The following is a 72089-nucleotide window of genomic DNA, read 5'->3' as shown; positions in this document are numbered from 1 at the left end:
CCATGGCATGACCCTTAAGAAGAGTCGTTATCTTGCTACTACTAGCACTACATGTTTTTAGATTTTAATCTTATTACATTTTCTAAGCATTATTATTTTTAATCTTATTTCAACAGAAGGAGCTATTTTCTCAAGTCATTGGAGTTACTTTTAACTATGGAAACTAAAATAGGTAGAGAGGAAGTTTTTGAATAATCTCCATTAGGAAGAGAATGGGATATATAAGGACCTCTTTATTTGGTAAACTTTTAGTATCAAGAAAACAATCAAAGGACAACTTTTGAATTCAAACAAACAAAATGGTTAGTTTATTTGAATTCAAATTTTCTCTCCAGAATGAAGTTTAAAATCTAGTAGGTAAAACCATATCATGTAGAATATCTATGGAAAGAGCCCGACATGTAGATCACAAGTCTATAATCTCCACTAAAATTGGAGATCGTATGTAGGAGTTATAGAAGGCCAGAGATCATACGATTTTCCACCTCCTTTTTGGAAGGAAAGTGCATCATTTGATCACTCTTACTCCTCTACACACCCATCACTCTTGTACACATGGCATGCACCTATTCATCAAAATGTTAATCGCCTTCATAATCTCATGGAAGATAAACAGGCACTTGTAGATCCCATCCTCTTCCTAATGCAAGTGAAAAGTTACTTGATGCCATCTTGAAGGCTCAAAGGGAGATAACTATCCTTGTAGATGCTATTAAGATATTGAACACTCTCTTTGAAATTTCTTCTTTCATTAAACATTGCAAGGGTATGGTGTTTGAAGAGTTGATAGAGTTTGAAAACTCTATCATGGATCAAGTTTTTTTGTTAGAAGAAAAACAATATGTCCATCTCATTGAATTCACCAAGGATGCTATTAAAAAGGGTAAAAATTCACAAAAAGGATTGGGAAGTTTATTAATAAAGAAGATTTTCCTTTTCCATCCCATTTAGGGTGTCCCAAGCATCTTAAACCTTGTAACCTTCTCCTAAATCCTATTGATTTCCTTTTTTTCTCTTAATCTCAAAGCGGATAAAATGTAAAGAATAGAGTCAAATCCAGTGGCTCCTTCCTTTCTAGTGGTTCCTTCTCTCTCTCAACTAAATACCAATGTGACCATGTTTCTTAGATTGATGAAGTAAAATTTTTAGAGGAAGACGAGATCAATGAAAAGGAAAACAAAAGAGAGTGAAAGGAGTGAAAGTTTTGATATTGCCCACTAACGATGTCCCTATCACACATTCCTCTCATTTCTCTTTGACTATTCCAACTCTTCCCTTCTACCATTTTAATAAAAAAATATATCCCCCTTCAACATATCTAACACACTTGTCTAATTTAAGGGATGGCTATTGTCTTGCCATCATTATAGAAGCTTGTGAAGTTGCCATGGGTTTATTATTTTTCCATTTTAGCATGCATATATTTGTACTCTATCATTTTTTGAGCTAGTGTAGCTACACTATGTGTAAATCTAGATTCCAAAGTAATAGATATGTCCTGTGAGTTGTAATTCTTTCATGATCTTTGTAAAGGCCCATGTGAGCCGATCACTTGCCATTTAAAAAGCCCTAGATATAAAAGATAATGACTTTAATATGAAAAGGAGGCTTATCTACTGAAAAAAAGAAGCTCTGTGTGCATACACTAAAGTGTCCAAGCAACTCCAACTTGTAATCAACTTTTCTAATAATTGGGTAATTCTACTTTGATTCTAAAAGTTGGTTTGTGCTCCTGTTCTCTTGCTCTTTCAATCAAATGTAAGCATTTTAAGTTTTTTTGAGGTTTAGGACTATGCATCGATGAGTATAATCATCAATTTTGCGTGCTTAAATAACTGCTTTTTAACATTTTGACAATTGGAGAGTTTTATCTGACCTTATGAAAATTTGTTTAGGTTGTTCTATTGTAGTTTTCATGACCTTGTACATGATGGATCATGATTTTGGACCTTGTTATATTGCATCTAGACTCTGTAGACTTGTCCCCTTAGACCTAATACAACTTCTCTTAAAGCATTAGGAGAAATATGAACCTTGCATGGGCCTTGTAAGGAATCCTAATTTTTAGGGATTAAGGCTAATGTTGTGTAGGGTTAAGGGGACAAGGGCATTCAAGAAGCTAGTTTTGAGTAGACTTTTCTAGCCTTTTTTTAGACACATGTAGGATGTGGACCTAAGAGGTCACTTTCTCTCTCTAGCTTTTGGAAAGTGAAGGGAGTAAAGGGGTGTGGCCACATCAGCAAAAACGTGGGTCACTAAGAGCCAAAATTTGACTTTTTTTCAAAAAAGTTATTTTTACTTATTTTTGACTGAAAATTCCCTCCCAATATATATACACATCAAAAAATCAATTTTTGACAATTTTTTAAACCTACAAACACTAAAAGTTTACTTTTTCAAAAAAAAAATCTCCCAAAAAAAAAACCCTTTGTTCTCTCCTCCTCCTTCCTCCTCTCTCCCTCTCCTCTCCCTCCCTACCCCCTTCTCTCCTCTTCCTCCCCTCTCTCTCCCTCTCCCCCCTCTGCCCCCTTCTCTCCTCCCATGTTCCTCTCCTCTCCCTCCCTACCCCCTTCTCTCCTCCTCCTCCCCTCTCTCTCCCTCTCCCCCTCTGCCCCCTTCTCTCCTCCCATCTTCCTCTTTCTCCCTCCCCCCTCTTTCTTTTCATTCTTTGCTTCCTCACACAACAACTGCCATGGTGCTCACGGACATCACAAATCGTATCCCTCCACCACCATGTACTCCGCACAACAAAAGTGTACATATTGCTTGTCCACAATGTTTGCACCGAAGGCCGCACGTGAGGGTGAGCAGAGGTCATCCCAAGATCGTCATACTGTCGGTGAGACGAATGTGTATGGTTCTTCAATATCTTGGGAGGGGATAAGTAGGCTTGTTAGGCTATTGCAATTGGTTGTGTATGGGTGCAGGTGCTTCTTTGCATTCGTGGATGCACGAATGTCAAGCTCTTCAGCTCAAAACAGTGGCATTACAAGAAACAGTGGGTGCAGGTTAGAGAGGTCAAGTGTCACCACTTTTTCTCTAAAACAGCCTTCTTTGTTACATCTTGCAGGTAGGTGCTTCAAATCCATCCTTATTAGAGGTGGGTAATCTCATCCTAATGCAAGAATGGCTCAAGGAACTAGCATAACATGAAGATTTTACGGTGGCACAAAGCTCTCCTCAAGCAATGTGGCTCCCACTACACCAAAAATCACTATGCTAACATGGAGAGATCCCTAGTAGGACAATACAACAACTTTTCATCAGCAACACACCCTTTCCTAACATGAGGGCACCCCCACCAGAGATATTTTTATATGATAGGTCACCCCATGAGCATACCATGTCATGGAATGGATGTAAGAACTATGACTGCACTACCCCTTGGAAGTTGTTCATGAATGTATGTTAATCAAAGTTAATGAGAAGAAGTTTGGACTTTTTTGTTTGTTGATGTGTAAGAGCACTCTTGGTCTACCATATTTTAGATTGTTTGATAAGTTAAATAAGATTTGTAGTCATTTAAAGTGTCATTTTTTTTTTGGTAAGATTGTACATGAGAAGACATGATAAAGTACAAGAGATCTTGACGGAATAAACCTCGATGAGATTCCCACCATGCACTTGTGACACCATACCTCTCCTTGAACCCTTTGACTTCTATCGTTGTGGGGAGTCCAATGGGGGGCTATTTTCAAATTTTTAGCATAACTTTTTTTTGAAGGAAATTTTGGTTATTCTAAAGTTTATACACAGTCTAGGAGTTCATTCTGATTGTTTTTCTTCAGTTTCAAATTTTGACCGAGTACACTCTTTGGAAGCCACTTTTGAATGTGTTAGGGCGAGATTTTGGGAAAGTTTTGTATGTAGGAAATATAGTCCTTAACACAATAAAAAACAATGGTTCTTTGAGTATTTTCAGATTCCATGGTTTTAATGCTCGTTGGAGCCCGTAGATTAAGAAAAAAGTTAAAAATGTATGTTTTACATCATTTTTAAATAAATTGTCAACTTGCACGTTGATTTTTGGAGAATGCGAGCAAGATATGATTTTTTCTCATCACATGATGGTCGAAGAATGTGATGAGATGAACAAATTCATGTGAGACAAGCCCAAACAGATTCGGAGCCGATTGAAATCTAGAAGCTGTTGAAAACAATCGAAAAGTTCAACACTTATTAAAAAAAAAAAAAAAAAACGTAACATTTGAATCATGGCCATGCATCAAAAATATGCTCACACGGTGAAGGAGGTGCTTCAAAGCTATGGAAATCAGTATAAAATGCAAGCAATAGCGTTGGAGGCTATTCAGGAAGTTGTAGAGGCTCACATAATTTCAGATCACTTTGCAATGACAAAATGATTAAGAGTTGTGTCTACTGTCTCCATAGTGATTTGGCTTTTCGGTTTATCCATGTGTTTTAAGTTAAGTGGTTTTGGCCATGAAGAGTTAAATTTAAATCAAATATTAACATTTTTGCCATCCTAAGGGGCAAACAAAGCTAGAAAATGCAAAAAAAAGGGTGGCCACAAGGGCGCGCAGATGGCCCATCCAGCAGTTTTGGATGGCTCATCTGCGCGCCCTTGTGGCCACCCTTTTTTTTGCATTTTCTAGCTTTGTTTGCCCCTTAGGATAGCAAAAATGTTAATAGCTGATGAAACCAGATGTTTATGTAGCATGAGACTAGATTTTTATATTGTCCAATGTGATTTGGCCTTTTGGTGCAGGGAACTAGTAAGTTGAGTTGAAGGAAGGCATAATGTGCTTGAAAAGTTAAATTTTACATTCATCTCACCTTTTCCAAGGTCCTGGAGTGCAACAATAGCCTAATTATGCAAAAAAAAGGGTGGCCACAAGGGCGCGCAGATGGCCCATCCAACATTTTTGGATGGCTCACCTGTGCGCCCTTGTGGCCACCCTTTTTTTTGCATTATATGGCCTTGTCTGCCCCTTATAATAGCAAGAATGTTAATATTTGATGAAACCAGATGTTTATGCAGCATGAGACTAGATTTTTATACTGTCCAATGTGATTTGCCCTTTTGGTGCAGGTAACTAGTAAGTTGAGTTGAAGGAAGGCATAATGTGCTTGAAAAGTTCAATTTTAGGTTCATCTCATCTTTTCCAGGGTTCTGGAGTGCAGCAATAGCCTAATTATGCAAAAAAAGGGTGGCCACAAGGGCCCACATATGGCCCATCCAGCAGTTTTGGATGGCTCACTACACGCGCTTGTGGCCACCCCTTTTTTTGCACTATATGGCCTTGTTTGCACCCCAGGATACCAATTTTTTTTTAGATTAAGTGAAAGAAAATCTTTATGCAACATGACAGTACAAATTCCACTTCTTTTCACTCAGATGTAATTAGAGCTCCCCCCCCCCCCCCCCCCCTTTCTTTGTGTTCAAAGGTCCGTAGCATTCACTGTATGTAAAATTTTCCTATATCACGTGCGTTCACTAGAATGGATTAAAAGTACCCCTTATAGGCCTTATCTACACATGTTTCTGCAACTTTACAAGAATATAAAATCCCTTCTGTTGAACACATGTGCTATGTTACATATACTTTAGTGAACTCCCCATGTCAACGGCCTCACAAATCCTGTGCACTAAACATTAAACACTAGAAATCGACCAAACAAGGAGCCAATTTTTTCTTCCTTGTGTCCACCTAGTGTTCTTGTGAAACATTGCTAATGATATATATTCAACATCCCCAAATGAGGACATCGTGACAAAGTTTATGATCCACTTCAATAAGAATAACCATTAATGATTAAACTGAAATCAAAATATTGCTTGAATTTCTTCAAGGTGGAGTGATTAAGACTTGCGACTTGAATCATCATACAGGCAAATCAAAATATCCATAAAAGTAAACAATATTTCTCAGATCTGTATGAAACTTCAGTAATCTAAATTAAATACTCTCACTCAATGCGACACCATTTAACAAAAAAACATATTTATATTGCATTTATAGAGGAATCCAGCCTCATGAAAAATAATTACAAATGGAGACAATGTTGTTGCTGTTAGGCTTATCTTACAAGTATTTGTCTTCCTCATCTAGAGATTCATATACACTTGAGTATTTGTGTGTCTATGAGACTAGGGAAGATAGTAGTACTATATGGATGGCTTCTATGAGAGCTCCTAGAGAGTCCCTATTGGTTCAAGATTCTAAAAAACACCTACTATTCTTATCAAAATCTTTTAACATGGTAGTGAAAGGTTCCTCAAGGAACAAAAATAGAGTGATTTCCATCTCTGCACATGGTTGCTTTCTCATGTCCTCTTAAAACAAGCTGAATCTGTAAGTAAACAAAAGATTATGTGAGCACAAAGTTATAAAGTACAAAATGATATCATTCCAATTATCTAATGACAATTATACGAAGAATAAATTACAAGAAAAATCTTTGACGACTCTCCATAGATAACACAACTTACTTACATTGTGAGACTCAAATCACATGCTACACAACTATAGATGGCGCACCAAAGTCATCAACAAAATAGCACCACCCACTGTTATGAGGTGTGAAGCCTAAACACTGAAATCCATAAAGAGGTTAATTCTCTCTAGCATGATAAACTTAAAGATGGAGATGATGTTAAGCTCTGAATGTAAGCTACAAGGGTAGTTTTCTTACCATTCTATCTTTATGTTGGAGATGAACCCTTGCAATGCCCACGCGATATTCACACCTCCTATTGTTGTGGTATGCAACTCATGTGAGCTCATACTTTTGCCACCTTCAGGAGTAGAGGTTTCCATGTAGTGTGAGTGAATGAAAGTAGAAGGAGTAGAATCTTGTTTCATGTTGTAATGGAGATGAGAGAAGGGAGAGGAGCTAGCTTGGTGTGAAACTATGTGGTGGGTAAGGGGAAGAGATGGAGGAGGAGCTTGCTTGCTGCTACAATGGAGGTGGGAGAAAGCTAGCAGAGAGATAATGATGGACTATAGGGGGTGCATGTGGTTGTTGCAACAATGGAGAGCTTGGAAAAAGGTTTGTAGAGAGAGAAAAACACTTTTTAGCTATAGAATAGGTTTGGAAAGACTTTGGAGGGTGAAAATGATGTTTTGATTTGTTTTTTAAAAAAATCAATTTTTTGGATTTTTTAGTGCACGTTTTTAACTTTTGAAGGTCAAAAATACTTTTTTGACCATGAAATAGGGTTGGGGACCTTTTAAGAAGGGAAAACTTGAAATTTGAAATTTTTTGAAAATTTGAAAATTTTAGTGTATTTTTAAATCCGGGCCAAAAAGTGGGGGAAAAGAGGTCAAAGTGGTCCCCCCCCCCCCCCCCCCCCCTCTTTCCCCTAGCCACCTCCCTTACCTTCTCACTAGGTAAGAGACGATTAAGAGGTGTAAGGCTACCTTGTCCCCCTACTTTTTTGAGGGTATAGAGTGTGTCCACCACCCTCTTCCTATTGGCTGACCTCTAATTAACCTTAATCCCAAAGGGCCCCTAGAGGGTTTATATTTTTCCTAATGGTTTCGCAATGGTCCAAGCCCGTTTAGTCATTGAAATGAGGTGATAATCAAGAGCAACAAGAAAGGACATACATAGATTTTCTAATTAGAGAGTGGTGAGTAGTTTGTTGAGTTGATGTGTTTGATTGTTAGGTTCACTTCTTGAGGACTGAAAATCTCAAAGAGCCTCTGTGCCCCATTTGATTCACTTCCCTAAGCATTGACATTATCATGTTAGTGCCAACTAATAGGTATGCGACATGCGTCCACTACAGTTACCTAGTAACATTGGTGCCATTGCCAAAAAGTAATCCTAAGGTGGTGAGGGACTTATTGCATATTTTGAGTTTTTTTTTCCAGATATTAGTCTTTCCATTCCATTTACACTAGCAACAAAGTAGCTAAACGGGGTTTAGTACTTGATAGAGTCTAGAAGTCGTGGACTTGCTAGATCTATTCTTGAGAGCTAAAGAGAGTTGTGAGTGAGAAAGCAAAAGCATTTCATTCTTCAAATTTTCTCTATGCTTTCAGAGTGTTGTTTTGTTTTCTCTTACTCCTTTTATATGCATTGTTTTGTTATTTTTTGTTCCTAGTTTCTTTCTAGCACATAGGAGAAGGGTAAATAGAAACTATCACCATCAAATTGGACTAAAAAGATCAAGGCAAAAAGGGTTGAAAACCATATTTTGGCCAAAAAAACCGTAACTTTGAAAATTTGAAAATTTGATGATGGTAAAGACCTAAAAACTAAGAAAAACTCAAAAAGCCGGTGCTCAAGGGTCTTAGAAAACTCACTAGGTGCAATTTGATAAGTTTCATCAAATTTTGTGGTGGAACAAGGATCGCCATCCATGTAACCCTGAGACAGAACTAGGTAAAATTTTGAACAATTGACAGATACTGGTTTCAAACAACTGCAACCAAAGTTTGGTGTCAATTTGAAATCAAAAGCAACTCAAATCAAGGAACTTGTGAAAACTTACCTAAATCTGGTTCAATTGTCTAGGACAATTTAAACTATTTTGTGATCCAAATCCAAATTCCTAATCAAGTTTCATGGATCGTGATCCATATACCTCATCATAGATTTTCGATGAAATTTGAGCAGCGGGGAGCTAAGACTTAGAAAAATGTTTTTTTCCAAAAGAGACATTTGCAAAAAAGCTCAAAAAAGTGGTCAAAAGAGCCAAAATAAAATGATAATTAAAAATCGCTAAAATTAACCAAGATTTGATTTTTGATGGAGCTCCCCTCTTAAAGGACATGTATCTCAACAATTTTTTGTAATTTGCATACAAAATCAGATGCAATAAGCAAGCTGACAGCAAGTGCAAGCAAGCGAATCAAAATTGGAGCAGGAGTTGGGGCTGCGAGCTTAGCAAAGGCACCGGGTTCTGCAAATGAACCATCTCATAGTAGGACTTGAGGAGACATAGTAAAGAAGGTGGGTCAGGTAGCAACAACGTGAGTGAAATCTGATCCATCAAGGGCTTGTGAAAGCATTCAAAGGCAAAGAAAGTCAGCAGCATGAGAACAACATGTACACACACAATCAGATGCAACAACAAATTGAATAGCACGCTTGAGCATTGAGTTGAGAGGAGTCAACCTCATGAAATCAGCTACACACACACACACACACACACACACACACACACACACACACACACACACACACACACACACACACACACACACACACACACACACACACACACACACACACACACACACACACACACACTTTGTATGGATTTCAACATTCTCCAGCTCATTAGTCGGGATGCAATTTTTCTTCAGATGCAGTGAATCAATTTTTCTTTAAAAACACTCAAGCCCACACAGGCTCATGTGTGCAAAGGTCCGCTCCCACGGAGCCCTTAGACACCAACCCCCGCTACCTAAACCCCCAATCACACATACACACACCCGGCCATCTAGCCCTTGACACTCTCTCAACCATCGGATCGAGCTTGAGAGAGAGAGAGAGAGAGAGAGAGAGAGAGAGAGAGAGAGAGAGAGAGAGAGAGAGAGAGAGAGAGAGAGTAGCAAGAGAGCGACCAAGAGAGTGAGAGAGCCGATTTGTGAGAGAAAGTGAGCGACTAAAAGAGAGAGAGAGAGACCAGGATACCCAACATCGATGATGCCATTTTAGGGCTTCATCTTTGGGATCAAGAGACTCCTATCTGGTGGTGGGCCGTGGCCTTGACATTGACAATTAGAGCCGTTTCCTAACACCGACTTCAAGTTTTTGCAACATCGACACCTCGACGAGTCGCCACTCTGCACCGACACATCAATCTTGACATTGATTATTGCAATTTGACGTCGACGCAAATAACCTCTCACCGCGGCAAATGTTTGACATCCGACACTGACACCAAGCATTCCCACGGTTGAGCGCTTTCTCATGGACAGTCGTGGTTGCCACAAGCACAGGTGAGGTGCCTCTACCATAGAGGAGTGACACCCCGCATCAACATGGAGCACACCGATTGCGCTCTACGACACGGTTTTTGGCTATGACAGCTTTGGTGGCTATTTGACTAGCACATTTCCACCCTATGGGGGAAATCAGCACACATCTACACAGATATGCATGGCAAAATTATTTGCTATGACACCTTTGGCGACTATTCAACTAGAGCATTTTCACGTGACAGAAATCAGTACATATCTACATCGACATGTAGGCTAGTGGCTACAGTGGTCTTTTAAGCCCGTTACACACATATTCTCCACGTTTCTAGACACTTACAAACACAACATTTTCACAAGAGATTTGATAGTCATTTTGATAGCGGTTTCTCTGGGACAGATGCGTTGACATATGCATGTTGATTTGGCACACCATAGTACTATTGAGCTCTTTTGAGAGTAGATATCTCTGCAAGGATCACGTTTATTGCATGCAATAGTTCTTGGCGCCTATTTTAGCGCACTCACTCATGTATATTGAGTTGCAGACATTGCCCATTTTATTTTGTGTGGAGCCATCTTTTGGTAGTTTTCACAAACGTTTCAGAAACTCGAACTGGAAGAGCTAGGGGTTTGAGTTTTTTCTCTTGTTCTAGGGGAAACTCTGCCGAACTTATCCCAAACAACTTGCCATAAAGTTTTTTGGCTACATTCTCTTAATCATGGCTGCCAAGTGCTTCCAAAAGAGATGGGTACTACATCAAAAAGTTTGATGGTTCAAACTTTGTCATTTGGCAGCAGCGTTGTCATGATGTGGAATGTACATAGTGGGAACAAGTGCTAAGAGATTATTTTTTGACTTTTAGATGCATGCAAATATTTTTCATAATGTACATATGTACTTATAATATAAGTATAAGCTTTCTACCACATCCTAACATTTATCTTAAGGGTAACATATTTCTACTTTCTCGCTAGTGGGAAGAAAGCGTTGGTTGTTTCATTATTATCTCATACTCTAGATATATCCTATAGCTAATGTAATTATTAATATAAATACCTTTTATATTTTTTGCATAATTTCTACTAGTAGGATTTTATTTTTATATACTAGTAGGATAATTTTTGCATAATTTGTCTAAATTTCTACTAGTAGGATTTTATATACTTAAAGGAATAGGAATCTACTCGAGGAGAAGTGGACAAGGCTTCAAGGGCCATATCTATAATTCAAAGAAAACTTAAGAGGAAGAGGACACACACTTTTCCTCACTTTTGAATTATGGGGATATGTAATGATTATAGTTGCCAAGATGGAAGTGCTAGAAGACATTGGAAATATTATTCAAGTGGGTGAGGAATCAAGGAAATGGGGCCTAATAAGCCATGTGGAGGTGTGGACTACATGCAAAAGGAAGGGCTATGGGACTTAGAGAAAGACACAGAAGTCCTCTCCACAAGAGTCCAAAGAAAATTTCGAATTTGACTCTCTCTCCTACTTTTTGAGGTGACCATTTCTCTCTCCTTTATTTTTAGTGCCAAAAAATGGCCCTGTGATCAATAAGTATGACCCAAGGGGCTTAAATGGGGTCACTCATGGCTCTAAAACACTTACATACACTCAAAATCAGCACTACTAACTTTTTATAGCTTTGTTAACACCATCACTAACTTTTTCTACCCTTGTACATTATCACTTAGCAATTATCATCTACTTGGATCCTAGCTAAGGTAACCCCCTACATGGCTAGGGGCATCTTTTAGTCCTGGTCATCACTTGGGCATCGTGCAAAAGCCCAAGGTGGTGGGGAGAAGTCTTCATCATCACTGTACCTTCAACTTTGAAAAGACTCATTGCAATTAGCACTTAGTCCTACCCTAATCAAGATTCATCTTCACCTATAAAACGAGCCCTCTTCTTCCTTGAAATTAATTCAAGAGGGAGTGAGAGAAGTTAGCCTTTAGCCCTACACTTGCTGTCAATCCATGGGACGAAGCTGACTCGACTAGTGCATAGAGGCTATAAGAGGTTTTCAATCTCTTGGAAAACAACAAACAACTCGCATCTAGCTCATGCTACACTCAAGTGACTGAAATCCCCCAAAGCCAATCGCTCATCGGCAAACAAATCACATTCGTTATAGCATCAAATGACATCGAAACGTAATGAAACTTCTAGGACATGTTTGTAAGACCTAAGCACATGCTTATGGTCTCAAATTTCACTTCAAGTCAAATGTAAAAATCGTGATTATTAACAACAGTGGATTTTTGACCTAGTAGTTTTTGACCCAGAATACATCTAAATGCTTAGCAATGATGCCCGAATACCCACATATGCTTAGTTTTTTATTTTGAAGTGTAAATTCCTACTTATGATAAAATTAGGGTGCGGGTCGGCGACGCCAAAAGCTATGACATACCGTAAAATACTTACATCAATGCGTAGAGCTCTTACCTACGGTTGCAACACACTAGACACGACTGCAATGTGATAACCAGGGAGCGAGTAGGAAGCGCAAGAAGGAGAGAAGTAAGTGCCGTTAGCTCACACTGTGTATTTAATTATCCAAAACTTAATAATAACTCTACAAAATTGGCTTTTATACCTTAGCCAAGGTTTTTGGTGGTCAAAAGTAATAATTTGGGAGCCCTAAGTAAAGACAGGTTGATACAATCTGGAAGCTTGTAGCCCCGGCTCATGAATTACAAAGTTTATGTGGAAAATAGGAGTTACAAAATTCCCAATTCATCAAAATAATAAATATTTTTACAATGAGAGCTCCAAAAAATGGTATTTGAGTTAGCTTGCTGCTAACATTTCCCCCCTCCTCGCCTGTGTCGTTCCTTGACACATCTTTATGGGCTGATATAATCTTCGGGTTGACAGCTGGTGAGGTGGTCTTTAAGTGTATGTAAAGCTTTCTCATATATGATCTTTCTTTCTTTGTTTGGAACCTGCAAAATTGCATAGTGCCTATGTTCTTGAGCTCGATGGTGGCTGAGTAGCCTACGAATCTTGATGTTAGGCGGCTGATCACTGGCCCAAAAATCTTTGTTCGCGAAGTGAAAAACCTTGTGTAGAACGCTTCCTTAAATGCCAACATAGTATGAGATGGCAAGAACATGCAGCGGGCATAGAAGCCATAAAGGACTTCTTCGGAAGGTTGGCTGCTTAGGTCGTAGCATAGACCCTTATTTCCCTTGTGGAAGGACATCAACGGTGCTCCTGTTTGCTCTGGCTCATGAAAGGCTTCAATGCATGTGAGTAACATTTGGAAAATTTTGTAGAGCATAGCACATGAGAGATCAGGGAGTCTTTTGAAGAATGCCATGGCGCCCGTTAGTGTTTTCACCATGTATTCCTCTGTCGGTGTTCCCTTTTCTGGAGCTGGAAATCTTGGAAAATTCATCCATGTAGGCCGCTTCTTTGTCATTGCTTCATGTGCTTGCCACGTCCTTACTCTTGGTGCAGGACAAAAAGTCGGGTCTTTCTGAAGTGCTACAGGTGCTCTTGTAAACATAATCAAGTATCTGGGATTCTTGTTCAACCAGCTCTTTCTCCACTTGTGGTGGACTTCATCTACGCCTTCTGCTTGCATGTCTTTATATAGTCGTTCCTTAACTTGTAGCAGTTCTACCTTGATCAAGGGATATGGTAGTGATTGTTGATGCCATTGTGCATTGATTTGGTTGGGAGTGAGTTCAGTAACATTGATTGAATGGAGAATTCTCAACTCGCAATCCATCGCTGCTTTCCATTGCTCATCCATCTCCTAATCAACATGCTCCTTACGTGCATCTTCTTTAGCTTTTGATAGCTGGACCATTGGCACTTGATCGGCTTCTGTTATTGGTACCTGAAAGTCTTTTTCTCCACCTAGCCCTTCTGTTGGCATTGTTTCCATCTCAGCAGAAGAGACTAAGGAAATTTCAATGTGGGGTTGTTATGAAGTACCTGCTTCCTCTTGCGTCTCTTGCTATCCATATCGCAGTAGCTGATTAACTCTCTTGAGATCTGCTATCTCCTTGAGCATCTCTTCTTTTCTTTCTACCCGCATTAATGCAAGGTCTCTGTGGTGTGATTGCTCTACCTTTAGCTCTAGCTCGAGATCTTTATTCTTCTTTTCCAATGCTTTATACACTTCGTCTGTACCTTTGATCCAGGCAACTGCAAGATTTTCTCTTATCTGTCTCAAGAAGGTTGCCTGATCATTGATCCTTTGCTCTGAAATTTGTAATGAAGCATTTGCTACATCGAGCTGCACTTGGATCTTTTGAACTGATAGAGTTGTAGTTAAGAGTTCGTTGGTAACCTCTGTCAATTGTTCGTCTTTTGTCTTGCAGGCGTCTGATAACTTCGTGAGAAGTTCACCTAGTTTTTCCATTTCCTTTTGTTGCTTTTCTCTGGCCAGTTGGTGTTGTTTAGCTTTAGCTTTCAACTCTTGGATTTGTTTCTGCAGATCAGTGATGACATTCAATCTGTCCTCTAGCTCTCCTTGGAGAGCGTCTATCACCATATCCAACTCTCTAGCCATAGCATTGTGGCTAAGTGCTGTTGATTGCATTTTCTCTATCATTTCTTGCATTTGTTTGTCATATTTGTTTATTTGGAGAATTACTTCATCATTTGTTTTCCAGTCTTCAGGTTCTGTGAGCTGCCTAGATGTTTCAACAGTCTTTGTGTATGGCTCCTTGGGTGGGAATGTGGCAGTTTACTGGTTGTGGGGGGGCTTCTACCTCTGTTTGTGGCTATGTGGTTGCCTCTATTGCTTTGTCTTCTTGAGGCTTCGTGGATGCCTCGACCGTTTCCTGTTGGATGGTGGAAAACGGGGTGGCCTCAAAACCGGCAGTCTCTTGTGGTTCAGGACTTGCTGTCCTTTGCGGTTCTAGCTCTTTTGCTTTGGCTTTCTCGGAAGTAGCTGCTGCATGTTGTTCAAATCCTGCTGCTTTTTTTGGTTCAAACTCTTTTTCTTTGGTTTGCTCGCCCTCAGTGGGTCTAACTGTTGGTGATGGGGGAAGGCTTGGCATGGGGTGGTGTTGTGGTTCCGTGCAGGTGATGATGGTCTGGGAGACATCTCACCATGTTTGTGCTGGGCTTCACTTTGTTTTGTCGCTTCAGCTTGTATTTCTTGCTCGGCTGCATCTTCTTTAGATTTTCTTTCAGCTTCTTGAGCTTCTTTTAGCTTTAACACTTTTGCTTTTGCGTACATTCTTCTAGAAATTCAGTGGGGTCCTCTGTCTCTTTCCTTGTAGGGTGCTTTGTTCTAGGTCCCTTCATTTCTTTAGGAACCCACTTTCCAGGGTTCTCTCCTGCAGCTTGGCAGCTTCTTTCATAGGTGTGCTTCTCTCTTTCAAACCTTGCCTTTTTCTATTTAGGCTCTTCTTGATGTGTAGCCATTTCTTTTCTTTTCATCTCTTCAATACAGGCTCTTCTTTCCTTGTTGTCTGAGCTTTCGCTGCTATGTGCTTCAGGAGAGCTCTCAGCAGTTTCTTCATCGGATTTGTAAAATCTTTTTGTGGACCTTGTGGCACGAGGGGATGGCTATGTTGACACAATCCATGTATTTTGATATGGGGCAGGTGGCAAATTGTCTGCCATGCCGATAGCATGGTATGCTATTCTTGTGAGTGCCTCAGGTGCTCCCAGATAGGTTATTTTTCCCTCTTTCTTGGTACCCTTCAGCGTGGATAGCACATACTATGCGTGATCGATGGGTTGCTTGGTTGTCAACTTTAACACTTGTATGAAGGTAGTCGCCACTGCATGATTGGGTGTTGTGTACCTTGGTGGTCTCTTTGCTAGAAAGTGGAAGTGTTGGTGATATAATCGTGCTGGTTCTTCCACTTACTTCTGAATGAGATCAACAAAGGTAGCCGCAGTGGTCTCCTTGGTAAAGGTACCTGCTGTCTTTCTATCTCTAGCCCTCATCATCATCCCTTCTTTCGGCAACTTAAGAGCCTCGGCTACAATCTCTTTCGTTATCACCACTTCTACCTTCTACCCTTGCTGGTCAGTAATCTTGGTTGTTCCATCTTCTTTTATTGTAGATAAAAGCTCATAGACTTTCTGAAAGTCTACACCACATGGCTCTTGGTCGTAGAATTCTCTGAGTCCAAGCCTTCTGTTAGCTTCTTTTGGTTTAGGCTTTGCCGCGACATCATAGACCTCTTTCGACAGCAGCTATAGTTCTACATGATGTCCTTCTTCACTTTTAAATTTGCCTGTGAAAATCATTGTGTTGTTCTTCTCAAGTTGTTCTTTGGACAGATATGTTGCTTTGGCTATCTTTACTGAATTGGGGTCCAATTGGTATGGTGGCAGCTCTTGCAGCTTTTCTTTTTGGGATACCCTCTTCTTGGCCTTCTCCGCAGCTTGCATTGCTCCTGTTAAGTGAATAGAGTGCCAAAGTTAGAAAATTTGGCAGATTCCGCTCTGAAATGTCCTTGAGTCTGAATTGCTGACAAATTGAGTCCAATTTGCTTCAAATCAAATTTTGAACATGCATAGATGCATAAAAACATGTAAAGGTCAAATTCATGAACTCCAAGCAAAAATTTGCAGCAAAAGTAAATAATTGCGATTATTTACAACTGATGATTTTTTTCAATTTTTTTGCAATTTTGGCATCATAGGCTTGTAATACATATCAATTAGATACTCTAAGTGAAGTGTGGGCTCATTTGAGTGCACAGGGTGAGAATGGTGCCACATTAGGAGAAACTTGGACTCATTTTGGGCCCTGTAAGAAACGCCAACTCAGCATAGAGAGAGGTAATTATGAAAAATGAAAAAGGTTTTTTTTGGAATTCTATTTCTCATAGTACATACTTAAAAGTTTTCTCAATCACTTAAATGCATGCTCGTACAAAATGCTTTTCGAGAGCCAAACTTAAGTGAACACAAAATTCCATGTCTGTGAATCTTAATGAGTGATGTGATGTACGATGAGAGAAAACACGCAAGAGTTGTTTTCAAAATACAAAAACAATGCCACGGATGCATCCGAAACGTCCAAAAACCATAGGATAGCTCTTTAAAATGCTGAAATCTGACGTCTCTAGCTCAAGATAGAGCATTTTTAAGCTTAGGGCCTCATGAGGTCAGTACCAAGCGAATAGAGTCCCTTGAGACCCCTCAAGGGCCTCTATTCGCTTGGTACTTACCTAGGGCCTCATGAGGTCAGTACCAAGCGAATAGAGGCCCTTGAGACCCCTCAAGGGCCTCTATTCGCTTGGTACTGACCTCATAAGGCCCTATGCTTAAAAATGCTCTATCTTGAGTTAGAGACGTCAGATTTCAGCGTTTTAAAGAGCTATCCTATGGTTTTTGGACGTTCCGGATGCATCCGTGGGCTTAAAAAGTGTTATATCTTAATCCTAGGGCCTCATAAGGTCAGAACCAAGCGAATAGAGGTCCCAGAGATCCCTCAAGCGCCTCTATTCGCTTGGTTCTGACTCCTTCATAGTCTTAAATAGTACCTATCAATCACTATCAAGTACAATCTGTTCGAATTTAAATTGCGAGTACTTCATAAAAAGGTGATTGATACTTGTGCGAGATGCACAAGTGCAAGTCCTTCACTTTATAGGATAGCAACAGCGGGTCATAAAAAGGCGTTCGGCGCTTGTGCCAGATGTCATTATCAAGCGCCTTACTTTCCTGATGATAGTGACAATTTCACCAAAATGGTTTTCATAGACATTTTCAAAATGAGAAAAAAGTTTTTTTCAACGTAACGTTAGCCTTCTTCCTATTGGCTAAGGAGCATTCTCTCACTAGAGTTGAAAGGCCCAAAAATGAGTCTATTTCTTTCCTAATGGATTTAAGCTTTCAGTCTCTGAAACAGTAGATATAAAGGAATTTTGAGATTTTGAGCTCCAAATTTGTCCAAACTTGGTTAGTGGGCTTAGGACATCATGTGCTTTGGTCCCATGAAGGCAAAGTTGCATTTTCCAAAACTTTTTCTTGCAAAATTTGAAAAATTTGACCTAAACATATTCTATACACCTTTAAAAAATCCTAAATTGAATTTGATAAAGTTTCGTCTTGCCGGCATCACTTCGTGCTTTGTCGACTCTGAAATCACCGATTTTTGTGACTACATGGCCTATGGAGTTGGTTAATCACTTTTGAGGCTATAGACTTGTCTGCTACATAGTCCTGAAGCAACTCATCCAATTTTGGTCCATTTGGATTCAGTTTGACTTCGTATGTCAAATTTGACACTTTATAGTCTTTGAGTTATTTTTTGCTTTCCGAGGGATCGCCTTGATTGATTTTATGAAACCAACCATATACATTGTGTATAGACCCAGTCTATAAGCTGTATGTGGAGTCAGAATCCAATTCTGGCATCTGCCAAAAACCTAGATTTTCTACTTGGGACCCCCCTCGACCCTTGTCGAATGGTCAACTGTTGATATATAAGTGTTCTATCATCTAGGGGCATGCTACAGTTCAAGTCTCGTCTAATTTGGATGAGCTGACAGGCTGCTATGGTCAATTTTTGGTCGTAGATCTTCGTGCACTGCTCGGATTCTAGGGTTTTTTCCTGGGGTTTAGACTAGCTACCGGACGTATAGAATGGATCATTGATAAGTATAGAACGTACGTCTCATGTCTCGTGTGAGACGGCACTATAAACAGGTGACTGTGGACTCCAGAAAATGCGTGCGAAGAGGTCGAAAAGCTCTCTTTCCAAAGGTGACAAGTAGAAATGAGGTGATTTTAGCCTACCTTGGGTATCTATACTCGGACTTCCCGAACCATTTTTCACCAAATTCCCCTATTAGTCCTACTAGGCCATGAAATCTATGTTAGACTCAAAAATTTCCCCAATCGAATTCCTGTAGCTCATTCTGCGAGAATTTCGCAAAAGTAGGTCTGGTCGCCTAATTTAGGCTTCCCGCTTCCATCTGCAAATTTGATTGAAAATTTTTGTGCCTATGCGCCTTGTCCTTCTGATCATCAGTGTATCTTCACTTTTTCCATTGAGCTCATTTGCTATTTATTATTAATTTTTGACCTGTTTATTGAAAAAATCAAAGAAAATAACAAAATGCGTTAAAAAAGCAAAGTGAAAATCCAATAATTAAGAAAATCTATTGAAAAACATAGATTTATTGTTTTATGTTGGATTTTTTCATTTTTAGGTCTCAATATCAAGAAAAATAATAAAAATTAACAAAAAAAGACTATTTTTTGATGATTTTTTGATAGTATATACACTATTTGCACTCATCGGGGCAATATTATCAATTAATTTTCCCTGTTGATGATTTATAAGGGCATTATTAGGTAATTTTGCAAAAAATCACAGGTTAACATAAAACATTTTTCCTCCCTCTTCAAACATTGTCCTTAATTACTTAGTTCCTTTCCACCCCTCCTAGATGGCATACTTCAGGACGACTGTGTGTATGGGTTGAAAAATCGTGTCTATGCATAGCCTTGGTTAGCTCTATCATGCTTTGAAGATCAATGCAGTTCAAACCATTATGTTGTGCAAGAGTTGGGTCTTGAGTAATTAACTCAAGGGTTTCTGATGTCAAGGTTTTCTGATGCTATCTTCCAAAGAGCAAATCCTGTAGCGTGTGTGCTCTTTGCTTGATTGTCCCATCGGGATGCTTTGGCATGTTGATTATCTAAGCTGTTGGTATCAATAATGACTGTTGTCGAGCTTTTACCCGCCATTGATATCTTGGTTTGCTTTGTGCAGAATGGTGTGGTGGAGTCTTCTGAGACTTAACTCTCCATTGCTTGATCGGTTTTACAGTTTGTGGAGAAGATAAGTGCTCTTTTTTCTTCCAAATCCATTTCGTGCTAGGTTCCTTGCTCGGAGATGCTGCTCTTGGTGTTTTGAACCTTGGAACCGTCTTTGGTATTGTCGATGATGTTTTGGGCACCCAGATTTGAATCGGCTTGTCCTTAAGCTGTGCTTTTGGTACCCAAATTTGCCTTATTCCTTGCATGCTACTTGTAGCATTTGCTTGTCGATAGGATGGAGAAGATTGATTATTTTGTTTTTTGCTCTGCTGGTAACTCCCTTTCCATTACTCTTTGCTTGGCGCACTTGGAACAATGAGTTGTCCGCCTTTAGGTGATAGCTTAAGCTGATTGGTATCCCAATCTGATACTGCCTTGTATGTCCGCATCCATGAAATTCCAAGAATCATTGTTTCATTCATGTGTTCATCTAGTAAGCAGACAAACTAATGAGGACATGAACATCCATGTACTATCACATGTAAGTTGATTACTCCCAATGTTGGTGTTGGGTTCTTGTTGCATGCTTTGATAGTCGCTATTCCTACTGTCAAAGACTGACTTGCTACTTTCTTGTACATGGAATAACTGACTGCATTTACTCGAGCTCCTGTGTCGATCAATGCATTCGTGCTATGATTGTTCATCTATACTTTGAAGCAAAGGTCCATTCCATCTAACCATTCATCATCTGTTGACACTACATCTTTTTGCAATTCCCATAGTCGTTCATCTTGCTCTAGAGTGTTGATGGAAATAGGTATTTGTTGATTCTTGAGAGCAACTTTTCTTTTGAGTACTTGAAGCCGAGCTTCCTCTTCAGATTCATCAATAACCTGCTATTGTTTTATCTTTCTTTTCTTAGTTGCATGCATCCTTTCCAACAATTCATTGGTTAGTGGCAAATTGTACTTCTTTAAACAAAATCTACTAATCCAATTAGCCATTGGCTCACCATCTAGGGTGGACAACTTAATTGCTCCACTTGGAGATACATCTTCAATGATAAACTGTCCGTTTCCCTTTTTCTTAAACTTGGGAATGTGTTGCTTAAAGGAATAGACTAAAACTATGTTCCCTTTTTTTGAAGATTTTTGTAATTAGATGGGAATCAAAAAACTATTTTTGTTTCTGCTTTCGTGCATAGATGTGAGCTACAGTAGCTAGCCTTGGCTCATCAAGTTTTTCTAAATCTTCAAGTCTCTCTGATAATCTATGTCCAGTCCACTCAAGATCCTTAGCTACCCTTAGTGTCGGCAATAGAAATTCTATTGGCAGTATGGCATCAAGACCATAAACAAGGTTAAAGGATGTAGCGTTTAAAGTTGTTTTGAATGAAACTCGATAAGCCCAAAGAGCTGCATGGAGATTCATTTCCCAATCTGTCCTTCCTAAACTAACCACTTTAGTCAATATCGAGCTAAAAATTTTATTCGTATGCTCATCTTGTCCAAATGCTTGTGAGTGATAGGGAGTTGATTTGTTATAGATGACCATAAATTCATTAAGTCAATTACCTCATTGAGGAAATGAGTTCCCCTATCACTGACTATTTCTATTGGCAGTCCATATCTTGTGAACACATACTCATATAAGAATGCGGCGATGGTTCTGGCATCATTCTTTTGAGTTGCTGTAGCCTCGGCTCACTTGGTCAAATAGTCCGTAGCTACAATGATATATTGAGCTTGGGTTCTATAAGCAGGTGGCTGCATTGGCACAACAAAATCTATACCCCATTTTGCAAAAGCTCTAGCCTCCATCATTGGTCTTAAGGGCATGCTATCTACACGGGTTGGCATTTTTGCTCGTTGACAAGCATCACACCTTCAAACATATTCTTCGGCATCTGCAGAAAGTGTTGGCCACCATATGCCTGTCATTAAGATTGCTCTAGCGGTGGTCTCACTAGAAAAGTGACCTCTAGCTAATCCAGCATGTGCTTATTCTATAATTGGAACATATTCATATTCATTTGCACAAAGACATAGATGTTGATCTTTACCTCTCTGTTACAATTGGTTCCCAATAAGAGCATAGTCTCTTGCTTCAGTTTCAATTTCTCTTTGATGGCGTTTACTCATATCCTCAGGAAATGTTTGGCTTGATAAGTAAGTAACTAGATAGTTACTCCACTTAGGAACATGCAACATTTAGAACAATGTTACGTCAGGTATGGGTGTTTGTTTTTGACATTGAGGGCAATCTTTTACAAAAGAATGAGAATCACTCCTCATAGTTGGCCAAAATACTCAAAGTCTCAAGATCCGTCGCATAGTTTGATCTTCCTCAAAGTGAATTCCTACTATGGTAATATGTGCTTGACTTTGATATTGAGTTTTCTCCTCAGGATTAATGCATAAAAGCAATCTTCCATGTTGATTTCTTTTGTATAGCCTTCCAGCTAGTAATTGATACACAGATGATTGCTCAATTAATCCAATTGTAATAGGAAGTGGTATTTGCGAATCCACTTGAGCTATGGTCATCAATGATACCATGTTTTTCGACCATCAAGGTATCATTTCCATGGAGAACAGATCTATGCATCTGGTAGATCATCATCTACTGCTTTAGGTGGTTCTCATGAAACAATCCTTGATAAATGATTTTCTCTTTGATGAGTGGTGCCCTTTTTACAACTACAGTGAAATTGAATTCCAGAAGAATGATGAACCATCTCACTATTCTTCCTGTGTTACATGGCTTGTTGACCAAGCACAATAAGGTTTGGTGGTCCATGAAGAACACAAATTTGTTAGCTAATAGGTAATATCTATACTTTTTCACAGCATAGATCATTCCTAGTCCTTTCCTTTCGGTGGTGGTATAATTCTTTTCTGCCATGTTCAACTTTCGGCTAGTATAAGAAATAGGAAAATCCATTTTCTTGTCTCCTAGTTGGGCTAGTATACATTTGACAGCAAAATTGGAAGCATCTACATGTATGTGGAATATCTTATTCCAATCTGATGCTTTCAATATTGGAGCTGAGGTGAGAGCTTGCTTAAGCTTCATGAAGGATTCTTCACACTCATCAGTCCATTCAAAGTGTGTGATCAAACTGTACATGGATTTTGCAATTATAGAGTACATGTAAAATGAACTGTCTGTAATATCCATAATGTCTCATGAAGGCTTGAACCCCCTTGACTGTTGTCAGTCTAGGAAAATCAGCAATAACATGAATTTTATCCATCAGTAGCTATGCCATTTTTAGACACTATATGTCCAAGAATTTTTCCTTGTCTACCCATGAATGTGCACTTTTCCGGATTTAAACAAATCCTATAAAGTCCATATATACTTCCAAGAAATTCCGAAGATATTCTTTAAAAGCATAGCTCATCAATCTTTGAAAGGTGGAAGGAGCATTAGTTAATCCAAAAGGCATAACCTGATAGGAAAAAATACCCCATTCAGTTGCAAAGGCAATTTTATGCTGGTACTTTAGGATCAACCAAAAGTTGATTGTATCCCGAAACGCCTTCTAAAAGGCTATAAGCTTCTTTTTCTGCAACTCTTTCTAAAACATGCTCAGTGATTGGAAGAGGGAAGTTGTCTCTAATGGTAACTGCATTTACTTTCTTGAGATTGACACACACTCGTAATTTTCCATTCTTCTTGGATACTACCACAATTGGAGACACCCAATCTGTGTGTTCAATTTTATAAATGAATTAGGCTTCCTTTAGCTTTTCAATCTCTTCTTTGATCTTCTTGGCAAATGTTTCATTATATGTGTATGGCCTTTGTCTACTTGGTTTCACATCATCTCTCATGGGTATGGTATGTTGACAGATTTCTGGATCAACACCCTTGAGATCCTTATAAGACCAAGCAAAGATATCTTGGTATTATTTTAGTAAGATTAATAAAAGCTCTTCTTCTTCTTTCGTTAGGTAATTTACAATGTAGGATGGTCTAGGCTCTTCTCCTGGTTTGGCCAGATCTATCTTTTTTGGGTTTTCATGTTCCTCGTAGGACTCACCCTGTTTTCGTAGTTCCCTGACAGGTTGTTCGGCTATGATTTTTTGGTCTTGGAGAGTATATTTCTTGTAATGGGATGGAACACTCATTACATCTTTACCATCCTCTTCAGTGGTTTCAATTTTTGTTGTATATATCTCCTTTAGAGTTTTTTTCAACTCATGATATTTATTTTTTCGTTCAACTCGTGTCATGGTTGAACCCTTGTCCTGGTTTTTAGGTTTTTCTTGAGTTTCCTTTCTCGTTTTTCTCATTGTTTTTGAAATTTCTAGATTTTCATTTGAAAGATATCTACCAGTGGTTTTGTCCTTGACACAATCATATGCATCTATCTGCATCAGGAACTGTGCTCTACTGGAGACTGATGGCATAGGTCTAGCTTTCAAATTTCTAGTGTCTCTTTTTCGTCTATACCATTTTTGTCTTCTCGGTTTCTGGTTAGGAAAGTCAAAAAACTTTTCCTTCCCTCCTTTCATGAGTAGCCATTAGGAAGAGGATGGTTTCTAGGAGGGCCTCTTTATTTTCCATGAGATTATGGAGGTGATTAACATTCGGACAAATAGGTGCATGACATGTGTGCAAGAATGGTGGGTGTGTAAGAGAGGTGTAAGAGTGGTCAAAGGGTGCACTTATTCCTCCCAAAAAGGGGGTGGACAACTTTATGATTTTTGGCCTTCCATAACTCCTACATACAATCTTCGATTTGAGCGGAGATCGTAGATTTGTAATCTACACGCCGAGCTCTTTCCATAGATATGTTACATGATATGGTTTTGTGCGCTAGATTTTAAATTTCATTTTGGGGACAAAATTTGAATTCAAATAAACTAGCCATTTTTCCTGTTTAAATTCAAAAGCTATCCTTTGATTGCTTTCTTAATACTAGAGCTTTGACTTCCTTAAACTGTCAAATAAAGAGGCCCTCCTAGATCCCATTCTCTTCCTAATGCTTAGCTCTCACATGTTCTTTTTTCGACCCTGAATCATCTGAGGTAGCTGAGTGTTCTTAACTCATCTATTGCATCATAGTAGAGGTGTGAAAAGACTTGTTGAGCTTTCATCAAGTCCTTGGATTCGTGAATTTTGTCTTCAATGTGAAGGGTTGAGATCATTTGTATGGGAATTATGTCATAGCCATCCTCATTGCAAAATTAAGTAGGTATAGACGTGTTTACACATACATCCATTGTTGCTAAAATTTGAGTCCACTCAAATGGCTCAAACAAATGCCCTGGAAAGGGTTCAGGTACATAGTCTTCATCTATGCAATCCCTTTCTAAGATACATTCTTCTCGTTATAAGCTCCCGTTCTTTGAGGCTCCGCACATCCAAATAGGAGTGTCTTTGTTCAACCAAGATGGAAGCTTAGTTTTAGCCAAAGAGACTGAATCAAATTCTTGTATGGGCATTTTCATGACATCTCTATAAGTGTGATCTTTTAAATTAACCCTTGTTATTGATCCCACTTGCTTCAAGTACAAATAATTGTTTCCCCAATCTTGGATGAGTTGTACTTGTCGCATGAAAGGTCTTCCCAATATGATTTCGTAATTGAGTTTCTTTCCAAAGTTTACTATGGAAAAAGTGTGTTGATATTCAATCCCATAGGAATTAACTATCACTTTTTCAAGCATTTCTACTCGGGTCTTTTGATGTGTCCATCAGCCAATTGCAATTTCATTCGAGTTTGTCTAATGGCTGGTTGTCCCCAGGATTCCCATACTGCTTTCGTGGCTATGGCTATGCCTGCCCCACTATCCAGTATTTCCATGGTTTCTATGTCATTATATCTCACTGGAAGGGTTGTGTTTCCTTCCACCTCTTCGTAGTATTCTCCAACTTTGTTCATTGGAACATATCTAATCTCTTTGCTATCCATTTCGTGTTTCAAGTTTCCCAAATTTTTAATGATTAGCCCTGTTATTCCCACCTTCTCAAAAGTTTTCTATAGATCATTCCATAAATATGGCTTAATTTTCAACAGTTCTCCTAAAGTAAGAGTGCATTGGATGGGGTAGACATGATTGAATGAATGTTGTCTACTTCTAGGGTCTGTTCTGCTCTTTTTACTTGAGTGGTTTTTCACACTATGGATTCATCTTCGTTATCTCCCAAGTAAGAGGGTAGTGTTTTCAAGGTCAATGGTTTAGACATTCCTGAAGCTTCAAATCCGCAATCCCCATACAAGGATTGTACATACATGTCCATATCAGGAGGTAGGTTGTCTAACCAAACTTCCTCTATAGGAGCTGACTTTAGAGTTAGGCTCCCATCATTAATCTCTCTAACTTTTTCCCATAAGTGTCATGGCCAGTCTTTTTCTACGAATGGAATTCCATCCAAGGCATCTTCGTTGTCGGGCACTATAAGCTCAGGCTCTTTTGTTTTGAGGTGGGGTTCTACCACCACTTTCGATTTTTCTTTATTGGCTCTTACCACTAGCTCCTTAGGTTTTGCCATACTCTCGAGCTTGGGTTTTTTGTTTTTCCAACATATTTTGTGTGATTCTTATCAAATTTTGATAAGCTTCAAGCTTAGCTGCTTCCATGTCTGGAGAAGGATAGTTTTTCCATTTGTTTTCCATGTTTTGGCCTGGTTTAAGTCCTGTTTGGTAAGCTTCCAAGGCTGCATTAATAGGCTCAAAAAAATTTCAACCAAAATTGATCCTCCAGATTTCACAGTGGTTTCCTTGATTTCGCTTCCACTTTCTTTCACCTTTTTCTAGAATAGCTTCTTTGATTTCTCCTCGATTTCATTCCTTTGTTTCTGTTTTCTCATCTCATACCTTTTGTTTCTACTTCTTTTACAATCCCTAACAGACTCACCTTGTTTCCATTTAAAGTTGTAGATTTGAGCTACCGTATTGTGTTTGATCCCCGTTTTGGAACAAGCAGCTACAAATTCTTGAGCTAATGTATTCAAGTCCATGATTAACCTTGGTGGAATGTTTTGGAACCATGTCAATGCTTTTCCTTCTAATGTCATTCCAAACCCCTCGATTTGAGTATGGAAATCGAATATGCGTTCTTCTCTTAGCACTTGCTTAAAGCTTGCTAAGTGGTCCTATGGATCCTTAGATCCACTGTATTTTCTGACCCATTTTTGAAAATTAGCTAGTCTGATATGTCTATTTGGTTCAACTCCCGGTCTCCTGGCAGTTGGTCCTGTTCCGAGTCCTTCAAACCAGTCTGTTGGAAAGAGTGACTCATGTAGCCCTGGACTGGCTTTAGTGTCACTCAGTTTTCTTCGTGATGAGGTGGTTTCTAGTTTCTTAACATTACTCTCAAAAGATCTCTCACAAAGGTAATCTCTTGGAATAGTTTCTGGTCCTTGGCCCAATATCCAATCCCTTATGGAGTACCCTTGATATTTGGTTTGTTCCACCTTCTCAGGAGTCATCATAACAAAGTTGTTTTTATAACAATCCCTAAACAGATAGGTTCGTAGATCTGCTGAACCCTTATGTTTGATTTTGAAGATATAAATGATCTTCATGGGTGTTAGTTGTCCCGATTTGGCATGCAAAGTCCATAGGAGATCTTTTACATTTCTATCCTCCCAACAATATACTCAAATCCTAAGATTATCCGTACTAAGCTGTTTCAAAGGCTTCAAATCAACTTGATCATATCCCTCAAATTCTAAAGTTGGTGTTCCTTCTTGTGCTACCATATCTGGCATTATGGTGTTTACCTCTAACCCACATTTGTCTATCACGTCAAAATTTTCAACTTGTAAATAATGAGTTCCGATTCTATCCATGTACATTTTTTCTTGTTTGTTTGTCCTTATTTCCTCTTCAAACTCAATACCATGGTCATCAATGCGAATAGCATACTCTTCGTTAGGATCCAGGTAAACCTAAAATCCATGGCGATTAGTCTTATAAAAAGAGAGTATATGCTTATAGCACACTGTCGTTCCGGTTTCTGAGTGAGTCGAATAGGAAGACATTTCAGATGTTGATTCTGAGAAAGTATCTGAGACTTGTTCAAGGAATGTGTCCACATGCTCACCTTGATTAACACTCTCTTCGGTGGATACTCTACTGGAGGTTTCTCCAAATATGCCTTGGTTTCCTAGTATACAACCAGATTAAGGTTCATAAAGACTTGTGAAGACCTGGATAGAGTACTTACCGTTGGATTGATTTGTTGTCAATTTTTGCCACTTGACTTGATTGCAAATTCTGTCAAGCTGTAAGTTCCTTATCTGCAACCTGATTCCTGTATCAATTTTGATCAAGTTAGCTAGTCTTTCACAACAAAGATTGTACACTTTTTGCTAGCTATTGTGACTAGTCTATGTGTATAACTTCAAATCAAGTTATGTGAGTCAGCAATTGAGACTTTCAGATTCTACTTTTGCAAAAAATCAAAGGACTAATCTACAACGAACGAAATTTACTCCAATTTACACTCAAGTTCCTGAAAGTCAGTACAGAGTTTAGTTTTTACCCAGTTTTTGGTCAATTTTGTGATCCAGATTCTATGGTCCTTTACAAAAGTTGTCTGTACACATGCATAGAGTCTCTGGTCTCAATCTTGGTCAATTTGAGCAGCTTGGTCATAGAGTCTCTGGTCTCAATCTTGGTCAATTTGAGCAGCTTGGTCATAGAGTCTCTGGTCTCAATCTTGGTCAATCGCGATTATTTACTTTAGGCCTAAAAATGAACACCTTTTTGAACTTTTTCACTGGACAGTCTTTTCATGAGCTATTTTAAGCCTCCGAGTCAAGTCAAAAATTAATTTGGCCTAAAATGTCAAGAAAAAGTAAATAATTTGAGTTTTTGCAAACTCTTCAAATTTTTACCTCAATGTGTCTTTGAGCTTACCCACTGGCTCATACAACTTTTAAGCATACTCTCCCGTCGGATTGAGTGGTTGGCAGTCTTTTCGTGCTATTTCTACCCCTAGTCTTGAAATTTTGCAACTTCACATAACAAATCACAATTGATTCTTTCGAAGAGAGCAATGTTCTGAAACCCACCTTAGATTCTCCTTACCCTACTCCTAATTTCTACTGTAATGGGGTTGTGGAAAGTGTACACAAACACTCGTTTTCTTGTTTTTTATGGTTTTATGAGCCTTGATCTTAAGACTTGTCTCATCCATCAATCATTCTCAAATACTAATCTAATTCTACAATCCTAAAGGTACTCAGCAAAGTACGATTAATTCCAAGCTACCTCTACATAACAAAAGAAAACAATCTTAAGCTATGTGGTTTTAAAAAGAAAGTTTCTACTCTAGGAGATCATAGAGAAAGTTAAAGGATAACTTCACAAGATGCTTGTGTTTTTTCCTAGTTTAGGTCTCATCGATCCCTGGCAACGGTGCCAAATGTGGGACGGGTGTCTAACCTCACTCCTATCTTATTGCAGATGTAGCGAGAACCATGAATAAATTGTCAATCCGTGGAACGAATCTGACTTCACTAGTACATAGAGGCTACAAGAGGTTGTCAATCTCTTGGAAAACAACAAACAACTCGCATCTAACTCAGACTACTCTCAAGTGACTGAAATCACCAAAAGCCAATCGCTCATCGGCAAACAAATCACATCCGTTTTATCATCAACAAATGACATCCAAACGTAATGAAACTTCTAGGACATGTTTATAAGACCTAAGCACACATGCCTATGGTCTCAAATCTCACTTTAGGTTAAGTGCAAAAATCACGATTATTAACAATAGTGGATTTTTGACCTAGTAGTTTTTGATCCAGAATGCATCTAAATGCTTAGCAATGATGCTCCAATACCCCGCCTATGCTTAGTTTTTTATTTTGAAGTGTAAATTCCTACTTATGATGAAATTAGGCTGTGGGTCAGTGATGCCAAAAGCTACAACATATCGTGAAATGCTTACGTCAATGCGTAGAGCTCTTACCTACGGTCGCAATGCAACCGACGCGATTGCAATGTGACAACCAAGAAGGGAGTAGAAAGTGCAAGAAGGAAAGAAGTAAGTACCGTTAGCTCATGCTATGTATTTAATTATCCAAAACTTAATAATAACTTTACAAAATTGGCTTTTATATCTTAGCCAAGGTTTTTGGTGGTCAAAACTAATAATTTGGGAGCTCTAAGTAAAGAGAGGTAAAGACAGGTTGATACAATCTGGAAGTTTGTAGCCCCGACTCATCAATTACAAAGTTTATCTAGAAAATAGGAGTTACAATATTCCCAATTCATCAAAATAATAAATGTTTTTACAATGAGAGCTCCGAAAAATGGTATCCGAGTTAGCTTCTGCTAACACTTGCTTTTGAGAAAGGCTAGCGAAACTTGACAGCATCCTTGTAGACATCAACTCTAGTCAATCAAGGTTGAAGTTTTCTATCTCTTGCCATCTTTGTTATTCTGTAGATTTTTTGTTTTTCATCTCCAAGCCTAACCTATATACCCGCATGTCTTCTACTACATCTACCTCTACTTCTATCTCCATCTCTCTTGCGTCCTAATTGTTTCTCTTGTGAAGGAAATCAAGCAAAAATGCTCTATCAACAACCTTCTTGTGAAGAAATACTAGTGCACAAGGTACATCTCTCCCCGCTATAGGTACATCTCTCCCAAACTATCCTTACTGCCTACTACGGGCAAGAATAGGGCTTGGGAGGGAAACTTCTTTTCTCTTTACTTCTCTCATATCTATATTTTTTACATACTAGAGTTATCCTAGATGAATAATCCATATGATGTGAATTTCTATTGCTTCCACTCTGTGTGATAGCGTATGGATTATCCGTAAAATACACTTGCAACAAGGTATAGTGTTTCTCTTTTGCCAAAAAGGCTCAATGAAATACTTCTTTCACGGATCCCATCATACTATCCCTTATAGACTATAAATTTTCTTTTGACATAAGTGTAGTTATCTTGCTACTACGAACCAAGAGGATGTGTACACACAAATCCCAATCACTAGACAAAACATATATATTATGGTAATCACAGAATTACAATTCCAAATAACAATTTGTAGGCTGTTTGGTTGGAAAATATTGAACACCATTAACTCATCTATTAACCCTTTCATATTATCCATGATACGATACAACCATAGCATTGATGTTTTCATCTTTGTGTCATTTTAATATTGTCTTTTGTGTTCTTTATTTTTTTTGTGAGTGCAAGAGAGAAAGAGTGGGGCATCTTTGATTGCACTTGTGTTAAGGCGGTTACGCCGCTAGCGGAAGCTAAATAGCGAGAACTCAACCAACAACAGAATTTGTCAGACGAGGACGGAGCTTGACCCGCAAGTGCATGGAAACAACTAGGTGGGTGTCAAATCACCTACTCGACCTTCTAACGACAATCACTACTAAGGAAATCAAATCTAAGTTCTAAAATACGTAAGTGACTGAAATCCGTACTACGAACGAATGCTATACGAAACAGAATCTAGAATCGTTGAATCGATTTCAAACTCAAGGGGAATTCTATACACTAGGTAAGAACAACACCCTAAAGACTTGAACTGCAAAATCAACCTATAACCACTCCGTGCGGTAAACGCGTATGAAGACAGGCCGAAAATTACAGGTGATCGAAACTTGACCCCGATGGTACCAATGTGTAGCTCTACTCGTTGTGGTTCTATAGATATGCTGCACGCTCCATTCCGACACACGAGTTGGAAGAAAACTCACACCGAAGCTCGTAGGAACTTACCACACATAGAAGCCGATAGCGCGCACTCTTGGTATCTGTGTGTAGCTCTCGCCGTTGCTAACACAATGGCGGTGTCGCTTCTCCAATGGCGGCTCCGTAGCTCGCGTAGCAAGTAGATAAGACTCTCTCTCTCTCTCTCTCTCTCTCTCTCTCTCTCTCTCTCTCTCTCAGACACAGTCACGGTGCTCAAAAACTCACTTTGATTAATAATCTGAATCCCCTTAGGTTACAAAAACTTTGGCTTATATACCTCAGCCTTGGAGGTGAGAACATCTCTAACTAATTACATCAGCAAGTGAAATTACTTCGGGATTACAAGCTGGAAACTCAATTGAGTCCCGTTACTTAATGAATGGCTCAAATCAAAATTAATGTCGAAAAGACATTTATTACAATCAATGGTTACAAAATGATGAGTTTGAGCAAAAATGTGGATGTGATCCTCTGCTGGCTCAATACTCCCCCCCTCCGCGTTCATGTCATCCCTAACATGACTTTTATGCTTGGTCAATAAAAGCCTGTCGTCTTGAGCATTTGCAAATGTGATTCGTATCGTAGGTTGCCGATGGTCAAGGTTGGGCCGAATATTTTGCTTTCGTGGGTGAAAAAGCCGGTGTAGAAAGCTTCTTCGAATGTTTGCATGTGGAAGCTAGGCAAAAACATAATCCTTTGGTATAGTAGGTGCAACACTTTTGGAGAAGGCTGCAATGAAAGATCATATATCATATCAGTCACTGTGTCGGCCGTCGATAGTAGACTTGAGGTCGTGGCTTTATCTGGCGCGAACACTTCAATGCAAGCTAAGAGAGTCCTGCAGATTTTCTTGAGCATCTGACACGAAAGGTCAGGAGAGCCAGTAAAGAGCTTGATGGTGCCCGTTAGGGTTTTCACCATGTAGGCTTTACCTATTCTCTCTCCTGCCTTTGGTCCTGGCATCCTGGGATAATTAAGCCAATTTGGCTTCTTTTCTGCAATCTTGCCATGCTCTTTCCAGTTTTTGATTCTTGGCACCGGGCAGAAGGTTGCATTCTCCCGAATCTCCTTTGGTGCCTCCACCAAGTAGATGAGGTAGGCTGGGTATTTGTTCAGCCAACCTTTCCTCCATCTAGGTTGTGAATCTACTATCTTCTTTGACTGTTCCTCCTTTGTGATGTCGCCTTCGTAAAGAGCGACATACTGCTCCTCCTCTATTCTCTTTTTCGTCTTTAGCACTTCAAATTTCATCAAAGGGAAAGGCAGGCTGGGTTGCATCCACTGTTCATGGAGCACTTTTGTGTCAAGTCCCTGAAGTCTAATGGAGATTAGGAGTCTCCTCTCACATTCCATTTCCGCCTTGGCACTCTCCTCTGCTAACTTTTCTATTTGGTCATGGAGCCTTTGTTCTTCTTCTTCAGAGATTCTTGAAGTCGAGGCCACCTCTTGAGCTGGGGCTCGATCTTCGATTGTGGTTGCCTCTCCAGTTTCTGGTAGCTCTATGGCTGCTCCACCTGATTCTTCGTGTGGTGTCTCTGTCTCTCTTCTTTGTTGCTCTTGTAGATCTTGGAGCTGTTTGCGGAGGGCCTCATTCTCTGTCCTTAGTGTTTGATTTTCTAATGTGAGCCTCTCCTCTGCGGCCAATGATCCCTCCGCAATGTGCAACCTTTGCACTTGCTCTAATCTCAGCTCTGTTTGTAAGCTTCGGATCTGGTCTTCTAAAGCTGGTACGAGAGTTCCTTCTTGTTCGGTTCCTGCTCTGCTAGCTCTAGGGGTATTCCTAAGTCTAGTGATTGTTCTTTCTTGGAGCTCGACTCTTTCCCTTAGCTCAATGAGCTCATCCTTGGCTGCCTCCAACTCATCTTCTATCCGCTCCTTTGCTTCCTGTGCACTTGTTACCTCTCTTGAAGCCTCGGCTAGCTGGAGTATCAAGCCGTCTCTCTCGTTTTCCGCATCATAGAGTGATGCTTGATGACTTTCAGATTCAGTCATAGCATTCTCTAATTTCCTCTGCAACTCTGCTTCCCTTTGTTTGGCTGTCTCAATCTCTACTTCCTTTGCCCTGGATCTTTCTTTGATCTTGCCTAGCAGTTCATGCACCATGTGCATGTCTTTTTCATCTTCATCTGTCAACTCTAAAGCTCTTTCTGCCACCACCTCCACTGGCTTCGGCTCTTCTAGTACGTTCTGTTCGTCCAGTTTCTCTTCACTTTCTTTTGTACTCTTTGTTTTTTCCTCCGTCCCTCTCCGATCATCTTGTTTTTGTAGGGTGATCCCATAAACTGCCTCAAGGACCTCTGCTTCAGTGTATCCTATCGCTACCAGATCCTCATAATCATTTCTCTTTTGCTCAACTGGATCTATCTCCTTTTCTTTGGTCTCGGCCTTCGGATTTTTCAAATCATCTGTGTCCATCTCTATTGTGGTCTCTTCCATGATATTTTTCATCTTCTTCAGGCTTGGTACATCAGTCATAGAGGGGTATCTGTCCTCAGCTTCCTTGGCTTTTCCTTTGTCGGCTTGCCCGTCTTTCTCTTGAGATTTAGTAGACTCATCTACTTTTCCTTTCCCCTTGTCGTCCTTTTTCAGCTCAGCTTTTAAAAGCTGTACCTCCTCTTCAGTGTATGGCTCGACAGGTTGCTACTCCAGTATAGCCTCTGACTCCTCATAAGCTTTAATATATTGATCGTATTGATCAACATGTGGCCTGGCTGAGCTAGTTCCGACTTTCGTGGGGTTTGGCACCCACTTTTCTTCAAAGTCACCCCTTAGAGCTCTTTCTGCTCTAAACTGCTCCACTAGTCTTTCCATTCTTGCCACTTTCTGACTTTTGGTTTGCTTGGGAGAAACCTTCTTCTTTACTTTCTTCATAAGCGGCTCGTCCACCTCCTCTTCAGGTTCTGAAACTATTGCTAGTTTCCGGCGTGCTCTTGTGGAGGCCCTCTTGGATACTTCGGGCTGTTCTTCCTCCTCATCGGCTTCTCTAAGCCACTCATTCTGGGAGGGAGCCTTTGGCCACTGATCTCTAGCTCCAATAGCTTCATAAGCTATTCTTGTCAGAATTTCCGCTCCTCCTATGTACTTTGGCTTCTCGTTGTGCATGGCAATTACTTGCTCGTGGATGTGTTGAGCGTAATTCACCTCTTTTGGCATATTGCTCTTTAATGCCCATGTGATGGTGGTCGCAATGGCATGGGGCTGTGTCGTATACTTTTGCGGTCTTTTACTGCAAACATGAAGGAATTGGTTGTATAGTCGGCAAAGGGTTGCCGCTCTTGGGTCCACCATATCTCCATAGGTTGCATTCTGTTTCTTGGGCCCATAGACCTCTATGGCCTCCCTTCTTTCCCTGACCGAGCTCCCTTTGTTGTGCAGCTTCAATGCGTCTGCAATGAGCTGTGGAGTGATCTGTACTTCTACTTTCTCTCCATCCATGGCTGTCAATGTGGCTTTCCCATCCTTTTGAATGGATGTTGCCAACTCGTACACTCTTCTTGTATCCACACCTGATGGTCTCGAGGTGAAGAAACTGTGCAAGTATGCCCTTTCCAGGTACCTGCTGATGTCTTCTGACCTGCTATAATCTACCAATTCCTGTGGGATCATCGGTACATCCACCGCTTGCCCTTGAGGATCTCTGAAAGTCCCCTGGTAGATCTTTCTTCCCTCTTTCTCCAATACTGCTTCCTCCACCCAAGTTTTGGTTGGCTTGAGGGTTTCTGCTGGAATGTCAAAGGGTTCCGCTTCTGCAAGAGCATCTTTGATTGTCGATCTTTTTCTCTTCGTTGCCGATAACTTGGCGGAATCCATGGATCCTGTAACTCCAATTTCAGAAGTTAGCGTCTTTTTAGTACTGAAAGCCGAAATGAAGCTTTTAACTATTCAAATGACTTGAAAATTGAAACATGAGCTATTCAGGGCCTAAGGATGCAAGGTAGGTGAAAAAATATGCAAAATGGGCTCAAAATCATGCTGGAGACATCATACGCGTATGATGTCTTTTGTGTCAAAATGACTTCATATTGGTTGTGCTTGTAGCTGATAGTGTATACATGATTATCATATGCTTGGATTTGAGTTTGGATACCATTTGGTCAAGTTTTGGCCAATTTAGTCCAGTTCCGGCTCTTGGCAAAATTTTGAAAGGGAATTGGATTTTATGATCCAAATTGGATAAAACTTGGTGGTTCACTTTCAAATGGCATGTACATCACTTCTGTTTGGTGGTTGAAGCCCTGAGGTGCCAAAATCACATAGTGAGACATCATACGCGTATGATGTCTTTAGTGTATTTTTGGACCAAATTTCTCTATAAGCTTGGATTTGGCTTTAGATAGGCTTATTCAGTGGATTTATGAAGTTTGGATAGATTTTGGGCTAAAAATGGCTCTGGAGACATCATACGCGTATGATGTCTTTTTCATCGATTTTGCATGGGATTGTTTCTGTGGACTCCCCATGTACTACACTACAAGAGGTTGTGTGCTCTTGTGACGCTGTTAGCGACGGAAATACATTGGGTTTTTATAACCCCCGGCGTCGCTAAAACCGTCGCTACGAGAGCGTCGCTATATAGCGACGCATATAGCGACGCCTATAGCGACGTTTACATAGAAGACTATAGCGACGCTCATAGCGACGCTACAGAGCCATAAATAGCGACGCTTATAGCGACGCCCGAGAGAAAATTTTTTTGGTGGCAGGGCATTGAATGCCCTGCCACCCATCAACCATATTGTACTTGATTCACTTTTTAAAAAAAGTGCAAAGGTAGATAATAGACCCAAAATAGTCACCCACAAGACGCATTGTTTGCAAAATTGACAATTGTACACATCATAGGCAAAATGAATTGATTGGCAAATGTAATAATGACAATTGTACAACATCATAGGCATAAAGAATTGATTGGCAAAAGGAACTGCGGTGACAAATGTAATAATATACATGGTTCAAAAAGACGTATAAAATCCGTCTCATGATACATAAGCTATGAGAAACCCTAAACTAATGCTATCTAGCTACGGCTAAACTGACGTCGTCTAGTCAGATGTCTCATCGCGTCCAAGCGGCGTATCTGTCGGATTCTGCAAAAAAAGACAATAAGACAGCTTTCAGTAAGTATAAACATATAACGACATTTATAAAACAACACAAAAAATAAAAAAGAGTAAACCCTAATACTAACCATGCCGCCGCGAGAACTGAGAATGTCCATCAGGGCGTTTAAGCCCTTCCTGCCTGCGTACTCGCGCTCGTACGGTGTGGGATCACGTCCTGTCATCGACCACTGTCAAAACATACAAAGATTTCATTATGTTAGAACTAAAAAACTCATAAACCCTAAACTATCGAACATGCATAAGGAGCAATGTGAAAATACTTACAAAATCGGCCTCAAATGATGCCCATCCACCGCTCCCCAAGTGGTGCGAGCTCCATGCCTCTACTCGCGCTCTGGCTGCATCCTTTTGTTGCTTCCACTTGTCGGGATTCTCGCGCGCTGCTTTCTTCGCATTCTTCCAATCTTCTTTGGCCAGCCAATCTGGCCTGTTCCACCCATTCTTGATTGCTTTTTGTACTTCAGAACGCTTGTGTTTGCAGTATTCGCGCATTCAAATCTTCATCAGGTCTTCATTGAAGCGTTGATCCCGTGTTGGAACGGGAAACTCATCATGAAGTATGCTGATGACTCTGTTTTTTAAATCACTTGGTACTTCACTCCATTTGTTTAGTATGTAGTGTCTAAACAGCTGAGAGCAAAGACCACGCATGCGCGAGATCACCTTCTTGCCATCATCATCCATGATGATGCCGCCGCTGATGTCGACGGAGTAAGGCAAGCCCTCTGGCCGGTGACGCGTGAACCTGGGTGTCCCGGCAGGGGTCTCTAGCGGCGTGTCGATGGGGGTACGGACGTCAGGTGTCTCCACCGGCGTCTGGGCCCTGAAGCGAGGAGTGTCAAGTGGGGTGGCTCCTGGCGGAGTAGGTAGAGGTGTGTAGCTTCTAGGAACAGTCAGCCGTGCAAAACCTGGCATAGATGGCGATGTTGTGGCTGGTGTGGGGGCGGGCAAAGAAGGGGAGGGTAAAGAGCCTCGTCGAACACGAGGCGGTGTGGAGGCATCGGTGGCGGAATCCCCACAACAACCGCCACCGCCACCACTAGAGCGCCGGTGTCTAGACGAGTGTGAAGCTCGGCTCGTCGACGCCGAAGCTTCGGAGCGCGCCGAATGCTCCGAAAGAGAGGGAGATGCGGATGGTGTAGGAACGCGCGATGATGCGCCAGAGCGATGACGCTCCACGTACCACTGTCTCTGCTGCGGTGACAAAGAAGAAAGAAACTCCTCATCATCCATACCTGCATTAAACACACGAATATTTAAACTTAATATTGAATGAATAGAGTAGACAATGACGCAAAGACCATTAAATACAATGACGTAATGACGCATATAAATACAATGACGCAATGAATCGAGTGATAGAAGAGGCAAGTCGAAAACTCAGAATTTTCAATCAAAAGATGTGAGCGCGAGTAGAAAAGAGCGTTATACACCATGGAAGGTACTTAGAGAGCCAGAGCTTTTACAACACGGAGCAAAATTGTTCAAATACAATATTTGTGGCTTTAAGAGATCTCTCTCTCATCCTCGCATAACTCAGCATAACTTCCTATATCTATATAGAGCTCTCCGTTTAAACACATATCCTCTGTTTCATTTTGTAGCTCCTCTGCATGCACCCCATATAGAGTAGTAGCATCTTGATGCTCCTCTGGCACCACCGTAGCGGCTTCTGATTGAGCATCTTCTCTGATCTCCTCCATTGATGTCGTTGTGATTGGCACATGGTAGCCTTCATACGTCCTTGCACTACAAGGGGCTACCTCTATGACGTACCACCAGTTTGACGTAGACTTTGTAGGATGAAATATTACCTGCCAGAGCCACATAACTTACATGAGAGCTTTCAAGCACATAACTTGTAAAAGGGGGATGTTAACTATTTACATACTTACTTGTTCACAATGCTCGGGTAGTACGAAAGTGTCTCTTAGGTCAGTCCATTTCTTAGTAGAATCCACCTCAAGAAAACCAGACTCTCCTCTACGCACAGTAGCGCTGCGACCCTCCATGATTATCTTGAATCATTGCACGTCGAACAAGTCGACAAAAAATCCTCTGTAATCGATCCTCAAAATCTCTTGCAGCGTGCCGAAGTAAGTGAGTTCCGACACCACAGGATCTGCATCAGAGGAACGTCGTCGACTAGACTGTTCAAATTTTGCCATGATTCCACAATCTTGAGTAAAACGCTTTTTGTCGATTCGTTCCACCCTAAAATGTCGACCTTTACACCATGCTGTTGTGTATGACTTATACTACAACGAACAAAGATTATGAGTGGCCGTTCAAACGTTTATAAATAAAGTCACTTGCTAGTCGTACATTGCAAACTTACCTTGGTCGCGCAACCCCGAGAGTACTCCCACTCTTCTTCAGTCACTTCGTCACCGCATTGTTGTGCGCTTTTCAATTGGTTGTGCAACCATCTTAAGCTCATGAAGGTTGGTAGGCTCTCCAGAACCGCTGGATAGTGCATCGGTGGTCGTCTTCCCCGTCTCCACTCGATTCGTGCCCTTTGTCGCTCTTGCTTTGCATCCTCATATTGTGAAATCCACTTTTGCATCACTGGATTGTGAAGCATGCAAAATCGGTTGATTTTAGCCTCTAGATCTTCCGTCATCTTCTTCTCAACACCGAGATTGCACATGACAATCCCAGATATGCGCTCATCATCTATGGTTCGCCATAGCGTGTCCCGGGATTTATCAAATCCGTCTAGCCACTCTCCAATGTACACTAGGGACTCTGATACCAACCAACCTTCTGCCATGCTACCCTCCGGACGTGCCTTTTGACGCACATATCCCTTAAGCGTTTTCATGAAACGCTCTAAGAAGAACATCCATCTGGAATGAACTGTGCCAGCTATTTCCACCTCATCAACTATGTGAACAAGAAGATGCACCTGAATGGTTAGCATTGTAGTAGGAAAATGTTTCTCAAACATGCACACAAGGTCCGCAGCATTTAGTTTGGCGAATGGTATGGAGTCTACGTTGATCTCCTTTTGTGAGATCCATTGCACCAGCTTTGCAAGTTTGTAGATTGTGTTACGGATGTCGAGAGACAAACATCCCTCAATGGCAACCGGTAAAATAAACTGTAAAGTATGTGAAGCAATGATATTAAAGTCCACATTTTATGCAATGATATTAAAGTCCACTATGAACTTACCTGACACATTTTATGCCAATCGTGTGACTTCAAACCGGTAAGCTTTCCTTCTTTAGTAAAACACGTTCGGAGCGAGTGCATTACGCCAGTGGGGGTCCGCAAAGATCGAATGGCCTCTTTTACTTTGCGTTCTTGGGCTCCTGTGAAAATCCATGGTGCTTTAGGGAGTTTTATCGATCCATCAGACGCTGTTTGCGGCCAATATTGCTCCATACGATCCACATTTCTAAGGTCAACTCTGGCTCCCAAAGTATCTTTCTTGCCGGTCAAATGGTCCCATAGTAGATTACCCACATTCTTGAATATGTGCATTGGATCGAGCAAGTGATTGATCATGAGTCGGGGCCAGTATGGTAACTCGTACCATAGGGATAGTCTCTTCATCCATGGAGGCAATCCGTCATCGCACATCTCCTTCTGCTCTAGCCATGCTTGTGCAGACATCCTTGGTGGCTCTCTTCCCAAAAAGCTGTCGCGTAACACATGATTCTCTGGAAGATACGCTTGATGACCTTCGTAGATTTGCTTCTTCAGTGAGGGTGCCCTACGTGCATTCAGTCTAGGTCCACATGTGACACATGCTCTGTATCCGCTTGTTTGAAGCCCTGCATGTATACACATGATAATAGATCAACTATGGGAAAAAACAAGATTTACAGTGTCTGAGTGAGGAGTGTCAATAGATCACCTGAGCATTCTGTTAGCCCGGGATAGTCATGCATGGTCCACATTAGAATGCCTCTGATCAAAGCATTCCGTCGTCCTGTGTGTCGGCTCATATCCACCACCTCTATGCCAATCCACAATTGTTGTAGCTCTTCCAATAGTGGACGAAGATACACATCCATATTCCCCACTTTATATCGCCCTGGCACAATCAAGCTTAGCCATAGGTGCCCCTTCTTCGTAGTCAACCACGGGGGAATGTTGTAGTTGACGATGACAACGGGCCATACACTGTAAGATGTTGATCTTTGACCAAATGGATTTACGTCATCCATAGCCAGGCCTAAGCGCAAATTTCGAGCTTCCCTGGCAAAATCCGACCATGTTCCATCTATATGTTTTCACGCTACGCAATCTGTAGGAATTCGTAGCACACCATCCGAAGATTTATTCTCCTCATGCCATGATGCTAGGGCGGCCATGGACTTACATTCGAAGAAATGCTTGATGCGAGGAAGCAGAGGGAAATGTCGCAAAACCTTTTGTGGAATTTTTGTCCCGTGGAGATCTACTCGATATCTTTCGGAATCACATTTCGGACACTTCTCCATGTCTATGTATTCCCCTCTGAAAAGAATGCAGTCATTAGGACAAGAGTGGATAGAATTGTAATCCATCCCCAAGTTTCGCAAAATCTTTCTTGCTTCATCTCGGGAATCTGGCATCACATTGTCAGCTGGTAGTATGTGCTCTTTCAGCAATCTACACAACATAAAAATATGAAACAGTCGTGTAAAAATCTATCAGATCATTATACATTTAGAGTTCTATTAAAGTAAACTAATTGTAATAGATCACCTGAAAAGCGTTGTGACGCTAGTGTCACTCCATCCAAACTTTGCCTGCATGTTGAGAAGAACCAGGAGTGCTTTCAATCTAGACATACGTGCTCCATTATACAATGGCGTATCGGCTTCACTTTTCATATCATCATAGATAAGCCTTTCTGAATCCATGATCGTCTCGATCATTTCATCAATCTCGGGCTCAAACATTGCCTCGTTGGGAATGTGCTCTGCATGATCATCCCCCGAGCTGTCAGAGGCTACATCTTGTGGCCTCACATATGCTGCTTGACCAAAGCGCCTGCGAACACGTCTATTGGGTTGCAAGATTGCTGCTTGTTGGCCAGCGTCAGAGTCCGACGAGTTATAATTGGCAACAACTCGATCTATAATAGATGGATCGAACTCGCCAAATTCGCGAACGTGCTGCAAAGAAACACGTCTTGTCCGTCGCACAGCATGCTTGCATTGATTACAAGGACATAAGACCCTCGTTGAGAGATAGGTGTTTCGGTTGGACGGTCCCACATCCTCGTCGCTACTCATAATGATGATAAAAAACTTATAACCTGGACAACAAATTTAATATTCTATTGGCATTCTTCGTCTTATCTCTCTATCTCTCTCTCTCTCTCTCTCTCTCTCTCTCTCTCTCTCTCTCTCTCTCTCTCTCTCTCTCTCTCTCTCTCTCTCTCTCTTTACCTCACATTCTCTAGTCATGTCCAATCCCCGCACACCTCAGTCTAGAGGTGCACGGAGATCAGAACCACCGGGTTATAATCTCGTCTTTATTGGTCAATACCTATATTTGTGGGTACAAGAAATCTACACACCCACGTCTACATGATACTGCATGTAGTGGACAAAACCCCTTTGCCTCTTCTCTAGCTGTAGCACTTCACTTCATCTTAACATCTTTTCACAGTAGATCTTTTCACTGTTCGTCTAACTCTAAACCCTAAACCGTAAGTAATTCTTGCGTGGACTCGATCTAACGTAAATAAGCGTAAATCTAAATAAACGTAAATCTAACTAAAAATAAAGCTAAATCTAATTTAACGTAAGTCTAATGACTAGAGGTTGTCTAGATGGTCATTGTGTCGGGGATGTAGTGACTCTTGCCGTCCTGAAGATCCACCTTCTTCCCTATCTTCTGAAAACATTTCACCAGTACTTTTGGATCGACGGAGCCCACCATGAGTGAAGGCAGCAATACCCTATATTCCATTGAGGGCTTTCTTCACCCGCTTCATGCAGGCATTGCAGTCTATGGAGACCTAAATCTAATCTAATATAACGTAAATCTAAATCTAGCTTAAATAAACATAAATCTAGTTAAAAATAAACCTAAATCTAATTTAATGTAAGTCTACATATAACCTAATCTTTAACGTCTTTTAAGATAGTTTCCTACGACGTTATAACTCTCTTCTTCTTGTGTGTGTGCGCGTGTGCGGATGTGTGTGCCAATAAAAAGAGATAAATGGTATAATCTTTCTATCACCCATGCCAAGTATGATAGATTGATTATGCCATTTCCCTCTTGAATAATAGGTCTTGAGTTCAACTCCTCGTCGGCTAGATCTTTAGGTCTTTTAATTTTAATTAGTTTCTTACGACGTTAAATTAGTTTCTCTCTCTTTCTCTCTCAATGTGTGTGCGTTTTTTTGGATCGTATGCATGTTTTCTCTCTCTTTTCCTCTCTCAATGTGTGCGTTTTTTGTTTATGCATGTTCTCTCTCTCTTTTCCTCTCTCAATGCGTGCGTTTTTTGTTTATGCATGCTCTCTCTCTCTTTTTCTCTCTCAATGTGTGTGTGCATTCTTTGTTTATGTATGTGTGTGTGCGTTTTTGTTTTTGTTTGTACTCTCTCTCTCTCTCTCTCTCTCTTTCTCTCAAAAACACTATGTGTGTGTGTGTATGTGTGTGTGTGAGAGAGAGAGAGAGGGAGAGAGAAAGAGGGGAAGGGAACATGAGAATGAGGAGAGGGAAGGAGCATACCTGGCTCTCCTTCCTCTCCTCGTGTGTGTGTGTGTGTGTGTGTGTGTGTGGAGAAGAAAAAGAGAGAGAGAGAGAGAGACAGAGAGAGAGAGAGTGAGGGAGAGCGTTACCTGTTCCTTGCTTGAGGGCGCCAAAAAACTCAGATCTGAGATCTGAGTTTTTGGGCGCGTTCGGTTATTTTTTTACCCCAGCCGGCATCGCTATGAGCGTCGCTATAAGCGTCGCTATGAGTGTCGCAAATTTACAAAGGAATTTGCGACGCTCATAGCGACGCTTATAGCGACGCTCATAGCGACGTCGGGATATTTTTTTTTGAGCGTCGCTGTGTGAGCGGCGCTAATATGAAGAGCCTCTTGTAGTGCTAGTGAAGGACTATATCTACTCAAATCTTGGTTTGGACTTGAGTATGTTGGATTTGGGCCAAAAATAGGCTTTAAGTGAAGGATTTTCCCTCAATTGGGCTAATGGGGTGATCCACTTGACCAAATGGTTCCAAATTTCATATGTAGCATGTATTAGATATATATAATGGATGTATGATGACACATGAGCAGTTTTGGCTCTGTAAGTGCAAATAGACATCATACACGTATGATGTCTTTTGTGTCAAAATGGTGCTTTTTGGTTCCAGATAGCTTGTAGATGTGTTAATCAACAATCCTACAAAGTTTCATTGAGTTTGGAGTTATTTTGACAAAATTAGGACCAAAAATCAATTTTATGGCTTACTTTGCGTCTTTTTGGTTTTCCTTGGGTTTTCTAACTCCAATTCTCATGATACTTGGTTCATAGGATGTGATTAACATGTGGAATGAGGTTATGCACTCAAATGTTGAAATGGATGTGAAATTCATGCTGTGAGACATCATACGCATATGATGTCTTTTCTTGAAATGTTGGTCCTTTTGTGCAAAGAATGCTTTGTGCTAGTGCCCTAAGCCCTGCTAACTAGTTTTCAACTTAAAAAGTCATCAGTTTAGCTAAAAAGCCCCCTTATAGGCATTTCAGTCTCCGAAGTCGTCTCTTTGCCGTGGGGTTGAATTTCTTCAACTTTTCTTCTCGAGAGTTGCATTTCCAACTCATTGGATATGTTGTGAAGCCATCTATTTGGTTGGACTTGACTTTGGCTCCCCGTTCTCCATCTTTCTCCATTTGGTTGCCCGAAAGCGTCTTTTTCACCATCGGTAAGTGAATCAGCTTTCTTTTGGGTTTTGCTTGCAAACATAAGTCATCCATGTATATTTGAAGCTGCTTGTGAAGTTTCATTTCATTCGGTCGTCAATTTCAGCCGTTATGCCAAAATGACGCTTTGTGTGTTTGTCGTCGAATCGGTTGTTTTGACCCACTTTTGGTGGTCCAAACCGGGAGATACTCCATGGTTGCATTGCCCTCGATGTTGTTAAGCTTCCTGAGAAGTTTTGTGTCGTTTCGACAACTTTTTCCTGTTTGCCTCTTGCAGGCTCTGTTGACCTAGGGTTTTTCCAGTCGTTCTTTCTCGAGCTTTGAGTGTTAGAAACCCATCTTCTATACTAGGGTAACCCACCTATAAGTTCTTGCAAGGTTTGGTTAGGCGGTTGTGCCACTACCTAGCATTCTACCGCATTCCCCGTCTGCTCTTGTTTCTTGGTTTTGGTCAGTTTTCGCGACAAAAGTTAATGATAAGCATCAAAAGCTTATGGCAACGAGTCTACCTCTCATGTCTGGTGTCATCTGAGCTCTCGTAGCAGTCGTAGAAGGCTGTAGAAGGTTGGATGCTCCTGTGTGCTCTTTGCTCTCTCCAAGAAGGTAATAGTGGAAATGAGCTTGAAAGTGAAGTGAAAAATACTTAACTTCGGACTTCCCGGATCACTTGTTACCAAATTTGACATGTGCTCCTATCTTGTCGTGAAATGCACTTTAGGATTTGAAATTTCTCAATTTGGACTCTGTTTGACCTGTTTCCGAGAAATCTGTCCACTTTGCCAAAATTCTGTCATTTCGGGCTTCCCGCAACTTTTCCCGAATTGTACTCAATTTTTACCATGGGTTGCCCTTGTCATTAGGATCATCACCGTTTATTCTTTTCTTTTTTCCGATCTCGTTTCACCTGCTTTTTTTATTTTTCTTTTACTTTTATTAAGAAAATCATCAAAAATAAAGAAAAATAGCAAATTGAAGCCAAAAAATTCCAAACATACACAATAAATAGCTGGTAACCCTGTGTATATGAATATACACTTATTTGTGATTTCTGGACTTGGATTACCACTTTTTAGCTCCAAACACACTCTTATTTAGTGATATTTACACGTCTAGAGACCCAAATTCATCATTTGATCTCTTCTTGTTGCAAAACAAGGTATATAAGGGCATAAATATTATCAATATCCGCAATCAAACATAAAAATTACAAAAGCATGTAAGACACTTCCCTTGTAATATAATTTTTGTTTTTCTTTGTTTTTGTCGCTGGTAGCTGCTTTGTAGCTCCTGTATACCTGTATACCTCCCCCCCTCCTAGTCTGAGTCCTCCCGGACGACTATGAAGTGTCTGTGGGCGAAGCATTGTAGTTGTTTTGGTCATAAGTTCCCATTGCAATTGTAGAGCGATGATACAACAGTCTTTCCAATAAAGCTGCTCTTTGTTTGATTGAAGGATTGGTGGTCGAGTTTTGGGTTGGTTTTGGCACTTCGGTAGTAGAATCAGTAGATGGATTCTTCTTTACTTTTTTGTTCTTTTTTACAATCCAAATCTGCTTCCGCTTCACTTGTGCTTGCCACAAACTCTTTGCGACCCAAACCTGCTTTGTTCTTTGTGTTGATTTCCTCGACTTGAAATACCTAGGAGTTTCCGTTGATTGTACTGAAGGGAGTTCCTGTGTACAATTCTTTGGGATCCAAATTTGCTTGCTATAGCTTTGTGCCGTCATGAACTTCTTTGGAATCCAGATCTGTTTCACTGTCCTTGATTGTCTGGAATCACTCTGTTGTCTGGTATTGAAGACTCTGTTTTCCACCTTTGTGTTCTCTGGCACAACCTTTTTTGGTCTCCATACCAACTTTGACTCCGTTTTTTCCCAAGGTTGAGCTGTTATATTATTGCTTGTCTTCCTTATCCACTGTTGAGAATTCCTCGTCGAAGAGTAATCCGGTTGTATAGAAACTTTTGGTTGCCATTACTTCTTCTTTTTCGCTGGTTGTTGTTTACCTTTGTGCTTGGATTCTTCCTTTGGAGTTGGCTCTGCTCCTTTGGTGAACTTAACTGATTGACTTTCACCTTCGTATCTGATAAGCACTGATTTAGAATTCCAGTCAATCATTGCATTGTATTGCTTCTGCCATGGTTGTCCTAGCAATAATGGATGTTGTGTAGCTTGGTCTTCAACCACGTAAAACATATGAGGATACACATACTGGTTAATCTGTATATGAGGATACACATACTGGTTAATCTGTATATGTAAAACTGTGCATCCGACAGTTTTGATTGAATTCTCAGAGTAACTCTTTAACTTTTGCTTGGCAGTTTGTAATTTAGTGTCATTTGTCAATTGTCTATATAAACTGAGTGAAAGTAGGTTAGCTTGAGCTCCTGAATCCAATAGTGCTCTGGCTTTGATTTGGTTGGTTCCTACTTTGCATTCAATGATGGGTTCTTCTTTGTCATTATCCATTTCTGTTATACTGGCTGCGTTTATTCGTATTGCTCCTTCATTGCGCTGTTTCTGACGCAGTAGTCTTCTTTTCTCCATTCTTTCCTTCGCCTCGGCTTGCGCTTCCTCCACAATCGTTTTCTTTTTCTGGACACGCAGCTTTTCTTGATGTATTTTGAGAAGCATGTCTTGGGTTAGCGGCAAAAGATACTTTTTCACTCTGCATCCACTAATCCAATTGGGCATTTCTTCTCCGTCTAATGTAGCAAGCTTGACGGCTCCACTTGGTGATAGATCTTTAATCACTAGAGGTCCCATCCCTCGCTTTTTAAGCTTCTTAGCATGCTGTTTCAGAGTGTAAACTAGGACATAGTCCCCAACCTTAAACTCTTTAGTCCGCACATGCCTATCAAAAAATTCTTTTTGTCGCCTTTTTTGAGCGTAGATAGAAGCTACTGCTTTTAGGCGAAGCTCGTCTAGCTTTTCCAGGTCATCTATTCTATCAGAAAGCTCGTGCCCTGTCCACTCTAGATCCTTAGCCACCCTTAAGGTTGAAATCAAGAATTCTATTGGTAAGATAGCATTTAGCCCAAAAACCATGTTATATGGGGTCGTTCCTATTGATGTTTTATATGCTACCCTATATGCCCATAATGTTGAATGCAACTTCTGGTCCCAGTCAGTTCTCGACTCAGATACAATCTTCGTAAGGACCGTGCATATGGTTTTGTTTATTGCTTCAGCTTGTCCGTTTGCTTGTGGATGATACGGGGCTGATTTCCTATGGATTACCATGAGTTCATCTAGAAGTATCTTTATCACTTCATTTATAAAATGTGTGCCTCGATCACTCACAATTTCTATTGGCAATCCATATCGTACAAAGACGTATTCATATAGAAATTGTGCCGTGGTCCTGGCATCCGCTTTTTGAGTTGCCTTTGCTTCGACCCACTTTGTTAGATAGTCTGTAGCCACAACGATGTATTGTGCATGAGTCTTATATGCAGGAGGTGAAATGGGTCCAACATAATCAATCCCCCATTTTGCAAAAGCTCTTGCCCCCATCATTGGTCTAAGCGGCATATCATCTCTTTTAAGTGGTACTTTGGTCCGCTGACAGTCATCACACCGTTTAACGTATTCCTCAGCGTCCATATGTAATGTTGGCCACCATATTCCTGCGGCTAAGACAAGTTTTGTTGTCTTATCACCTGAGAAATGGCCTCCACCTACTCCTCCATGAGCTTGCTCCAGGATTATCACATACTCAGACTCTGATGCGCAAATCCTAAGCTGGTTGTCTTTACCTCTCTTATAGAGTTGATCTCCTATTAAAGCGTAATCTCTAGCTTCTGTCTCTACAGATTTCTGACGAGCTTTTGACGTTCCTTCTGGGAAAGTTCTATTTGTGAGATATTCAACAATATACTGACTCCATTCTGGAGCGATCATTATCTGATATAATGTCGAATACTCTGCTGGCGGTTTTGATGAACATACAATACATACAGTGACATATTCATGTACGCTTTCTTTCATTCCTGGCCAATAGACTCCCAATTGTAACAAATTCCTATATGTGTTCCTTCTTGAACAATGAAATGCACATTCTTGAACATGTGCTTCGCGCAGATATATATTATATTCCTCAGGATTGATGCATAGTCGTAAAACATGATCATTTTCCAATTGATACAACCTTCCTGCAACCAATTGAAGATTCTTGGATTGCTGAATAGCAATATGTTTCTGGTTGTATTCTCTTTTATCAAACTCTCCTCCATAGGTTAATAGGCTAACGACATTTTGAGACCACTTCGGTATCATTTCTATGTTGAACAAGTACGCGTCTGGCATGTCGTCATCTACTCCTATAGGGTCTTTTCCATTCGTCAATCGCTAAAGATGATCAGCTCTAAGATGTGTTTTTCCTTTCTTTACTACTACCGGGAAGTCGAATTCCAGTAAGATAATGAAACATCTCACTATTCTCCCGGTATTGCATGGTTTATTCACTAGGTAGAGCAAGGCTTGGTGATCCGTAAAAAACACAAACTTGTTGGCCCAGAAGATAATGCCGAAATTTCTTCACAGCATATATCATTCCTAATCCCTCTCGCTCTGTTGTGGTGTAATTCTTCTCTGCCTTGTTGAGCTGTCGACTGGCGTAACAGATAGGAAAATCCATGTTTCCTTCTTCTGGTTGAGCCAGAATGCATCCTATTGCATATGCCGAAGCATCTATATGCACATGGAATATCTTCTCCCAATCTGGTGATTTCAAGACTGGAGCAGTAATGAGTGCCTCTTTCAATTTCTTGAACGATTCCTCACACTCCTCTGTCCATTCAAAGTTCACTATTAGCCTGTAAAGTAGTTGGCCTATTATAGAGTACATGTAAATGAATCGTCTATAATATCCGCAATGTCCCATAAAGCTCTGTACTTGTTTCGCATTGGTTGGTCTAGGCATATCCACTATAACTTTTATCTTCTCTAAATCCGTGGATATTCCGTTTTGTGAGACAATATGTCCCAGAATTCTGCCCTGTCGGATCATAAACACACATTTCTCAGGATTGAGACAAATGTGATATGTCCTACATTTGTCAAATACTTTTCTTAGGTGTTCTAGATGCTCATCTCTCAGAAGAGAATGTACACATAAGTCATCCATGTATATTTCTAGAAACAACCTTAAGTATTCTTTGAAAGCATGCGTCATCAGCCTCTGGAAGGTTGCGGGAGCATTGGTTAGACCAAAAGGCATAACCCGATAAGCATAAATTACCCACTCCGTTGCAAAAGCTGTTTTATGTTGATCTTCCAGTACTATGGCTAGCTGGTTATATCCTGAAAAACCATCAAGAAAAGAGTATGCTGTTTTCCCTGATACACGCTCTAGAACATGATCAGTTTTCGGCAGGGGATAATTGTCCCTGATTGTTGCAGCATTCACTTTCTTTAAGTTGACACACACCCGGAGTTTTCCGTTTTTCTTGGGTACTACCACAATCGGAGATACCCAATCGGTGTGTTCAATCTCGTATATGAATTCAGCTTCCATTAGCTTATCTATCTCTTCTTTGATTCGCTTAGCAAATGTATCATTATATGTGTATGGTCTCTGTCTGCTAGGCTTTGCGTCTTGTTTCAGTGGGATTGTGTGTTGGCATATCGATGGGTCAACTCCCTTTAAGTCCTTATAAGACCATGCAAACACATCCCTGTACTCTCTGAGAAGACTCAAAAGTCTCTCTTCCTCGCCTGGAGACAAATCCGTGGCTATGTACACCGGTCTAGGTGTCTCACCTGGAGCTGGTAAATCAACTTTTTTTGCATCCTCCGGTCCGTCATAAGATTCGTTCTCCCTTCTCTCTCGAATAGGTTAGGTTAATACCACCTTCCTATCCTCTATTGTGAATTTCCTATAGTGAGAGGGAACATCCATGTTTTCCTTGATTTTGGCGTTTTCGTCCTCTCCACTCTCAAATTCTGTCGTCCAAACTTCTTTCAGAGTTTTCTTGAGCTCTCTGTACTTGTTTCTACGTTCTAACTTGGACTCCGTGTGTTCTCTATTGGGCTTGTTCTTTTCTGATTTTTCTGTTTCTGTTTTCGTTCCATTCCTTTGAACTTGATTTCTTGAGCCTCTTTTGTCTTTTCGTAAGCTCTTTTGATCATTGCCTCTCATTCTTCCAGAAATCTTGTCCTTAACACAATCTTCCGCCTTTACTAGCATTAGGAATTGATTTTTTCTCCTTATTCTAGGCATCGGATTGGTTCTAACCCCCTTTGTTTTTCTCTTTGCTCTATAGCGTTTCTGGCGTTGTTTAGTTTGGTTCGAAAAATCATAAAATCGGACATCCGTTATAGTTTCTTCGTTTCCGCTTGAATTGTCCGTTGACTCGTTGTCTGCTTCATTTCCCCACTCTAGATGATCGGGAATGTCGTGAAACACCTCTTCTTCATTTTCCTTTTCCAGTGTATCGTTCTTTTCAGTTTCTTTTTCGAGTATAGTTCTCAGCATGAAGTACGGAACCACGTCGTACCCGTCCTTGTCGCAAAATTTCGTTGTGGGACCATCCGGAATTGCACAAACATCTAGGGTTGCTAGAATGTGTGTCCATTCTAATGGTTCAAGCGTGTCCTCTGGAAAGGGTTCTCCTATATAAGCTTCGTCTTTGATAGCCCTTTCTAAAACATATTCTTCTCGCCTCAAACTTCCACATTTCGAGGCTCCACACATCCATAACTCCTTGGGCTTACCTAACCAGGCTGGAAATTCGGATCCCGCCAAAGTAGCTGAATCAAACTCCTCTACCGGTGTTCGGTTCACATCTTTGTAGCTATGGTCTTTCAGGTTCACACGTGTAGTGGTTTCCATATTTCTCAGGTATATGTGATCGTAGCCCCAATCCTGGACCATTTTCAACTGTCTCATGAATGGTCTTCCCAGTATGATATCATAGTTATTCTCCTTGCCAAAATCGACAATAGCAAAAGTATGTTCGTATTCAATGCCGCAAGAAGTCACTACGACTTTTTCTAATAACCCCATAGGTTTCTCCATGTGTCCATCTGCTAATTGGAGTTTCAACCTAGTCTTCCTTATTGCTGGTTTCCCCCATTTTTTTCAGATTTCTTTTGTAGCAATGGCTACCCCAGCTCCGCTATCTAGTATTGCCATCGTGTTCACGCCTTGGAATTCAACTGGTAAGGTTGTATTCCCCTCTTCACCTTCGCAATACTCTCCGACCTTGTTTAAGGGTACAGGCTTAGCGTTCTTTTGTGGTTTGCTCAGCTCTTGTATACCCTCTTGCAGTCTCGATGTTGGGTCTTTTATCCCAAATTTCTCCAAGCATTTTCCTACAGTGGTCCACATATGTGGTCTTAGCCTCAAAAGCTCAGCTAGAGTGATAGTGCATGTCACTGGTGTTGACAAGATCTCTATCAATCCTTGTGAGTCCATGATTTTTTCTGATGAGATTCTTCGTGAGGGAAGTGCTCTAATCTCGGATTTTGCTTCATACTCTCCTAAGTATGAAGGTAAGGTATTCAGTGAGTGAGGTTTGCTCTCCATTATTCTAACAGAGCCCCCATCTCCCCAGTAAGATTGCAGATCCAAGTCCACTTGAGATCCTGCCTCAAATTCCACTATGGGAGGATTCCTGATGTCCTTTTCCCAATTTGTCTGATTAGCTTGGCAACTTAGCTCGTTTGCAAAGTTTGCCTCTCTCACTTGTTTCCAAAATTCATTGTAATCCTCATCTCTTCCGTAAGACCTTTGTATGACTGGATGAAAACTCTCTATCTCCTGATCGGTTGTGTTCAATACTATGCGGTCATCCTTGTGTGTATTTTCAGGCTTTTGTGCACTGGGAGTCTTTTCAGCTACCCGTGAAACGATAGTCTCTTGCTGAATTGGGTTTTCCGTTCCACAATTCATTGTTTCTCTTGGTGGTTCTAATAAGGCTTGTGCAGTCTCGATCATTCTCTGGCACATTTCAAGTCTCTGCTTTTCCAATTCCGCGTTTGGGTATGTCATCCACCTCTGTTCTTGTGTTTGGTTGTTCTTTAACCTAGCTTCGTAAGCTCTCATCAGTGCGTCCAATGGTTCGTGTACTTTGTCGACTAGCACTGATCCCCTTGAGCTTAAGCTCATTGTTTCTTTGATACTCCTTTGTTTCGTTCTTTCCGGGCTCATCTCTCGTTTCCCGTTTTGACTCTCAAGTTTTTCTAATCTATCTTTAGTTTGCTTTAGTTCCTCAGCTAGAATAGCGTCTTCACGTTATTTTCTCAACTTCATGCGTGCTTTTCTAGCTTTCCATGTGTTTCTCTGACTCCGCGGTCCTTGACTAACCACTTCAATCGCTAACTTTCCATTCTCAGGTTCTCTAGTGGTTTTCTTAGCTTGAGCTCTAGTAACAACTTGCGTTGGTATCAGAGTTTCATTTTCAGACCCACTGCTGGTAGGAATAGTTTCTAGCATATTCAATGTCGTCTTTTGCACTTTGTTTGGATTCTTTGAACAATCCTCAATGAAGTGATTAACCCCACACTTAGTGCAATAAGCGTTAATTCTAATGATTTTTGTATGTGGACAAACATTCATCAGATGGTCACCTCCACACTTGTAGCAGGGTCCTAGTGCTGGTCTTGGTCCCATTTGATTCGTCCTTTGTGGATAGGATGGTCTTTGTCCTGTTAACCCTCCATGAGCTATGAACATCAATGTTCTTGCGTCCAAATTGTATCTCTCTTCATCAGAAGCACTTATAACTGTTGGTATTCCAACATTCCCAATCATGCCCCATGGTTCTGGTTGTTTGGGTTCTTCTCGTGGGTAATACACAGTTGGAGACATGTGTGCACCAGATTCTTCATAATAGGCTTGAACAGGCACTAGGGCTTGTTCTTCCTGATTCTCTAAGGTTGGTGCATATCTAATGCCCACTGGTCTTGCTCCTGGTAAAGGTGGTTGTTGTCCCAATACCGGTTGCGGTCTTTCTATCCCCATAGGTCCTGGTACATTTCCCGTTGGGTATCGAGGTACTGGATGTACTTGAGGTGGTGCTAATTGAGCAGGAGGTGCATACTGACGCTCCCTTACATACCCTTTGTTGTAATAGCACTCCTCTGTTGGATGGTTCGTCCATTTTTGTTCAATAGCACACCATTTCAGTGTTTTTGGCAATGGTTTTTGGTATGGTGCCATCCTTTTTAGAGCATCTTCTATCATTTGCTCTACATTTGGCATGGTTGTTGTTTGAACATTCTTTTTAGTGGTAGTCTCGCTTGCTACGGAGGAGGAGCTACTGGATGCAAAATCTGTATCCGCTGACACCTCTCCATAAACCGTACAGTTATCCACTAAGTACAATGCCTCTCTCGTTACTTGCTCGAAACTTGTACAAGCTTTCAAGTGCAAGTCCTTCTTGAGAGTGTCGTTTCTCAGTCCCTCAATAAAGAGAACAGATAGTCTGTCATCTTGTGGTCGTTCACGTACTGGACATCTCTCAATGTATTGTTTGAAGCGAAGTGAAGCTTCCTTCACTTTTTCGTGTTCTCTCTGTTTAAAAGCATATATTTGTGAGACCGTATTGTGCTTAATCCCTCGTTTTGAGAATTCCTCAGCAAACTCTCTTAGCAAATGGTCAATGTCCTGGAATCCCCCTATGTTCAGTGGTTGAAACCATGTCAATGCCGTACCTTCTAGAGTAAGACCAAATCCCTCGTATTGTGTATGGAAATCTGTTATCTGCTCAGCTCTTAAGACTTGCTTAAAGAGTGACACATGTGCATACGGATCTCCTGAACCACCATACTTCTTTGGCATACACTTCGCTACTTGAGATGGTCTCATATGTCTATGGTCTGCTACCAATCTCATTGCTCCTGTGTCCCGGCTAAAGCTTTCTCTAGCATCATGGACTTCATGGGTTACCCTTGTCGGTTCCCCTGCCCTGAATCTACTACTAGGAGGTAATTGTGATGGTTCCACTTCGAACCTTGGACCTGGAGTGGTATACGTGGGGATTGGAACTGCACTACCTCGATTCGTATCCATTGACTCTCTGGAATGTAATGATCCCATTGGTCCGGGCTTCAAGTACTGAGGTTGACTGAAAGAGTCAGCAACCTGAGTTCTTTGTCCTCCTGTTGTCATTGGGTTTTGCACTCCATTTGTTGGTGCTAGTCTTTGTGAGCTAGAAGTAACATAATACTGATGTAGTGGTCCCCCAAAGTATGTATATCCTTCTAATTCTTTCTTGCCCATTGTTGAGTATTGTCTCCCATACTTGTCGTAAGCGGCAATTTTCACTTCCGACCCCTCTGTGTAGGTAAAGACATAAAGTCTTTTTTGGTCTGTCAACTCTCCGGTGTAGGGTTCTTCACATCTATAATAGAGATCTTGCTCCCCATTATTATATTTGTATAGCCCCACATAGATGTTATCAGTGTTGATCCTTGTAGTTTCATTCTCTCTTCTTAACCTCGCATCAGGGAAGTTCATTATTGGTGCTTTCTCCTCGAGTTCTTCATCTACTTTGGCTTTGGTGCCCATCAATCCCCACTTGTCCACAATGTTAGGGTTTAGGACTACCAAGTACATGGTACCCTCGTCATCTAGATATCTATCTCCGCTATAGCTCACAGGCACTAAGTCCTTGAACTCACTAGGTCTCTCTTCTATCTTTACACAATAGCGGTCCATTCCATCTTTGTAGATCTTGGCACCTTGCTCATTGTCGTACTGGTATTTTATGAACAATAGCTTCATTGTGGCAGAAGGGTTTGATGACCCTGCTGCCATATTTTCTCTGTTGTTCAGGTTCAAGTGTTCCAAGTGTTCGGTGAAAATCTCGTAAGATCTCTCCGAAGAAGTATCAGAAACACTTCCTTCAAAGATCGGCTCTAATGGTTGCACCCAACTTTGGTTTACACTTCCCTCGGTTGATATGACACTTGCTTGTTCCCCTTGTTTTGGTTGGTTATTCTGGAGATTCCTGCCCGATCTCAAATTCATCAATTCCCCTAAAGGACTTTAACTTTTCCGTCTCGGCAATTTGTTTTCCCAAGTTTTTGTGGTCAGAATTGATCCAAAATGATTGATACTTGGTCAATTGTTTAATCTTGTCAGTTGGACAACTTCTGTTTCATCAAGTGAGAATTTTGTTGCAGTTATGCTGAAAAAGACATTATACGCGTATGATGTCTTTTTTCACAGATTTGGACTATTTTGGTTATGCTCACTCTCAGTAGCCCCCTTATGCTCTGTCCACTCACAAAATTCAGTTTGAACTCTGTTTGAGCAAGTTATGGCTAATTTAGGCTTTTCGTGGCAATTTTCCGCTTTTGACTTGTTTTGGGGTCAATTGTGATCCAAATGGGATGAAACTTGAAATATAACCTCTAGCCAGCTATTACAATGGATCTGTGTTGGCAAAGTATCAAAATATGTCCAAAATTAGGTCAAAGACATCATACGCGTATGATGTCTTTTTCATCAATTTGGGTCATGACTTGATATTTATGCTTTCTACCGTGTTTGTAACAATCTTGTCAGGTCAGATATCAAAAATAAGTAGTGGATGTGCTAAAAGACATTATACGCGTATGATGTCTTTTTTCCCAGATTTTGACTATTCTTGGTTTTAAGCCTTCTCCAATGTTTATAATTGAGTTTCAAGTGTTTTTGTCAGGTTTGAATGTAAAAACAAGATCTGAATCCAAAATTTCCTATTCTTTGCGTTTCTTGGACTCCGACTTGTCTTTTTGGGTTTCTTTGAGTGTTAATGCTCTTGTTTTAAGTTGAAATTAGGGTATAACTCCCCTTTTGAACACTCTGGTAAAGTCAAAATTTTTGTTTTGGTCTTTGTTTGGTCATTTAGACATCATACGCGTATGATGTCTAAAGTTGCAAATTACCAGTTTTTTGGCACAGAATCCTTCCTAAAGCTTTCTCAAGTGCTCAGCAACTCCCCGATACACAGAAAATTTCTCTGACTTTTGTTTATTGCAAGTTTCACTACTAACTCGACGGTTTAGTGATCTAACATGAAATCAACCATATCAAGCAAATACTCCAATGATTGCTAGCTCTAGATCAGGATCAAATGAAGTCCTACCTAAGCTATTCCTAATCATAAAATGAGTTTGGTAATTGTGATTTTAAAGAGATCCACTGCCACTCACGGACTAGCAAATTCTTCTTCTATCACAACTACTCAACACCAACAAAACAACAAACAAATCTAAGCTAAACTAAAAATAATGTCAACACGGAAGACCCAGGAATACCCCACTTCCTAGTATCTCTCTAGATCTTCGGAGTCCACCACTCCTAGATATTTTCTAACTAAAGTATACAAAGTAGTTTATACAACTCACCTCGTAGGATTAGTCTAAGGTCACCTACTTAGGGCTCTCGTCCCAGGCAGCGGCGCCAAATGTTAAGGCAGTTACGCCGCTAGCGGAAGCTAAATAGCGAGAACTCAACCAACAACAGAATTTGTCAGATGAGGACGGAGCTTGACCCGCAGGCGCATGGAAACAACTAGGTGGGTGTCAAATCACCTACTCGACCTTCTAACGACAATCACTACTAAGGAAATCAAATCTAAGTTCTAAAATACGCAAGTGACTGAAATCCGTACTACGAACGAATGCTATACGAAACAGAATCTAGAATCGTTGAATCAATTTCAAACTCAAGGGGAAGTCTATACACTAGGTAAGAACAACACCCTAAAGACTTGAACTGCAAAATCAACCTATAACCACTCCGTGCGGTAAACGCGTATGAAGACAGGTCGAAAAATATAGGTGATCGAAACTTGACCCCGATGGTACCAATGTGTAGCTCTACTCGTTGTGGTTCTATAGATATGCTGCACGCTCCATTCCGACACACGAGTTGGAAGAAAACTCACACCGAAGCTCGTAGGAACTTACCACACATAGAAGCCGATAGCGCGCACTCTTGGTATCTGTGCGTAGCTCTCGCCGTTGCTAACACAACGGCGGTGTCGCTTCTCCAATGGCGGCTCCGTAGCTCGCGTAGCAAGTAGATAAGACTCTCTCTCTCTCTCTCTCTCTCTCTCTCTCTCTCTCTCTCTCTCTCTCATGTTATTTTGTAAATTTGTGTTCCCGTTGTTAGTGTAATGTTCTACATTCAAGGAATTCAAGATTTGGAGGAAAATGAAATGCTAACTTGCTCTATTTGGGTAAGTGCATTGCTCGTTTATATGGGATATTAAATAACTTGGTATATTGAGGATGGCAAATTTTGTATTTTGTTTGATGCATGTGAAGTATTTGATAGAATACTGGGTTTTTTTGTGAAATCTAATTCTTTTGTTGTGCTACATCCTGTTAGCAAATTGACCGAATATACGCCCACCTGGCCGTACACGTAACCGAACACCACACTTGTACTCATTATTTTTTCGAGCTAGTGTAGTGATACTCTGCATAAATCTTGATTTTATAGTAGCAAGTCGATTCCCTGAGTTGTAGTTCTATCATGATATTTGTAAAGGTTCATGTGAGCCAACCATTGGACATTTAGAAAGCCCTAGGTATAAAGATCAATAACTTTAATGTAAAAGGAGGCTTATCTTTGGAGAAGAAGGAGCTCTGCAAAATGTACACTCAAGCTACTAAGCTGCTGCAACTTGTAATCAACTTTTCTAATGTTTGGATACTAATCCAATTTCAATTCCAAAACTTGTATTGTGTTCCTCTCTCTTTCCTCTTTTGCTCAAGTGTAAGCATTGTCAGTTTTGTTGAGATTCACAACTATGCATTGTTGAGTATAATCTTCAAATTTGAGTGCTAAAATCACTGATTTTTCATGTTTTGACCATAGGAGAATGTTCCTAGACCATAGGGCGACCTTTCTAGATAGTTTTGTTGCAGTTTTTAGGATGTTTTTCAAGATGGACCGTGATTAAGGTACCTTGTTGGATTGTGACCAGACTTGGTAGGATAGTGTCCCTATGTGTATTAGACCTCCTCCTAAAGTTCCATTGCATTTTGAGTCTGTTTGAGTGCCAAAATGGCGTGATGACATAGAGTAGTGAGAGAAGGACATATGCAAATTTTTTTTATCATTGAGTGGTGGTTTACTTGTTGAGTTGGTATGTTTGCTTGTTACATTCACTTCTTGAGATTGACAACCTCAAAGAGTCTTCGTGCCCCATCCGAGTCACTTCCCCGAGTATTGACATTATGTTAGTGCCAGATAACTATGCTATCATGAAAGAATTACAACTCAAGGAATTCACTTGCGACTGTGGAATCAAGATTTATATAGAGTATCACTACACTAACTCAAAAAAATAATAGAGTACAAATGTGGTGTCTGACTACGTGTTTGGCCAGGTGGATGCTCATTCGGTCAATCTCCTAACATTCCCCCTTTCTAGCTCGTGTTGTCTCTTAATGCGACCATGTCCAGTCTTATCATTAGGGTTGTCTTCAGCTTTGTCTTTAGCTTGTGAAGTGCTTTGTTGTTGATAACGCTCCCCCCTTCCTTGAGTGCTTCGTATTTGTTTTCTTGCTGATGTGTGTGTTGGACTATAATTGTCCAGGCAATTGTATAGTTTGTTGCTCATTATCTCTTTGTTTCCGCTCAAGCTGTGAAGATGGCAGTTGATGTGCCTGCTTTTGTGAGAACTGAGCTTCTTTGGGTCATTGACTTGATGAAGTATTTGCTCTTAATTTCCCTTGCAATGCCAGTCCTTTGCAATATGTATCAAACTTGAAGCACTTTGTGAGCTCCTTATGATGGTTGTTGACGCTCCCTTGCTGAATTTGTCAATGCTTGTTCGTTGTCTTTGTATACATTTCTTTGTTTTTCCGCTATTTGACGAAGCTTGATTTTTTTCCTCCCTTGAAGGTGAGACTTTCTTTAGACAAGCATGATTGAGATCCGCAGGTACTCTTGCTCCAATGCATTGATGATTGCTATGGGTAGCCATTTCCTTATTGTTGATATAGAAGGATCTATAATTTTTTAGATTAGGGTCTAGAACCTGGAGTGCTTGGTCAAAACAAAGCAAGATTGTCTAATGCAAGTGCCAATTATGGAACACTCTATGCATATGAGAAATTTGTCAAACATAAGCATGCAATATGAAAGAGGGATTTGATGGGTGCTTCAAGGAACAGATGTAGCACATGTGACACCAAATGATGTTGCAATAGCTTCCATGTTTCCCAGAAGGGTTTCTATGTAGAAGCTTCTCCACTCGTACCTCAGTGTGCTTAGTGCCTGAGTGTCTTTTGGGCTTCCTCCTTCACTTCACCAACCTTAATATACATAGACTTTGACTCTTATGTTACATGTACCAGCATGAGTGACACAAAGTAATTATGCTCAACTCTTCCAATAGCTTGAGAAGCACCTAGAATAGCTATCATGATTAGACCACAGAGAATATTACATGAAGATTTGGGACTAACGCCTCACTCATTTAGTGGCTTAGCTGCCCAACTTTGACTCTTATGCCATGTATTTTGAATGGAAACTTGGACATACTTGTTCAAGGCCAGAAACCCGATTCCATAAGTTCTTGGAGATTTAGGCCTCTTCCATTGTGTTGGTATATGGTTGCCACCATTTTGTCTAGTAGGCAGGCATACTTCGGCTCCTCTTGACTTTTTTGTCGTATGTTGGCATTGCTTTGTGAAACAATCTCTTTGGCTATTGTAGGGACTAATGGAGCCTTGCCTTTTGTGAGACAAACTCTCTTTGAGGTGATGGGAGTCAATTATGTAGAAAATATCCTTGAACTCCTCAATACTCAACTTGAGTACGGCTTGTGTCATGCCAAAGCTAGGAGTTGACATTTTAGAACTTGTTTACACTATTTCTTCTAGACCTTTGATTGGTGGCTTTCCCATCATTATTCAAGTGCCATAAGACATTATATTCTTTGTACCATAAGGATCTATCACAATTGAGCATGTCATTTTGTGTCTTCTTTATCCACATAAGCTGAATTTGATCATTGTAGGAGACAATCGATCTCCTGTCCTATTATTGTTCTTCTTTCAAACTTGAGTTTATTGAACATTTGAGGTGGAACTTGGAAGCACTACTTCTTTATCTGCTTTTAGTTGCACGTTTTGGAGTCAGCTTTTTTGAAACAACTATTGTAGATTCTTCATGTATGTCAATGATGACATATTCTTGTGGTTGCTTTTCTTCTTTTGCTTGTGCCTGTGCATCGTGATTCATGACATTATTGCTTGTTTCACAGTTTTTGGAGTCAGATTATTTGAAACAACTATTGTAGATTCTTCAAGTATGTCAATGATGGCATATTCTTGTGGTTTTTTTTCTTCCTTCACTTGTGCTTGTGCATCATGATTCACAACATAGTTTTTTGTCTCACCTCTTCTACTCTCAAACTCACAATTTTCATTAGCTTTCTTTGGAGGATGTAGCATACGGGCACCCAAAGAGTTGGCCAAAAGTCACACTTCATTGTACTCTATTTTTTTTCCAAACAATCCTTGTAATTAGGAAGTATTGATTCTTGAAGTGTATTCAAAGAGCCTATTTTTCCCTATTTTCCACTCAAAACCTACAAGTCTTGTAAAGTGGCCAATGGCTGTGGGAAAGGGTCCCAAGTATTTGGGTCAAAACCCTTAGTTTTTACGATAACATTATCATTATCTGTAAGGAGTTTTTGGATGTTGATTGTGAGCTGCAGCTCTGCTACAACTTGTAATTAGTCTTTCTCTTTTACTGGTAATCCAAAATCAATTTTGATTAGTGCATTTTGTTCCTCGTCGCTTGGTCTTGAATCTAAGTGTCATCATTCTCAGTTTTGTTGTGGCTCGTGACAACCTATTTGGAGCTAAATGCATAGATTTGAGTGCTAGAATGGTTTTTTTTTTTACTTTGGAAGAGTGTGTTGCAATTTTTTGCACATTTTTTGGGATGGATCATGATTTTGGTACCTCCTCTAATGACCACAACACTTGGTAGTATTGTCCCCTTAGGTGTTTAATACTCCTCCTTAAGTTTTGTTGCATTTTGACTCTGTTTGGATGTCAAAAAGGCATGATGAGCTAGAGCTGTGAGACTGGACATAGGTAGATTTTTGGACTAGAGAGTGATAGATTTTCTATAGTAGTAGATTGCATAGTTACTTAAGTTCACTTCTTAAGATTGACAACCTCAAAGAGTCTATGTGGCCCATCCCGAGTCGCTTCCATGGGTATTGACATATGTTAGTGACAGATAGCTATGTTGCAGGCATCCATCGCGGCAACCCGCTAACATTGGCATCGTTGCCAGGGACTCAATCCTTAGGTGGTGAGTGATCTAGTCGTATGAAAAGCCTCCTTTCCAGATATTTTGACACCCATTCCATTTACACTTATGTAGTAAAGCACCTAGACAAGGGTTTATGCTTGGTAGAGACCGGAGTCGGGGAGTGGCCAATTCTATTCTTTATGAAAAGAGAGAGATGAGAGTGAGTTACAAAAGACATTTCATTCTTTGGTTTTCTCTACGATTGGAAAGGACTCTTTCTCCATCCATTTCGTTGTTATTTTTGCACCGTTTTATTCATTTTCATTCATAGATTCATTTCAGTCCATAGGAGTAGGTTGAATAAAAACTTCAACCATCAAATGGGGCTAAAGGAATCACGATAAAAACTATCCAAAATCATATTTGGTACAGAAGACCATAGCTCTGAAAATTTTTAAAATGTTAATTCAAACTTAAAAATACCTTGAAAAAAGGGATAAACAAGCTTGTAGGAAACGAACTGAACAATTTCTTTCGAGTTTTTTTTAAGAATACAGATCGCAATCCGTGTACCTCTATGACCAACTGACTAGAAATTTCCACCCATTACTAAAGCTTGATCTTAGATACAAGAATTCTGAGTGTGACCACCATAAATAGACTGCTAAAGTACATCCAAAATCAGGAAATTAGACAAATATGCACAAAACCTTGGAAATCTAGTAAAATTTGGGGGAGTTGAACTTTTAGTGTTCCAAATTCAAAAAGGAGTGAGATTTAGCTTCTATAGGGAATAGAGAACTAGCATGATAAAATTCATGACAAAGTACTTTCAAACATGGATCGTGATCCATGTACCTTTTTGACATTTGGGACTAATATTTAACCAGTACATTCGTGATAACTAGTGGAACAACTTTGCCGAAAGGGACCACAACAAAAAACATGAAAAAAGCTGATCAAAACACCAAAATTTTGCTAGATAGCCAAAAACCGCAAAGCAGACACAAAGTTTTTCTTTTGGTTGGGCAAAAGTGATTCAAAATCCAAAAAGATTTGGGGAAGAGTGACACCATAACAAGGACTATAAGTTGACCAAGTCGAATGTCAAAATGAGGTCAAACATGGATCGTGATCCATGCACCTCATCATGATCTTGGGCTGAAAATTGGCAAGTGGGTAACTGATACAATTTGAAACACTTTTCTCAAAAGAACCATTGGCAAAAAAGTTTACAAAAGAGGTGAAAAAGGCCAAAAATAACAGATAGTCAAAAACCACCAAAACAGACTTGAGAATTCCTTTTTGGCTCAAAAACTAGTTCAAATCCAAAACTTTTGATACCATAACATCCAGTAAACATGTTGATCCTAATGGTACCAAGAAACCGCAATTTGGCTTCCCAACAGGATCATGATCCATATACCTTTCTTAAAATCCTAAACAAGAACTGGACCAGTGAGGAGCTTAAACCATTTGAGCAAAAGTTTCCAAAGCAAGGAAGTGAAAAAAAGTTCAGAAAGAGGTCAAAAGGGGCAAAATTAGTTTAGATAAAAAAGGGCCAAAACATGGCTAGGGTTTGACTTTTGTTTACCCTAATCAAACCCAAATTTTACAAAAAGCATAGACTTGAGATCATTAGACCAAGGACTAGGTGTGGGAACAAAATGATCCCATTTTGCCACTGAGGTACATGGATTGCGATCCATGTTCCTTTGAGACTTACTGAAATCAGAATTACACCACAACCAGAGATAGTCTCTAGGACCCTGGTGGTCTTTTCAAAATTGTAATTTGACTTAAGTTGTGGGTGTTACAACTAAAATTTTGAATTTCATGAAAGTGAGGGCTAAAATTTTGTCGAGACTGTAAGCTTGGACTAACAGAGTGGTTGTAAACTCATAGCCATCAAGCATTCTTTAGAGGATGCAAGAACTAGAGGGTGCAACTCAACAAGTAAGTCTAACCCGAGAGAATAGAAAGCATCCAATCAGGTAACAAGGTTGGTGTTTTGTAAAGTCATTTATTCATGTATTTATAATCAGGAAGATTGTACCAAAATGGAAACCCAAGCCTAAGAGCCCAAGTGTGCAACATTTCAACTAAAGAGAGTGTGAATAAAAAACTATGCATCCGCTAGAGACCATTATAGAGGAAGGTCTATCTGATACATCATCAGAAAGATCATACAGCATAATGGACGAGGGATTGAATAGGGTGAGCTTTAGGGAAGGAACTTCCACGGGGGCAGGTCCTTCTAGCCCAGCATTGGATGTCAAGCTATTGTATCTAGAATTTCAATTTGAGAATCACCTGGAAGCTAAAATCTATAAGGATAGTATGGACTGCTACTCTGTTAAATTGGACCGTGTAGATGTGGACTATAATGGAGATAAATACTTTGATCAAGAAGGAATGATGTATCTAGTCGTGCAAAACCCCTTCATTCTAGACAAATGGGGATTGACTGGCACCAAGGACAAAGTAGATGAGGAATTAGTAGATGAACCACCCAAGTTGGACAAGAAACATGTTGTGCTCAGGCACATTAACGAGACAGAGTGGATCGATAGGAACAACACCTTTGTGGGGCTTTATAAATACAATAATGGAGAACAAACACTCTATTATAGATGTGATGAATCCCGCATTGAGGAGCTGACCAACCACAAGAAACTGTATGTTTTTCATACACAGAGGGGAGAAATATCCATGTGTTCATGATAAAAAAACATGGCCATAAATACTGTCCTATAGATCGTAAGGAGTTAGAATGATATACATATTTTGATGGACCACTCCATCAATATTATGTGACCACTGAGCAATTCAGATCCACAGTGACCCAAACAAGACCAAAAACTAGATATGTAAGTCCAGTAAGAATCAGAGTGGAAGAATCAGTTGGTCACCAATAATTTTGTAATGTAGGTCCCATGGAATCTTTGAGGTCTAGAGTTTCTTTAAACGCACACATGAGGGGCAGTGAAGCATGTGATTTGATTTACGCAACTAGAACCCCTTTTAATTTTACTCAAGATCAAATAGAATGATCATATTAAAGAGTAGCGGAGAAGACATTGATTGTAGTGCCAAGGGGAGAATACAAATCTAGAGAGATCCTATCAGGAGGACCAGGAATGGTTAGAATGGTTGCCAAAACTAGACGTATGCGACCATCTCAAGTAGCCAAGTGTGTACCCAAAAAGTATAGTGGGTCCTGGGATTGATATTCACATGTTTCAATATTCAAACAAGTGCTGAGGGCGGAGCAGATAAGGGATTTCCATCCTCAGTATGAAGGATTTGGGTTGACCCTAGAAGAAACAGACTTGACCTAGTTCCAACCATTAAATAGTTGGTATTTTCCCAACATAGAGCAGCTTCTACAAGACTTTTGAGAGGAATTCTCAAAGAGAGGGATCAAGCATGGTATGTACGACTCCCAAATCTATGCATTTAGCAAAAGGAGAAAGAAAAGATGAAGGAATCCTCGCTTTGATTCAAGTAGTACATTGAAAGACCTTAAAAAATGTGCTTGATTAGAGGCTTTCAATTGTAGGAATGTCTTCATCAAGAGAAATCTACCTTCTTGATTTCCTCAAGCTGTTCAATACTAAGGAAGATTAGCCGACTTTCTAATTTTGTATATAATAGATAGTTAATCTATCACGACATATATTTTTGTTATCAACTTTCACACTTGAAAAGTGGGAAAAGATGGAGAAAATGCAACATATTTTTACAATGTTATAATGTGTTCAAAACTCCTTGTGGCTCAATCAAGCCATCATCTCCCTCCAATGGGTCCTCTATTTGCAAGCGTTCCTCTACAATCCAACTCGCCATCTATTGCATGTGCTTAAAATATTATCTATGTGCTCCTTGTATCCACCTAGATGTTGGCTACAAAGTTTCCCATGTGGTAGGGCTATTAGCTCTCGCCCTAGGGTTTAGAATGAGGCGGAATAGGAAATTAATAATTAATTCTGGAGAATAGACAAGAGAAATGGCCATTGAAAATAAAGCCAAGTCAATATCTGTGAATGCCTTTGTGCAGCAATAATATGCCTTCCAATGAGAGGATGATAAGTTGTGGCTTATTCCTTTCCCACCTTACCCTATTCCCCTTGTGATAATGTAGATTCCCAGAGAAGTTTTTTGCTTACACTGATAGCATCATTTTATTATTTCTCTATTCATGCTTTGCATTGCTGTCCATATATAGGTCTAGGCTTCTACCATGAGAGAGATGATGCCAAAGCTACCTCAGGATGAGAGACTATCAGCTCTTTTCATATAGGGATTGTGGAACTAGACTCTCAAAAAGGATCTGCACTTGAAGGTGTGTGCTACCTTTGAGAAAGTCCCTAGAGAGGCATTGTATCTAGTAGAAAAATGTAAAATGTATGGGGATGTGACTGAGGATACTGACCAAGGGACAAGTAGAACCTCTTTGACCACTAGGCAATTTTGAAGGCTTATGAAGCTAGGTTAAAACTTAATCAAACCCAAGAGCTTAGATGGTTAACGTATCCTCATCCAGAGTATGAAAAAGAAGGGTTGCAGATGTGCAAGGAGCTCATTTAGGCGGCCCAAGCTCTTATGGAGCCACATGTTCCAAAAATGGAGATACTAATCCTCAAAAGAATCTAGGAAATGGAGAATCAAGGTATTGAAAACATAGATTAGGAAGAACCAAAAGTTGAGGCACCTTTAGATACGAGGGAAGTAGCCAATACCACAGATGGGATGGGCTCAAAAGTAGTGATGCCGATTCTGGAGGTAGAAGAACCATGGCCACATGATCTATCGGAGGATATCAGAAACAAAAAAGATAGAAGTGCAACTCTTGAGTCACCCCTATCACTGAGATCAATCGAGACCACGAGTTCTACCTCGACAATATCTGAGGTAACACTAACCAAATTTTGTGATGAGAAAGGATATGATATAGCTCCCTTCCTGTAATGATGAGCGTTTTCTTGAATTTGGAATCAAGGTAAGAAGAACTCGGCGCGGAGGGAGTTACAGATTGCATATGTATAGTGGATGAGATCTCCATAAGAGACCTTAGCAAGAACAATGAGGAAGTATTCCAAGACTCCTAGGATAGACCTTTAGAGGATGACGTGGAGGATGAGCGCTCTAGTATCTCTTATAAGGACATCGAACTCAGGGATCAACAAGCTATCTTTTATGATTTTCCCAGCCAAAATTCACAAAGACAATATCAGTAAAGATGCATGAACTGCAAACAAAATCAAAGAAGAGAAAAATACATACCTCTCTTAAAAAACAAAACGCAGTATTTAAGACTGGTTGAAGCAATTGATTGCCTTAAGAACAAGATATCGAGAAGGTTCATGAAACCTGTCTCAACAGAAAGAGGAAATTAAAAAAAGAGGAGAAAACCGAAATCAAAACCCAAGAACACCTCTACAAAATCAACAAAATTGTCAAAAAAATAGCAAAAACAAAGATACAAATAATTGAAACAAACTTTGAAAGAAGTTTGGACAATAGAGTTGGAGACTGAGGAAGAATCTGACAATGATAGGTTTGACACACCTTCCCACTACAAAAGATACACTATCCAAGACAAGAGCATTGTTGTTCAAAAGCCAAAACAGGACCCCAAAGAACCTGTTTCCTGATACGATAGGCCAGAAAAAGCAAAGTGCATAGACCTAGCAGAATCAAGAGAGGAACCAAAGCCGGCATACATTGCCACTGACCTTACAAAATAAGAAGAGCAGCTATTGATAGCAACTCTCTAGAAATATAGAGATATGTTTTCATGGTCATACAAGGATCTTAAGGGAATAGATCAAAAAAAAATTCAACACACAACACCCCTTAAGAGTGATGCCAAACTCCGTAGACAACGTCCCTATACATACAATGAGACATTTTCCAAAGATATTAAGGAAGAGATAGACAAAATCAAGGAGGCAGGTGTTTATCTATGAGATTGAACACACCGATTGGGTGTCTCCAATTGTCGTAGTGCCCAAGAAAAGCGGAAAATTATTGGTCTATGTGAATCTCAAACATGTAAATGATGCTACCATCAATGACAACTATCCCCTACGGATAACAGATCATATGATCAAGAGAGTTGCATGGAAAGAAGCTTATAGCTTTTGGATGGGCTCTCAGCAGGCTACAACCAGCTGACCATAAAACCAAAAGATCAACATAAGATGGCCTTTGCAATAGAATGGGACATATTTTCATATAGAGTGATTTCTTTTGGATTGACCAATGCACCTGCCACCTTTCAAACACTAATGAGTCATGCATTCAAGGAGTATCTCAAACAATTTTTGAAAATTTACATAGATGATCTATGCATGCATTCTCAATTGAGAAATGAGCACATAGAACACTTGGAGAAAGTCTTTGACAAGTGTAGATCTTATTGAATTTGCTTAAATCCTAAGAAATGTTTCTTCATGGTAAGGCAAGGTAAAATCTTGGGACACATTGTGTCCAAAAATGGGATTTCCATTGATCAAGATAAAATACAAGTGATTGCTGCACTTCCAAGACCATCTAAGGTAAAGGAGGTACAAGCCTTTATCAGTCATTGTGGATATTATAGGCGTTTCATATACATGTATGTTGCTATATCTAAGCCTCTTTATGAACTTATCACTAAGTTTGAGTGGACGAAAGAATGCAAAAAGGCTTTTTTCAAAAATTGAAGCAGGGGTTAATCTCTACTCCAATTTTGCAGGCCCCTAATTGGAATAAGATCTTCCATATCCATGTGGATGCCTCAGCCTATTCCATAGGATGCATATTAGCTCAACCTGCAGAGAAGAACTATACCACTACGGAAAGAGAAGGCCTAGTGATGATCTATGTCATCAAAAAAATTTAGACATTACATTCTCATGGACAATCTTGTTTTCTTTGTCGTTCACACTATTGTACTTGGTAAAGAAACCTTGCAATCCGAGAAGGATTGTTTGATGGTTTATCATATAGATTGATTTTGATATCATCGTGGTCCTTAAGAAAGGTACAACGCACAAAGAGCTAACCATTTTTTGAGATTGCTCCATAAAGGAGCACCCAAAGGTATTGATGATGACCTTCTAGATTCTTATCTGTTCAACGTTGAAATGGTTCCAAGGTGGAGTGAAGAAGCCATTCCTCTACTCACCATAGGATCATTACAAGTAGAAAGACAATCTTTGATCATTAATCAGACCATAAATCTCTAGCTTTTAGCTAAATGGCTATATAAGAAATGTAATGAAGATATCTTAAGATTATATGTAGAGCCAAATGAACTCAAGCAATACTTGAGACTTGCCCATATACAACACACGGGGTTTCATAACGGGAAAGCGCAAACATTCCAAATACTGATGAGACTTGGTGTCTATTGGGGCTAAACATGGGAGAAAGCACCCATGATACATAAAATCATGTGAAGCCTATATGAGACAACCACCGGTGGAAAACACCACACTCTTTAGAGTAATGGGAGCGCCCAAATGGAGTACCTACATTATAGACTACTTAAAAACCACGACTTTTTCGGAGGGATTGAGTAAGGCTCAGATGAGAACTACTTAAGAGGAAGCGACACACTATGTGCTCATCTCGAATCAACTATACCAAAGAGGAACAAACAACCAATTGATATTGTGTGCTACTGAAAGTGAAAATTTCTCCATCTTAGAGCAAGCACACGCAGGCCAGCCAGGTGGATATTTTTTTACTGACAAAATAGCAAAGTTGATACTTCTTGCAGGAATATGGTGGCAGGTGTGATGAGTGCCAACACACTAAGGCACCTTTGTGGAGAGATGAGATGCCACTATGATCGATCATGGGAGCTCAATATTTTTCCAAGTGGGGAATAGATTTTGTAGGCCCCATAATACCTCCTGAATATCGCACAAACACTCAATATATTATAATAGCAATAGATTATTTGACCAAATGGATGGAAGCAAAAGAAACATTAAAAAATAATGCATGAACGATAGCACAATTCTTATTTGATAATGTTTTTACCAGATACAACCTACCCATTGATATTGTGAGTGATCGAGAAACCCCACTTTGTGGACAATGTCGTTGAAAATTGGTCGATGAATTCATGGTGGTTCATCATAAATTAACCCCCTATCACCCCCAAGCTAATGTAAAAGCAATGAATACCAATAGAATCTTATGCACAGTGCTAGCCAAAATAGTGAGTGACTCAAGAACTGATTGGGACCTAAAGTTGCACTCAGTGTTATGGGTATACAGGGTAGCACTTAAAACTTCCATTGGAACCACTCCATTTAATCTTGTGTTTGGAATAAATTCTCTTCTCCCAATGGAATTCTTAATTCCCATACTTTGAGTCGCACAAACACAAGATCTCTAAAAGACTAGACATCTTAGAGCAACTAGATGACACATGGTTGAAGGCTATAGCAAGGAAATATGCCCAAAAATGACAAATGAAGGCTTTTCATGACCAACATACAATAAGCAAGGCGTTATAGAAAGGGGATTATGTATTGGTTTATACCCTAAATCAACACTCCAAAAAACTCAAAAAGCGAGGGAGGGGGCCTTTTGTGATCCAAGATATATTGCAAAGTGGTGCTGAGGCAAGCTTTTCCATGCATGGGAACCCCCCATATATTTTTGCTCTTTTACCAAAATATTTCCTATTATATAAGTTACTTTTGATTTTTTCTTCCTTTTTCACAAAAGTTTTAGCCTTTATTAAATAAATAAGACTTATGCTAATCAATCACGATGTAGCATAAATAAGTAAGCTTTCTTTGTTGATCTCTCTTTTGACCTTAAATATTAAATATATATATTCTAAATTACATTATATATTTTAGTATTTTCTAATATATTTTTCATGTATGTATATTATTCCACCCTACCAAATATTTTATTCACTAGTTTTCATTTTCAAACCTCAACCCCACTTTCAAATTTCAATAATACCTCCATCTAGATGATTGCCAATCTTTTCAAAACTCTAGTTCATGTTTTCATACACATGAAGGAGCTTACACTTGAAGGCAAGAGAGAAGTCCACTCAAAGGGGACCACCAAAAGACTTTTGTAGCCACAAATAATACATTATTTGGCTGAATTTTTAAAGTAAAGAAGAACCCCCAATCTGAAGGAGCGTTCAACATGAAAGATGTAGCTTGTGATCTCAACTTTTAGCTCAAATTGTTTCAAAACATTTGGAGTTATGAACACGGAGCTATGATTTTTGTAGTGGACCCCAGTTTTCTCATGTAATGGTGACACAGGCCATCCCTAGTTTTCTTCCCTCTAGAATGACTATGGTTCTACAAGTCTTCAAGCATGATTACAAGAGACAAGGCTCTTTTAATGAGGTCTTGGAAAGTCTAGAGTGATTCTATCACCATTTTTGGAGGATCCATCCTCATCAACAATTATCCACCTTCGACAACCTCTCTTATAATTTTCTTACCTCTCTCTTCTCTCCCTAATAAGCTTATGTCTAGCCAAAGCTAGACTATTGTAAATATTTCCTATCCTCTATATCCTACCTACATTCTCTCTTCTTCTCTCTCTATTGACTCTGGTATTTTAAATAATGAGGAGATAAGATGGGAGCCACAGTCACATGCACCCCATTTTCCTAGTCGCCAGAGTGGGACACTCACCTCAATTAGAAATATTGCTAAAACCTTCCCTCCTTCCCTATATAAGGAGGCCATGAGAGCTCACTAAGGGGGAGAACACACACACACACACACACACCTTTCCATACACACTCTTGTGCTACATGCTTGTAGCATGAACCCTAATCACATAATCACAACACCATCATCATCACCATCACCATGCACAAAAGATGAGCACCACACCTCCACACCACTTGTAATTAAGGGTTGAAGGCACAATTTCAAGAACAAGAAGGGTGGACACACTCATGATATTCTTCGCCATCAACTCCCATCTCTCCATTATGCCTCCTACGATCTTGTTCCCTTCTCATTTTCCTGCCATACGCTACCTATTGTATTCATCTTTTGCAAGCAATCAACACACTCCATCTTGGTGCCATACTTTGTGTCGCTTTGGATACATCTCATTGTGAGTATGGTATATGCTTGTTCCTTGCCATTTTTTTTTCTGCTTATGTTAAGGTGTGCGGATTCGCCACCATACACACACACTCTCTCTCCCTCTCATATTCCTATCATCTTGCTATTTCCATCTTGAGGTGTGCGGATTCTCCACCTTTTGTATGAGAAGTGAGCATTCTTGCATGTATCCCTGACCTTGCTATCTTCCTTACTACATGCACGAGTAGCGAGCCCATTCTCACTCACTCACCACTCCTCTCACCTTATTCTCTGACCACCCCATTCCACATTTGGGTGTGGATCTTGAAATTGTTTTCCATGGCATGTTTCATTGTGTATATGTATGCGTCCTAGCCGCATATCTTGCTAGGTGGTGCCCCTATTGCGTATTCCCCATGATGAGGCCATTGTGCATAGTCTTGGTGTAGAGGCCACCGGGTCTATTTTTTTCACTTCTG

The sequence above is a fragment of the Adiantum capillus-veneris genome, chromosome 24, assembly GCF_014529385.1.
Source record: "Adiantum capillus-veneris isolate H3 chromosome 24, ASM1452938v2, whole genome shotgun sequence".
In the NCBI taxonomy this organism is placed as follows: domain Eukaryota; kingdom Viridiplantae; phylum Streptophyta; class Polypodiopsida; order Polypodiales; family Pteridaceae; genus Adiantum; species Adiantum capillus-veneris.
Note: the sequence above shows the minus strand (reverse complement) of the source record.